The following is a 69,041-nucleotide window of genomic DNA, read 5'->3' on the forward strand; positions in this document are numbered from 1 at the left end:
CAACCCCAGCCAGGCTGGTTTTCTCTCTTTCCTCAAACATACCTTTCATAATTCTATCTCCACTTAACTCAACTGTTCCTTGAGATGCATCCCGAGGTCCCAGGTGACTCCCTCTCTCCCCATAAAACTTTCTCTGACCCTCCTAATTCAGAGGGATCTCTCTCACCTCTAAATTCCTACAACATTTACTGTCTTCAAGACGTAATTTTCTGCCTTGAATCATTGGTTATTTCTTCATAGATATGTGTTGCTTTCCTCCTGTTTAGACTGTCAATTCCCAGAAGACAAGGACCATCTGTTATACTACTTCTGTACCTCCCACAGGATGTAGCATAGTGCCTTGCATATAAGGGACCCTAAATGATTCAAATTCTACGTTAGAAGGCATTCATTCTGCCCTTGAATGATCCCAGTCCCAGTTGAGGAACTAACAAGGCACCTCCTGAACTTTAACCCTGGAGTGGAGGTGAACCTATGACAAGAAGGTTGAAATGGCTGAAGCAATCCTTTGGGTTCAAGGAGAACCCAGGACACAGTCTGCTATTTGAACAATGTGAGTTGGACAGGGCAAAAGTGATGCCACTGAGATTGTAGTGAGCTCACTTGGGGCAAAACCTTGGGGCACCCCCTCAATCATAGGGAATCATCCCTGCACTTGTCACTCTAGCCAGTGGTTCTAGAAATCCTACCATTGGGGAGGGGAGGAGGGAAAGAATGTGTAGATGGCTATATGCAGAAAGTCACTTCTACGGGAAAAATAACAAAAAGTTGTTTCAATGATGAACTATCAATAATCCTTTTGCTGGTAGAAGAACCAGCCATCACAAGCAAAGTCTAACAAGAATATTTCTAAGTCTTGGATATTTACCAATCCTTTTCAATATATAAAGTATAAATAAGTCTGCTTTTGCTAGGAAATCTGATTCTCTCATTAGACCAGAATTTCTCAACCTCAGCACAATCTACATTTTTGTCTGGATACTTCTTTGCTGTGGGAGCCGTCTTGTGCAATGTAGGATGTTGAGCAGCATCTCTGGCCTCTACCCACTAGATGCCAGTAGCACCTCCCAGTTGTGACAACCAGAAAATGTCTCCAGATGTGATCCAATTGTTCCCCGTGGAGAACCACTGAATTAGACATATGACCTCAAGCAAGCTACCATCCCTCTCTAAAACTTAGTTTCTTCATCTCTAGGATGATTCTTGCATATGTAAAGTCCAGTATAATGGGGTAACAATTCCACGAATCTCAGGCTTTGTCAGAATGGATGAAGCAATCCTATGGATCAGCTCCTCTGGGATAGGATTTTAAAGACCAGACCAGTAGGACTGTAGGTTGGAACCTGAAGGCCATCGCGCACTCAGCACTTTTCCTGGTCCCGTGCTCATGCCTTTGTAACATATGTTCATACGTGTGTTGTTCCTACTGAATTGTAAATTTAATCTGGACTGGAACTGTCTTATTTACCTTTCTATTTTCCCCAACATTTGTCATAGCGTTTTCAGATAGTATTCAACAATTTAAAGTATTTAAAAGTAATCAACGTGGGGCATGACTAATAGAAAGCTTGGTGAAGATGAATTTAAGTCAGGTGCTAAAGAGGGCTCTAGATTGGCAGAGTGGGGATGGGGGGAGGTCACTTGGCTCATTTGGGGAATATAAGACCTTACAGGGCTTCCCTGGTGGCACAGTGGTTGAGAATCCGCCTGCCGATGCAGGGGACACGGGTTTGAGCCCTGGTCTGGGAAGATCCCACATGCCACGGAGCAACTAAGCCCGTGAACCACAACTACTGAGCCTGTGCTCTAGAGCCCACGAGCCACAACTACTGAGCCCATGTGCCACAACTACTGAAGCCCGCACGCCTAGAGCCTGTGCTCTGCAATAAGAGAAGCCACTGCAATGAGAAGCCTGCACACTGCAAGGAAGGGTAGTCCCCGCTTGCCACAACTAGAGAAAGTCCATGCACAGCAACAAAGACCCAATGAAGCCAAAAATAAATTAATAAAATAAATTAATTTTAATAAGAAGGCTTTGCAGATGTTGAGTTGGAGAAAAAAGTGAGTTGTTATAAGACCTAGGAGACCATATCCAGTTTCCATTTATATATTGTTTAATGGCTAAAAGTCACCTCCATATTGACCATCTCATTTTATTCTTGCAGTCTCATGAGGTGAGGAAGGCTTCCATTTTATAGAAGAGGAAACAGAAGCTCAGTAGGTTATCTGAGATCAAGTCCTAAACTCTTTACTATGTGCTGTTCCATCTCTGTAACACTGTGTGCAGAGGTTAGCGGTGGTGGGTGGGTAGGAATGAAGAAAGAAGACCAAGAGGCATGAAAAGCCCCTTTCTCTTCCAAGGGAAGCTGCAGCCTTGAGCAAATAAGGAAGAGGTGGCACACTCTGATTCTGGGGCCACAAAGTGCTAGTAGCTTCCTCAAACCAAAGACTTGAGTCAGCCAGGCTCTGGCACCACCCTGCATGGATTCCCACTGGCTGTTGGCTGATACACCAGCCTGAAGGATACAGATGAGCCACCTGCCTGTGTGGGCTTTATCCTCACTTACTTGGCTGTGCACACTTCCCTGGGGAGGTGCTCCGAGCAGACGCTTCTTAAATAGGACGTCCGGGCTGATCTTCACATGAGCTGGCCCAGCGGAACTGACGGGGGTGAGAGCGGGAGGAGAGAGCAGCATGCTGGGTAGAGGAGATAACGTGAGCGAGAGGTGGTGGGCACCAGTGGGGGAAGCAGGCAGAGATGGAGATGCATTTGAGACATGGTGGCGGCCAGGTCATGGAGGTCTTCTGTCCTATGAGGTGTAGAGTCCTCCTGGAGTTGGAGAGTGTGTGGCGTCCAGGAGAGGGGAAAGCCTGAGCAGGGGAAGAAATAGGAACGGAAGAGACTGGCTCGGGAAAAGTTTTAGTTAAGATTGTCAGGGCTGGGACTTCGCTGGTGGTCCAGTGGTTAAGGCTCCGCGTTCCCAATGCAGCGGGCCTGGGTTCAATCCCTGGTCAGGGAACTAGATCCCGCAAGCCACAACTAAGAGCCGCATGCCACGACGAAAATTGCATACGCCACAACTAAGACCTGGCGCAGCTAAACAAATAAATAAATATTTTTAAAGAATTAATTAAAAAAAAAAAAGATGGTCAGAGCTGCGTGACTGATGGACTCATGCTCGGATTGAGTACTCACCGTGTGCCAGGCCCTGGGCTAAGAGCTCTCGATATACATCTTAACGAATCCTAAGACTGCCACGAGGTACAGAATATTATCTTCATTAACTGATGAAGAAACTGAAGCTTATACCGGTTTAGTGAACTTAGACTGATGGTGTACAGCCTGGAAGCAGTAGAGCCAGGATGCAATTCCTGGTCTGTTTTACTCAAAAGCTTTGCTCTGAGCCACCATGCGGTACCGCCTCCAAACAGGTGGGATTAAGGAGAGGGCGGGGTCGAGGACCACTCTCAGATTTCTTGCCTAAGTAACTGAGGAAAGGGACAAGGCAGGAGGGAAAGTGAGGTGGGGAAGGATGGGCTCAGTTTTGGACTCTGCTTTGTGATGTCAGAAAGAGCAAGTTTAAGGGGGCTGTGAACGAGGAACACCCATGCGACTCTCTCATGCGCCCCCCCACCCTTCCTGAACTACACACTGGCCTTGGGACACTCAGCATTCTCTGTTTTGACTCCCTTCTGCCGCTCTCCAGGGAGAGAATAGTAAGCTGTCCAACCTGGACAACAGGTGCGTGGAGGCAAGGCTGAGACGCCTGTGGGCATCAAGGACTGTGGCTGGCAGGCTCTGGGGAGCTAGCTCTTTGGTTCTGATGAAGGGGCAGGTGTTGATGAAAAAGAGTTAAGAGGCTGGCCCTTTTTTCCAACATGACAAACTACAGCGAGATCAGCTGGACACAGGCGGTCCACACCCCCTCAAGTCCAGGCTGTGTTGTCTAATCCCACCTGACAAGTTTGAGGCTTCGGGGTTGGCATCCATAGATTTCCAGGAGTGCTGTGACTCTGAGAGGGCCTGAGTTTACAGGTGAGAGTGTCAGTGTGATCACGATTGGAGTGAAGTTGATGGTGGAGGGGGGGGTCCACACCGAGGTCTTTGATTCTCAGCCCGGCACTCAGGCGGGAGGCCCTTGCGTACCTGGCCTCTGGGGATCTAGTGAGTGGGATGAGAGAGCGGAAGACCCTCTGTTCTCTGAGGGTCAGGAATAAGCAGCACTTTGTTCCTCAGGAACATGACGGTGCTTTCCTTGTCGCTTTTCCACAGGAGCATGGCCTGTGAACCAGAGAAGACATCAAAGGAAACCCAAGAACTTCGGGACTTCTCGCAAGGAGGCTGGAACTAAGTGTTCTGATGACACCAGAGAGGAGGAGACCAGAAAGCAATGTCTCTTTCCTCCCCCCCATCCACCCCCGTCAGCACAGGGCCTCCTCAAACCCAGGGGACAGTCCTTCCTCTCAGACTGGTCTTCATCCAGAAACCTTTCTAGGCTCTTCTTACCTTTGGGCTGTCCTTGGCCTCAGGAAGGAAGAATCCCACCCCTGCCCTGCTGTCCTCCAGCTCCCGTCCTTCCACTTCAGTCAGAGAAGTGTAGCTGAGCCTGTCCCTTCTGGACTCTCTGCATTTTTACCAGAAGGATTAACTGGGCCAGGGATAAAGGGGAAGCGTCTCTCACCCAAGGACCAGTTGGACCTCGTATTTCGTAAGTGTTACAGCTCCCGGACTGGGTGAGGCTGAGACCCTAAGGTAGACCAAGCTAGAGGTGGCTGACCAGATGGGTGACCTTGGGCAAATGTCTCCTCTCTCTGAGGCATGAAGACTTGGGCCGGATGATCTCTGAAGCACAGTCCGGCTTTGAGGGCATAGGGGAAGGCACATAGGGGAGACTGGGGGGCACACTGGAAGCTCTGGGAAGGGGCAGAGAGCCACTCGAGACCCACCTCTGCTTCCAACCACCTTAACTCTGCCAGCAGGAAGAATGGCACCACCTGTGGCCCAGCTCCTGTTCCTCCAGCCAGCTTTGGTCGAAAACATCCAGCTACAGCTTGCCATCAAGAACTTCCGTACCTTACATATCGACTATCCCAAGGTTAACTACGCAAAGGGTTTCCGGGGCTACTGTAATGGTCTGATGTCCTATGTACGGGGCAGACAACAAAGCTGGTATTGCCCAAAGATCCATTATGTCTTACATGCCCTGGGGACCGCCATCAAGAAGTTCTGCAAGTACAGCGAGAGCTTCTGTGAGAACCACAATGAATATTGTACAGTCACCCAGGACTCCTTCCCCATCACAATCTGCTCCCTGAGCTCCAAGCAGCCACCCACCAGCTGCTACTACACCAGCGCCCTAACCGACCAAAGGCTCTATCTGCTCTGCTCCCAAAAGTATGATGCTGAACCGATAGATATCATGGGCCTCTACTAGGGATGGGACGTGTTAAGTCTGAACTAGCCCCCCCGACTGCCGCTACAGACCAGCCTGTCCCCACTCCTGAAGCTCTGATCCCTGGTACAAGGCTTCCTTCCTGGCTTCAAAGGTAGGCAGGATCCCCTCCCAAGAGACCAGGGAGATAGGAAATATGTCCAGAGCTTTGGTCACCATGCAAAGTTGTACTGTCTTCTAGGCTCTTTCTAACTTGTTTATCTCCCCCCATCACTCCTGCCACCACCCTCCCTCTCCCACAGACAGTTTCACCCACCCAAGAAGCTGACTGTGTCCAGTTGGCAGTGACAGTCCATCTACTGGGCCAGATCCTGTATCGTGGCTGGAGGCCCAGAGCCTCAGCTCACACCATGGTACCAGTTCCGAGTCTCAAATCCCCATCCCTGCCACCCTTCCCTTCTCAGTCTTCCCCATTTCCCTTATGATTCCCTCTACTCCTTCACCCACATGGTAGGTATCTCCAGCTATAGGAACCTCCCTGAGAGTCTTAGACTCATATTAGCTTCATTTCTCCAGGCCACGCTCCCTCCCCCGAGCTCTCAGTCTGTTCCTCTCTATGGAATCACTGATTTCCTCTTCATGTAACCTGTCCTTTCTGTCCTCCTTCCACCACGGAGCCCAGTGCAGTCTCTCCCCTACACACCCAACCTCTTTAGTCACCCTTTATTCTTCTCTGACCTCTTTTCCTTCCATCCGTCTCAGCTTGGTTCACTGGATTTCCAAATTATCTTCTCTGACCTATTCCCCCCAGATTCCTGCATCCTTTTACTTCCCAACCTCCTCCTAACATCCCCCAAACTCCAGAATCTGCCTCTGACAAGGCAGGGGTGAAGTGGGCCCAGCTGTAGTCACAGAAGGTTTTAAAACCATATCTGAATTATGTAAGATATAACCATTGGATGAAACTGGGTGAAGGGTACATGGGACCTGTCTGTACTTTTTGCATCTGCCTGTGAATCACTGCAAAATAAAAAGATAAAAAAACACATCTGAATTAGTTCTGATTTCATTCCTTTTTCCTCAGTGCACCAGAACTCCTACTCTCAGAGTCCTGGAGGCCACCCACCTCTGGCCATCTTCCTGGGCTACCCTTGGCAGTCAGTAGGATCTTCCATTCCATGTCTACCATGATGGAGGTGGGGTGGGGTAAAACTCAGTTCCAGGCTGGGTGTTGAAAATGGATTCTCCCTCCCCGTCAGCTCTAGAATAAACTCATAACAGGAGTTAGGCTAAGTAGATCTTTGGCCCACCCTCTCTGGTTTCTATTTCTCCCCAAACAAAACATGGATTGTAACACATTAGGAAGGTGGAGGGACCGGCAAGGGTCTAGTTGCTAATACCTGGGTCCTACTAGCTCCAATCAGGAATTTCTACTCTCCTTTGGCAGGTCGAAGGGGATGGATATCAGTATTATGTGAACACAAGTAGCAAATACTTTTGCCTCCACATCTAGCTTCTCTCTTATCTCCAAATATATTCCTCAGCCGTGTTCTTAGAAGCTGCTGTTGAAGGGGATGCTACCTAATGGCGGGGAGGCCAAGTAGAGTAAAGGCTGTGGTGCTGAGAACCCCCATCCTTGGGTTTCTCAGCTCCTCTCTCTGTCTGTGCACCAAGGGGCCCCTCTTCCCTCACCCTGGTGGAAAACAGAGCCCATGAGCTGCCGCACACACAGATGTTTATTGTCCCCCAAGCTCCCCGGTGTTAAAGATGCAGTGTCGAGGGCCGGCAGGCTAAGATGACGCTACTCCCTAGTTGCTGCCCTTCTTATCATAGGTGCCAGCACCCTTGTAGCCACTCACGTAGCCTGAGTTGTCAGTCATGTCCTCCCGTCCAGCGATGCCTTTGCCCTTGCCGCTCTGGTCAAAGCGCTCCTTGTGGGTGCCCGTGTACTTGCTGGTGTCCGTCAGGTGGCTCACCCCTCCCACTGTCATTGCTTTCTGCAAGCCAGAGGATGAGGCGTCTGAGCCCTCTCCCTTCCCCTCCACTGTCACGCCCCTTCTCTAGAGATGGCCTTCTAGCAGTTAGACTAGTTCTCAGAGCTCTTGTTCAACCCTTGGCATGGTGCTGCCTGCTTAGGGCCCAGGTGCAGCTGTAGGCAGGAACTATAATAAGAACCATCCACTTGTGAGGAAGAAATCTGGTTTATGGGAATAAGTGTGTGTGTGTGTGTGTGTGTGTGTGTGTGTATTTTTCTGCTTCCAGAGGAGCTAGTTTGACTAGGCTGCAGCCAGAGGACTTCAACCCCAGACCTAAAACACAAAGTCTGTCCTGTTGGGAAGGCTCTATTTGAAACCTAGAATAGGAAGAGCTTTTAGTAGAGAGGGGACAAGTAGGGAGCAGAGGGCGGGTGAGAGGGAGGAAGTCAGATATTTCACCTTACATAAGAGCGAGAAGAGGAGTGAGGATCAGGTACCAAGTCGTCTGCACTCAGGGTCCCCCGAAAGCTGCCAGGCCCTAGTTGCCTGGTCCAGATCCTGGACGCTTGGGAATGAGTCTAAGTTTTACTATTAAAATAGCTGTGGTCCTTGCGTAAGTCATTTCCTCTCACAGTTTCCTCACCTCTGAAATGACTCGATGATCTCTAAAGTCTGTTTCAATACCAACAGTGCCCAGAGGCCTTCTGCCCTATCTCCCTGCAGTGCTGCTATTGGCAGGGGTTAGGGACATCGGCATGGAGGAAGGGACAAAGGAGCAGCAGGGACTCAGGGAAGTAGGGTCAGGGGTCAGGAATGAAGACTCACTCACAGTAACACCGGTGGTAGCTGGGTCCTTGCCCTCCATGAGTCTATAAATGTTCTCCAGGGCTTCATCCGGGCTTTTCCCCTTGAACTTCTTCTGGCCCAGTTCTTTCATTGCTTCCTGGAACTGCTGGAAAGTGATGGTTCGGGCATTCTTGGCCCTGATCAGTCAGACAGAAATCCAGGAACTCAGGAACATGAACTCATCACCTTCCAAGGTCCAACCCTCCCCTTACTCAGACAGGGCCTCTACACACTGAGTGCCTTGACGACAGGGGCTAGCACAGTGCCAGAAGCCCTCCCGCATCCCACCGCCTCGTTAGTTCTACTCACCACCCCCCGCTCCCGTCTCTGGTCCCTTACTTGACTTTGCTGAACACGATGTCCACGTCAGTGGAGGTGACCTTCTTGTCATCCATGATGCCACAGTCTTTGCACAGCTTGGAGAAGTTCTTGTTGTTCATTTCAGTGCCACTGCTTGACGATCCTCCAAAGACAGCAAACCGCTGGAATGTTCTTTCTGCTTCTGATGCCATGGTCAACTGGAGGTGCGGGAGGACAGTATGGGGGGAGACTCGGGGGTGAGGGAGAAGGGGAAGGGAGGACTCAGGAGTAATAATGATGAAGGTTAAAGTAAAATCAGGGGCTTCCCTGGTGGCGCAGTGGTTGAGAATCTGCCTGCTAATGCAGGGGACACGGGTTCGAGCCCTGGTCTGGGAGGATCCCACATGCCGCGGAGCAACTAGGCCCGTGAGCCACAACTACTGAGCCTGCGCGTCTGGAGCCTGTGCTCCGCAACAATAGAGGCCGCGATAGTGAGAGGCCCGCGCACTGCGATGAAGAGTGGCCCCCGCTTGCCACAACTAGAGAAAGCCCTCGCACGGAAACGAAGACCCAACACAGCCCTAAATTAATTAATTAATTAAGAAAAAAAAAAGAGTAAATCCTATAAAAACAAAAAAGTAAAATCAGAATCAGCAACAGGAACAAACCCCCTTTTCCCTCTCCCTCCCTCCCCCCTTCCCTCTGATTCCCATCTGACCTACTGCTCCCAGTACAAGGGATACTAGTGTGGATCCTACATACTGAATAATCACCACCACCACCCACTGCCCCATCACTTCTGTGTACCTGAGAGTACCCAGATGGTGTGTGACCCTTCCCAGCCTTTGTAAGTAAGTGTGTGCAGATCTGTGGGAGCCGGCTGGCTGGGGTGACTGTGTGGCAGTGGGAAGACTGGGGAGAAGAGGGAAGTCTCTATGACCTCAGCAGTGTTTCTGTGACATAATTTTCAGCCCTTGCTACAGTCCTAATCTTTGGGGGTGGGGTTCCTAGGTCCCTACCTTGCATGCTGCATTGAGCATGTTGCCAACCTCCTGATCTCTGCAGGTGATCAAGCTTCCCTCATGGTTTCAGCCCCGCTTGACCCAGTCCTCTGGGTCTTGATCAAATTGCCTTATGCTCTGTCCCTCAACAAAAGCTGAGGAGAGCTCAGGGAAGGAGTTAATGGAAACAGGTTGACATCAGTCCAACATTGTCCTTTTTTCTAGTCTCCAGGCCCAGGTTCGTGACCAACATGGAGAATCCCGCTGGCTTTGGCAGACCAGGTGTAATAGGAGCTTAAATGGCTTCCAAAGTTGGGCCCCACGTGGAAAGAGCACGGGCCTTGGAGGGTCACACATCTGGGTGGGTCAGGGTGAGGTTGAGCCTCAGACTCTAGATAATTTTCTGTGCAGGTCAAGGATGTTCCTTTTTTGTTTGTTTGTTTTGGGCTGCGTCGCATGGCTTGTGGGAACTTAGTTCCCTGACCAGGGATTGAACCTGGCCCCGGCAGTGAAGGCACTGAGTAACCACTGGACTGCCAGGGAATTCCACCCCCCACTTTTCTTTTAAAGTAATGCTATAATTTTATTCAGTTTTTTCTAAATGTGTTGTTTCTTCTTTCAGAAGGGGTTTCTCTTTGGCCTTTTCTCTGGCTGGAAACCATACAGATGAATGAACTTCAGGGCCCCTAAAAGAGAGGAACTAGGTTGGTGACTTTCCTCTCCTTCCCATCTAATCAGTCACTGATTCCTATAATTTCCCTTGTCTTACAAATCCACTCCTTTCTTTCCATTGCTATTCCTCCCACACTTTATTCAAGTCCCTGTCATCTCATATCTAGTTGATTATCCTGACTTCTAAATGACCTCTTTCCTAAGTCAAATGCTTCACCCCTATCCACCCCATAATCCGTCTCTTTTAAACCCCCCCCATCAGATTAATTTTCACAGAACAATTATTTATCCATTGCTCCTACTCAAGAACACTCTATGGATCTTCAAACCTTTCTGAAATGCCAAACCTTTTTGCCTGTCATTCAAGGACCTTCACACTTGGCTCCACTCTACCTTACCAAACATCACCCACCTTTCATCAACATTACTCTTCATCTGGGGCCATAATGGCCTAATCATTATGTGCTTCGGAAGCTATCTGAAGCCTAGTGGAGAGAGAATAACCTTGGAGTGGAATGAATCTGGGGATTTCAGTCTTAGATAAGTCATCTACTAGCTGAGTGGCCTTGGGCAAGTCACTAAACATCTCTGAGCTTTAATTTCTTCATCTGTATAGTGAGGACAATAGTACTTACTTTATATAGTATTAGGGGATAATATATGGGAATTACCTTGCACATAGTAGCTACTATTCAATTTATCCTAGTAACTTGTGTATTTCTGTCCCAAAACTTTCCTTCATGATCTCTCTCTGCCTGGATAGAATGCCCCTCCTTACCACTCAAGTACTCCATTGTTGTACTCTTCATAGGGTTTACCCTAGGAACAAAACCCTTTTCCTGGGACTTCCCTGGTGGCACAGTGGTTAAGAATCCACTTGCCATTGCAGGGGACACAGGTTCGAGCCCTGGTCTGGGAAAATCCCACATGCCACAAAGCAGCTAAGCCCTTGCGCCACAACTACCGAGACTGCTCTCTGGTGCCCGTGAGCCACAACTACTGAGCTCACGAGCCACAACTACTGAAGCCCACGCGCCTAGAGCCTGTGCTCCGCAACAAGAGAAGCCACCACAATGAGAAACCCGTGCACCGCAACAAAGAGCAGCCCCCACTCGCCACAACTAGAGAAAGCCCGTGCGCAGCAACAAAGACCCAATGCAGCCAAAAGTAAATAAGTAAAAAATAAATTCATTTAAAAAGCCCAAAATGAAACAGCTTGAGCACTGGTTGCTTTAAAAGAAAACCAACCCTTTTCCTCCTCTGAATTATACTAAGATAATGGTTCCTAGCCTGTGGGCTGCAGCCTCCTGGGGCAAGGGTTTCTGAGTTATTGCAAGGACCTCTGCAATCTGTATGTACACAGAAGACTGGTTGTTGGGTAAATAATAAGCTTTGCACATGTAGGTGCATAGATGCATAGATGTTGCGGTTATCAGAAGACTGAACAAATTTATTTGAAAGTATTGCTGAATTCATGGTTTGTCCCCATCAGGGGATTCTAAAACCTTCATTTGGAAATGGAAATCTCTGATCTCCCACTTGAAAAGGGTGGGAAACTATTGCTATAGGACTTATTGTCTAAACAATTAATTTATATTTACATCACTTCTTAATTTTTTCTATCTTTATAACTTCACTCAGCTACTGGATCCTATGCTCTAGAGAGGGTATGACTAGACATCACACTTCTTTGAATTCCATCTATACAGTGGCTTGTATGGAGCAGGTACTTAAAACTGTGGCTTACTGGAAGGTACAGTTTGAAGCTGCTTCTGGCCCAAGAGAAGGAAATTAGAGACAGAAGTATTCTTGTTGGGCCACTGACACTGGGCAAGGCTGAGACCTGCCCTGACAAGGAGGAACCCCATCTTAGATCAGAAGCAGCCTCATTACTGCCTGTGGCAGGCTGAGACCCCCAAGCCTAGGAAGCAAACAGATCCCAGTGGAAATTTCCCAACTCCTGCCTGCCCTACGCCCCTGCGTTGGCCCCTTATCAGGTTCCCCCTGAGTCATCCTGACCCAGAGACGAATTTAGATGCTGGAACCTCCAGGTCCTTCCCTCCCCCACTCCAAGTAACACTACTTTAGACACATCAGAGGAGGCTGCCGGCAGAAGCTCTCACCCTAGGCTCTCTTTCTCCCCCAGTTGCAGTCGGGCTGGAGAAATCTCTCTTCTGTCTTATGCATCTTTATCTACAGTCCCAATTCCAGCAGGCTTTTCCTTGTCCGGGAGAGTGTTAATATGACATCCAGAGGGGAGAGGGGACTAGGAGAGGAGCCAGGGTATCCAGCTTCTGTGCCAGTTTCTGGGTAAATAGTTATGAAGGGAGTAAGGGAAAGGAATGGAGGAAAACTTGGGTGCTCCAAATTGGGGGATCTAGGGGAGATCCTTTAGATGTGGGGCTGCTGAAATCTGGGCTTGATCCTGACCGGTTCTACTCTGGGTCACCTCCTCCCTTTTGGGCCCTCCTTTCCAATAGACCCTGCCAAGTGGGGATGAAAGGGGCATTGATGTTCCTTGGATGGGATTGGGTCGTGAGTGGTGAGGGTGGTGGTGGTGGGCAGTTCCCAGGCAGGAGGGGGCAGGCAATTTGGGGGTCTTGGTGGGGGCAGTCTGAGCTGGTGTTGCAGTTGGCAGCTCCAGTTCCATTGGCCATTGTTCCCAACTGGCCTGGCGCCCAGCCCCCGAAATGGCAACTTGGGAGCCAGGCTGAAGGAGGATAGGGTGGGGACCTCAGGGGGGGGAGGGGGCCTGGAAAGGGTGCAGGTGGGGAGAAATTCAGACTGGTGTCCTTTTGTCTAAGACAACTTTGAATCCCTTTAGCCACATAACGATCCCCTTCTGGGTGGATTTCCTCTTAGGGGCACAGGGAGGGTGCATTAAAGTGGGGGGAGGGCAGGGCGAGTGAGGGGTCCAGGATGTCAAACCCACCCAGGCCCTGAGAGACGCAGCAGTGCCTGAGAAACCAGCGCCTGGGCAATGCGATTCCGCCGGGCCGAGCTGGCCTCACCGTCCTTCTCTGGGCCAGACTAGAAGGGGTTAGCTCGGAAGCCACAGGGTCTCTTGGGTCCCAGCCCAGGACACTGCGTCCTCCCCAAGCCCCCACTCCACCTCCACAGAGTTAACTCCACCCCTGCGCCTGTTTACCCAAGAGTCAGAACCCCTGGGGGTCCCTGGCCCCTCCTCCGCCCCCCCTTGGGGCCTTGACCCGGGAGTCCCCGTTGGCCATCCTCTCCCTCCCCCCCCCCCCCCCCCCGCTCCCGCGATCTCTCTCTATTTATAGCAGCCCCCCGCACTCCCCGTCCCCCCCTCCCCGCCTTGTTTTCCAACTCCTCAGGGAGCGGCCGGAGAGAAGGCGTCAGGACACTGCGGAGAGAGAGGAGGTACCAAGGGCCCTGGGAGCCCCCGAGCTGGAACTCCTGCGCCCTCGACGCTCCCACCTCCAGCCCCCACCGCCCAATCCGCGCAGGCACACCTTCCCCTCCCAGCGGGCGAGACCCCCGCCTCCTCAGCAGCGATCCTCCCTTAACCTAGTACTCTGTTTCCGGGCGGGTGGAGTCAAATTCGTGGGATGCCAGCGCCCTGGATTCGCCTCCCTTTTACCCGTCCCCACCTCGGAGTCTGGGGGCGAAGTAAGGAGCCTGAGTGCGACAGGCAGAGCCAGGTCATGGGCGGGCGCAGTGCTGCGGGCGGGCGTGGGGATCCCCCGCGGGATTAAGGGATCCCTGCGTACCCCACAGCCGCCCCGTTGCGGGTAGCCGGGACCGGAGCCTGGACGTACCCAGCAGTTTGCTTTCCTTAGAGCTCCCTTCGGGCCCCCAGCACAGGCCCTCCCAGAGCGGCAGGCAGCCTGGGGCGGGGGGAAGGGGGGCGTGTTTACAAGGGGTCTGGGGCGGATCTGCTGGGATCCGGCGGCCCGTGGGCGGGCGAGGGCGGGCCGGGGGCGGGTCTGTGGGGAGCCCGAGCCGGGGCGGGCCGGGGAGTCAAAGGCAAGTGAAGGTGGAAGTGGCCGCGGCGGCAGCAGGTAGGGGGAAGGGCGGGCGAGGGGCCGCGGGGCCTGGCTGGCGCCGAAGGGGCCGGTGGCGGGCGGGGTGCGGTTTGATCCCGATCCCTCGGAGATGACGGCTCGCGGGAAGGGGCCCGCCGGGAGGGCCGCTGGGCCGCCGCGCACAAAGGCGGAGGCTCCGCGGGCTGCAGGGCGTGTTTGGGGCGTGCGCAAGGTTGTGTCCGGGGCCCAGGGCGCTCCGCGCCAGCCGCGCGAGCGTGTCAGTCCCCACGCGGACGCGCAGCGGAGGGACTCGTAGGGACAGGTCCCGGGGGCTGGGCCCAGTCAGTCCCTTCTGTCCTACTCATCCCTTCCCAGCCGGCGCTCGGTCTTTGCAGGTCGTCGGGGCAGGCTGGGAAGAGACTGTAGGACCGCCCCTCACTCCCCGCTGCCTCACCCCTTCTCCACTCGCGGACCCACACCGAGACTGGGTGGAGGAGAGAAGCGAAGGCACGAGGCTTAAAAAAATTTTTTTTTTAAATAGTGGAGAGAAACAGCCGTGCTCTGCTACCCCATCTCACTCGAGAGCTGTCAAAAATCTTGGGGATCCCCTAGTCCCCACTTGTAGTTTGCAAATGAGAAATTGAGGGCAAGAGTAGTGACAGGCTGAGCCAAGGTCACACTGGTAGCAGCAGAACCTCGGACTAGAATCCAGAGGTTCTGACACAAGCCATGCTCTTTCCTCCACATCAGCACTTCCTTCTCTCCTCTCCCAGCCCCCCCCCCGCTCCCCGCCTGGACTGATACCTGCTCTCTGTGTTGCCCCGAAGACCCCTCCAGCCTGTACTGATTCTAGTTGAAGCCTAGGGAAGACTTGTTCACTGGACTTGGGGGTACAAATTGGGGAGGGTTAGTGACCTGGCAAGGGTTGGTGACCCAGGTAGTCCAGGTCTTCGCTTAGGCTTTCTGTCCCTAAAAGACCCAGGGTCTGTCTCCCATGTCATTCACCTCATTGCCTTGTTTTCTCAGACCCCAGAGCCAGGAGGAGTGAGAACCCTGACCCTTAACCCCACTGCATACAGCCAATAGGAGCCCAGTAAGTGACCCCACCCCCAGGCTGCTGGCCCTTTACTGTGCTGGTCTGCACAGGTGCTCTGCTCCTCGCCCTGGTCCCAAAGATTGAATATATGCTAATTTATTCACAGTCAGGAAGAAGAGTCTTGAGAGGAAGGGAGGCACTGAGTCAGTTGGACACAGATGTCCCTTGTCCTTCTTTTCTTGTTTCCCCCTCCCCCTCTTGGTCATGTTACTCAGGTCATTTTTAGCCCCTTTCCCTTTGCGCTGCTGACTTTGGGGCTTTAGTTGAAGGTCACAGTCCATGGTGAACTCTTATTACCCATCCTTAGTATCTTTAGAGTACCCAGTCACTGAGCCACGAGTTTCACCCCCTACCTAACTAGGAGTGTGGGGTGGCCCCTAAATATAGCCTGGGACACCAGAGCTGCACTGCTGCCCCACTCTGGTATTTCCATCCAGGACAGGGGAGAGGGGTCCGGAGGTGTGGGTGTTGAGGGGTGTTGGGGATGGCCAGGCTAAAAGGAAGTGGTGTCCTGAGCCCTCCTGCACAAGCCCTCCTCCCCAGCTGCCTGGATCTGGAGTTGGGGGCAGGAAAGGCTCTCTCTGTGTCCCGGAGTAGTCCTCAACTCCTGGGGCCCTCTGCGCCCTATTGTCCAGGGCTGAGAGAGGAAGCCAGCTGTTCGAGGAGGTGCGGGGGTATGGAGCCAGCCTCCCCAGTCTCCGTGTTTCCTCACCCTGCCAGGCCACCATGGCGGAGCTGCAGGAGGTGCAGATCACAGAGGAGAAGCCACTGTTGCCGGGGCAGACACCTGAGGTGGCCAAGGTTATCAGAGACCCTCTGACTCCCAGGCCCGAATTCCAGACCTTCAGGCGTCCCCCTCACTCCTTACCTTCCCAAATTCATGATCTCCGTCTAACCACACCCCTGCTTTCTCCACGTCTACCCGCGTTTCTCTCCCCATACACCACAATTGAGAGTCCAGGCTTCTGTCCTGTAACTACGCTAACCTTCATCCTCTCCGTGTCTCTTTTTGTCAATCTCTTTCTGTCTTTGGTCTCTGTTGTTCTCTTTACCTACCTTTCTTTATCTGTATCTGTCTCTCCATCTGACTCTGCGTGGCTGTGTGTTTCTGTGTGTATCTGTCCGTGTGTGTCTTTCTCCAGGAGGCTGAGTTAGCTGCCCGAATCCTCCTGGACCAGGGACAGGTAACAGCTTGGGGCAGCCGCAGGTGGGAGGAGGGGCTGTCCTCTCCCCAGGAAGGAAAGGGCCGCTACCTGGCTCTCTCACCTCTCTGCTTCCTCTCCTTCTATTCCAGTCCTTTCCTGTCCCCATCTCTCCCTTTCGTTCCTTCTCCTCCCTTCTCAGAGTTCCCTGTTGCTCTGCGATCTTTCATTATTCTTTTTCACCCTCAAAATCATCTTCCAGTGTCATTTTTACCTAAACTGAATTCTTGCCGGTCCTGTTTCTATTTTTTGGTTCCCGTCTCCTCTCTTTTCCCCCCTCCGCTCAACTCCCTGACTTTTGTGGAGGTTCCTCCCCTGCCTCTTTTCCTCTTAGCCTAACTCCTACCTGATGGTGTGACCTATTTTCCTGCAGACTCACTCTGTGGAGACACCTTATGGCTCCATCACTTTTACTGTCTATGGCACCCCCAAACCCAAACGCCCAGCGATACTCACCTACCACGATGTGGGACTCAACTGTAAGGACCTTCACTTCCCCTCCCATTGCTTTCTGGGAAGAGGCTGCGGGGAAGGGTAAAACCCTGGTCAGTGTGAGGGGAAGGGTCAGTATGGGAAGGGAGCCATGTGGCACGTCAAGGAAAAGTTCTCTCCTAGCCTGACTGTGGCATGAAAGAAAGAGGGTGGGTTCTGACTTGGGGACATTTTCCCTGTCTAATTCTACTGTTGGGGCGATGGGGATTCTCTTTAGATAAATCCTGCTTCCAGCCGCTGTTTCAATTTGCGGATATGCAGGAAATCATTCAGAACTTCGTGCGGGTTCACGTGGATGCCCCTGGAATGGAAGAGGGGGCTCCCGTGTTCCCTTTGGGGTGAGAATTAGCTCCTTCCCTCCTCATCAGACTGTGAGGCACATGGCAGGCATGGAGAAGATTGGACCTGGGAAGAAGGAAGGGAGGGCGAGTGGCAATTCTGGGAGAGGAAGAGTAGGATACTTGAGGTGGGGGCCGTAAGGGCAGGTTGCTATGTTCCTCAACATTCCTGTCTTCCCCAGATATCAGTACCCATCTCTGGACCAGCTTGCGGACATGATCCCTTGCATCCTGCAGTACTTAAAGTGAGAGGCCTGGGGACCCCTCCAAGCCAGAGTTCTCTTTCCAGCACAAGGTGGCCCTTAGCGCTCCTGTGCCCACCATGGCTCCTGGGCGAGTTCTGTGTGGACTAGAAGTATCCTCCCTTCTCCACGCTCCAAGCTGATTGTTGAGAGGAAGTGGGTGGGTGTGGAAAACTGATTTGAGTCAGCAGAGTAGCCCTAAGGGATAGAGGAGAAGAAAAGGAAGCTGTGTGCCTGGCCCTGCCTCAGGCTGAGGAGGGGCTTCTCTGATCTGGAAGCTAGAGAAGAAAGAGGAGGGGGTGACACAATCCCCGAGGAACCAGACAGACCTGTCTTTCCCTCCCACCCCCTCTGCCTCCTCCAGACACACACCTGGTGCCCTCGGCACCCTGTGTGTGAGGGGAGTGGGAGAAGGAAAAGAAAGAAACCAGGCAAGGCCTCCTTGATGCACATTTAGTGCCGATGGTGCTGGGCTCTGTCCTTGGCTTGGCTTTTCCTGGGCACCAGGGCCCTGGGCAGCTCTGGTTCACCCTTTGGTTCTCTTTCTCCCCATTCTTCCTGTTGTTCACTAAAGTTGTACCTTTTATTTAACATCTTGCTTCAAGTTCCCTTCTTCCCAGTTCCTCTAGAGGAACCAGGAACTAAAACAGAACAAGTTGAACTAGCTCCTGAAAGTTGAGGATGGACAAACAGCTACATAGGAAACAGTGTCTGGTTGGTTGGCGAACAGGTGTTTCTTTTCAAGACACTCACTCTCCCAGAGGGAGCTGAGGGAAGACTTCAGGGACTGACGCTGACCACCAGTGTCCATTTTTAGCTCCTTGGCACCTTCTTTTTCAGCATCCCCCAAAGGAAGGTCCCTTTCTGTCCTTTGTGCCCATGGCCTTGGGAAGGAGGGTGAGGAGTTTGGAGAGTCAAAGTTTTGGACACCAGGACCCATTAGACCTACATTTCCCTTTCACAGTTTCTCCACAATAATTGGAGTCGGTGTTGGAGCTGGGGCCTACGTCCTGTCGCGATATGCTGTAAGAAATAAAAAACCCCAGATGAGGGAAAGGCAGGTCCAAGGCCCAGGCAGACTATTGTTTACTAGTGTGTGCTTAGAGGGAGGACGTGCGTAAGAGGGTGGGGAGACAGGCCCCGTGCAGCTTGGGGTGGATGGAGCTGACCGGGGAGGGGTAAGGCCATGTATGCCTCTGATTTCCGTTCCTTCTACTGCCCCTCAGCTTACCCACCCGGATACTGTCGAGGGTCTTGTCCTCATCAACATCGATCCCAATGCCAAGGGCTGGATGGACTGGGCAGCCCACAAGGTTTGGAGGGGCCTGTGCGCTGAGATCTAGGGCGGGCTTCCCCCGTATGGGTCCATTCAGGCTCTAACAACATAACTGATTGGCCTGTGAGCTTCAAGGAGGGAGGATGGAGCAGGAAAGAAGCCATGTCACTTTGCCTAGGTCTCTTCTCCACCTAATGTCCTGAGCTTTCTTACCTGCCCTTTCCACGTAGCTAACAGGCCTCACCTCTTCCATTCCGGAGATGATCCTTGGACATCTTTTCAGCCAGGTAAGTGGTTGTGGAAGTTGGAAGAAGTAGAGGGGACCAGCAGGGACTGGAATGCTTGGGGTGACTTCCTTACTTGGGATAGGATCTGGGGAGGGAAGAGGGCTTGCCTCTTCGCATCCAGTAACTGTTGACTTCCCTTGCCAGCCCTAATTATTCTCCCTCTTCTTTCCTTCAGGAAGAGCTGTCTGGAAATTCTGAGTTGATACAGAAGTATAGAAATATCATTACACATGCCCCCAACCTGGAGAACATTGAACTGTACTGGAACAGCTACAACAAGTGAGTGGGCATGTAAGAGAAATGTAGAAGCAGTAACGGGGGTCATGGGAGGCACAGAGAAGGGGAGGGGAGGCTGGGAAGTAGGCCGTGCAAGGCGGGCAGGATTCGGTGGGGAGCTGGGGCAGCTGCAGGACAGACCCAAGGGGGAGAATTATGAGGAGCCGGCCCCCTTGCTCCTGTTACTTCCTTAGATGTTTGGATTCGCAGAAGTTAGATGATCTCGTGTCTTTGTGCCCTTCATCCCCTTCACTACCCTCTGACCAGGGACCTTGGGCACAAATGACCATAGGGCTCATGCTTGAGGCCTGTCTGCCACCTTCTCCTTCAGTTCCCTCCTGTAATCACCAATATTTGACTCTAATTTTGGGGAGGAAGATAACTTCCTCACGGGGGACCTGGCTTCTGTCTGGATGGATAGCACTACTTGCCTAAAATTCCTACTCTTCCTTTGCACCCTCTTTAGTCGCCGAGACCTGAACTTTGAGCGTGGAAGCGATATCACCCTCAAGTAAGACTTAAAGGGATAAAGCTTTGCCTCTCTCCCTGGATCTTCCCTAGGTGCTTCCATCCTTTAGAAGGAGAGTCTTTTGCCAGGGAATTTTCTTGTCACCTGCCCCCCAGCTCCATCCTATTTAGCAAATCACGACCCTCTAGGTCTTACCACTTTGAACCCTGTTAGTGGGGTCAGTGAGGTTCAAAAGGCTGTTTCCTCTTTGGAGCCAACATCTTCCAGCTGCTCTTCTGGGAGAAGACGGGGGAGGGAGTGCCAGGGGCTCACCGCCGACTCCTTGACACTATGCCTCTAGGTGCCCTGTGATGCTGGTGGTAGGAGACCAAGCACCCCATGAAGATGCAGTGGTCAGTAGGGAATCTTGGGGTGGGTGAGGGAGGGTGGCAGTCAGAGGGCTGTCTTGCCAAGAGGCAAGCTCTGTTTGGGACAGGGAGAGCAACTTTGGGGCATAAGAGTTTGATTCCTGGTAAGAAGGAGATGGGTAGGGGGCTGATAAGAAAGAAACTGGGTCTGGGTCCCTGGGTTCCTTGTTTGAGAGGGGCCACAGGGAGTGTGGCCTCATTCATTCGGCCTCTTCCTTACTCCAGGTGGAATGTAACTCAAAACTGGACCCCACCCAGACTTCTTTCCTCAAGGTCAGTAACCGTACTCCACGCCCAGCCTGACTCCTGGCCCCCTGTCCAGAGCCATAGATCCTCTCTACATTCAGCTGCTAGGCTTCCAGGGTCCTACATGGGAGCAAGTGGGTGGGTGGAGTAAAAAAAAAAATAAAAAACACCCTAAAGGCCTGGAGTGGGGAATCTGGGGAAGAGAGACCCTCTTCTACCTCTCGGCATGGCTTTTTATTTGTGTGTGTATCACTTTTTCTGGATGGCTGTCTCCTGAACAGATGGCTGACTCCGGAGGTCAGCCCCAGCTGACTCAGGTGAGTACCCCTGCCATCTGTGGGGTGGGATATTAGTGGCCCTGAACTATAGCCTTTGCCACACACCCCAACTCTAACGTGCCACGGCCGTGAGCTCTAGCTCAGCTTCTAACCTCCCCTCGCTGTCTCCCTCTCCTCGTTTTACTTTTACAGCCAGGCAAGCTGACCGAGGCCTTCAAGTACTTCCTGCAAGGCATGGGCTATAGTGAGTATGTGGGTCAGAGGCTGTCATGAAGACAAGGGGTGTTGGCACAGGAGGAGGGAGGGGCGCTGGGGAGAGCAACCCATTTAGGCTTATTCCTGGATTTACAACCATCTGCAAAATCAAGCTCATTGACCCCCTGGCCCCATCTATAACTCTCATCTCCAGCCACGCACCCCACTCGAGTTCCCAGCCTCTCTTCCCCTCTGCTCTCTGACTGCCTGCTTCTCCTCCTGTCTCCACAGTGGCCTCGTCATGCATGACTCGCCTGTCCCGGTCTCGCACAGCCTCCCTGACCAGTGCCGCATCCCTGGATGGCAACCGATCCCGCTCTCGCACCCTGTCCCAGAGCAGCGAGTCTGGGCCTCTCCCTTCAGGGCCCCCAGGGCACACCATGGAGGTCTCCTGTTGAATGACCCTTGTTGCCCTGGGTGTAGGACCCAGCCCTCATCTCCCCCAGCACTAACCTGGGAGGTGCGTAGGGCACTGGGCCAGAGTGAGCAAGGGAAGCGGGGCAGATCGTGTGCGGAGAGGAACTTGATCTTTGATTGCTACCCTAACCTTGACCTCTAACCTGTGATTCCCCTCAGCTCCTGGGAGAGATGTCCTAATATCTCTTAGGGACCCAGACCCCTAAATGACCCCCCTCCATCATGGTGTTAAGGCAGAGAAGGCACATATCCCCTCTCCCCACTCTGGGTGTCTGTAGCTAAGGGATAAGAGGTTGTTGTAGTTGTCCATGGCGCCTCCTCCAGACTCTGCCTCCTTATGCCATATTGCAAGAGTCGGGGGCTCGGGGCTGGGGCACCACTCACCAAAGCTGATATGGCTTCTCATGAACCCTTCAGACTGCTGAAGGGCATGGGCCTAAATGAATGTGTGTCGGGAGGACTGCTTATGGGTTCGTGGTCCTCAGGATGTGACAGAAACATTCAGTGTGGAAATGGAAGCTGGAATGGGAAGTGGTGGGCAGTGAACAAGTGTGACAGAAGGATTGGAGCTGGGCAATAGGAAGGGGGCTGGGGCCATTGGCTGCTCTAACTTTGGTAGCTGTCTAGACAGTGTGTGTCTAGAGTGGGAGGCGGGGAGGGAGCCAAGCTGGGCAGGGCTGCTTGGGGCTTGGCATCGCGGTGGGAAGGGCTGCCTTGGGTTTCTGACCACAGTGCATTATGTGTGTGGGGCGCCCTCCTGTCTCCCACAACTTCTGCTGTAACAATAAACTGTAGAGGAATCCGAGTTCCATTATTCTTCTTTGTCTGAGTATGCCTGCCTCATGCCCCTTTCCTGCTCTCTCCCTGCCCAGCTCTCACATTCTCTTCTCAAAGTGACAAAAACCATGGGAGAGGGCTTATATAGCATAGACACACCACAAAATGTGACCTCATAGTTACTGGTCCCTATTCCAATAGAATGGTATTGTCCTCGATATTGATAGTATTTTCAAGTTTGGGGTGGGAGGAGCTACTCGGATCTTAGGATACTTCATATCTGTGGAATGGACCATTGAGAAATGCCACAGGATTTCAGGGACGTCACCAACATCGTGATCTTAAAGAAGGAAGCATAGAAAGCTGACTGAAGTGTTCAAGGACATCTTGTGACTCATTTTCCGGCAGGATCCTCCCTAGGGTCACCAGATTCCATTTTAGATGGTTCGATACAATCAGTAGACCAGGCCTCATGCAGTTGCTAGAGGCGTTGGGTTGCTCACAGTTGATCCCAATAGGAAGACTCCTTCAGGAGAGTCACAGCAAAAAAAAAAGACTTCCTCTCAGAAATCTCTCCTTTGAATCAGGGAGTTAATTAGACTATGTTTGTGATTTTCTGAGAAGCTTTTCAAGTATGAACGATCATCAAGACAACTTCAGATATTTTGTGGCTGATGCAGGCTGATTCTTGGGCTCTTGGGGCACAAGAAGTAAAAATGAGGGCTTCCCTTGTGGTGCAGTGGCTAAGAATCCGCCTGCCAATGCAGGGGACACGGGTTCGAGCCTTGGTCTGGGAAGATCCCACGTGCCGTGGAGCAACTAAGCCTGTGTGCCACAACTACTGAGACTGCGCTCTAGAGCCCGTGAACCACGACTACTGAGTCCACGTGCCACAACTACTAAAGCTCACGTGCCTAGAGCCCGTGCTCCGCAACAAGAGAAGCCACTGCAATGAGAAGCCTGCGCACCACAACGAAGAGTAGCCCCCGCTCACTGCAACTAGAGAAAGCCCGTGCACAGCAACGAACACCCAACACAGCCAAAAATAAATAAAAATGAAGATAAACTTAAAAAAATAATAAGTAAAAATGAGACGGAACCATATAGCATTATTGGCAAGAGGATTGTGGGTAGACTATTACAAGGTCATTTGCCAGACTGCCTTATAGAAACCCCACAGGCAGTTTCCTCAGTGGAACTGAGCTGAGGACTAATGCAGCTTGGTGTCTGGTGCCAACACACTGGCATAAAAGTGGAGCACAGAATACGTTCTTGAACCTTGAGCTTTTCCTCGCTCTCTCTCCCAGGACCGAGTCTATTTTAAATACAGTAGGCCAGGAGCAGAAGGGGGCAGTATTAGGTGACCAGCAGAGTTATACAAGTTATAGAGCTAGTTATTGATGGTGAGGGTGTTGGCTAACCACACACAGGGCAGACAGCAAGCAGTGCTTAAACGCCACACTAAAGAAAAGAAACAGCATCACTGGACTCAGTGGACCAAACAGCTCCTAGAGCAACATGAGGAAAAGGCAAAGAACTCACAGCCTTGACCGGCAATAGCTGCTGTTGCTCGTTATGGAAGGGAAGGCGGGTCCTCTCAGTACATTCGCCTAAAAAGATAGCACTGTTAGCAGGGTAATCTTCGGAAGAGGGAGTAAATTACAGTTGTGTGTACATAGGAGAGAGCGTGTGTGTGTGTGTGTATCTGTCATGGAGGATGTGTGTGAAATGGGTGGTGACTGTGTGTGTCTCTCTCCTACAGATGCCTCTGCATCTGTAAGAAACCCAAGAGTTAGGTAGAGGGAGAGATGCTGTCTGCTGGGAGCAAGGGAGAAGGGCTTTGCTGTCCTTGACTGACCTCTCTACTTTGTTGGTCCTGCACACTCCAGGCTAGCCCGTGGGGATTCAGTGCCCCCCTGTGGCTGGCATGGTTCTTCCTAACTTTCCCCAGCTCCCAGGTCCCTTCCTGAGTCCCCCACTGTTCTTTGTGACTCTAGCAGTAGCTATGGCGGGAGGGCCTGATACCATGGTCAGCAGTGGCCTGTGGCTCCTGCCCATTCTCAAGATCGGAGCTCAGAGGCTCAGAGGAGAGGTGGGGCGACTTCACAGATGTTGAACCGCAAACTACCGCCCTTTCGTCTCGGCTTCAGGCTTAGGACTCTGTTTCTCCCTTCCTCTCATTTTCAAGGAATGTTTCCCTGACTTTAGGAACAGAAGCCCAAGATAGCTAAGCAATGGTGCTATGGGAAGATTAAAACTAGAAGAACACGGTCATGAGAGCTTTGGGTTGTCAGCTTGAAAATTCTGGAACTCATAAAGAGATATTAAAGGGTGATTCTCTAAAGGAACACACAAAGCAGTGAAACTACAGCAGGAGGGATAGATGTTAAGCTTTAAAGAGTACTCCTCTAATAGGGAAAAGCCAAAGTGGGAGACATGACCTAGAGAGATTTTAGCACTAACTGGAAAGTGAGAGTCTATTCTGACCAGAGGCCAGGGGTGTGGTCAGGGTAAACCATGCCCAGAACAATGTAGTTGTTTGCGCACTTTCTCCTCACCAACATCAGAATTTTCGGCCAGTTGGATAAATATACAGTAAAAGTAGGATGCTTTCTGTTTCTGACATTCAGTGAGTCTAAAGACAGTAACTCAGAATAAAACTGAAATAAGGGGCTTCCCTGGTGGCGCAGTGGTTGAGAGTCTGCCTGCCGATGCAGGGGGCACGGGTTCGTGCCCCGGTCCGGGAAGATCCCATATGCCGCGGAGCCTACGCGTCTGGAGCCTGTGCTCCGCAACGGGAGAGGCCACAACAGTGAGAGGCCCGCGTACCGCAAAAAAAAAAAAAAACTGAAATAAAAAGGAAAGCATTGACAACTGGCGTCTTTAGATTTAGTCCTTAAGCACCCCCACAGACTGGGGGTGGGTATTACCCCTGTCTGCACCCCTTTGGCTTTACCTTTGCTAGGAACCATGGCGCTTCCTCAGGTCAGCGGGGGGAACGTGAGGGCATGTGGCCGATCGGCACCCTCACACACGCCAGCCCGCTCCAAATCTGGCAGCTGTTTCTTGTACCCTGTCACCCAGAGCCAGGGACCGCTTCCTCTGGTGAGGGAGACAAGACACTGGAAAGCTGTCGTTCGGGGGAGGGTGAAGTGGCATGAATTGTCCCCTAAGAATCAGTCTGGAGCTCTTTGGTTTTTGTTCCTGGCTGTATCTTGTTGACGTTGTGTCCTCTAACTGGCCTCCCGCCTGGCTCTGGGGTATTCACGAAACTCTGGTTTCCCTTTGATGCTGTTCCCCGTCTCCCTTTCTTCACAAATTCTTATCTTACAACTGCAATATCCAAACCCAATCCTCAACTTGTAAGCAAAGGAAAGGTGGAAAGCTCCAGGCGGTTGCTTCAGAAAATCATTTATTGGTGCAGAAATGGAAAGCTGGCTCAAAGCGGGAGGGCAATTGGAGGTCTCATTCTTTTGTTTTTGCTTCTGTTTAAATATAAAAAAAATAGATGGGGAGGAGAACGAGGGGTGGGGAAGGGACACAGGAGTTGAGAAGACTTGAAAACTGATTCACATAAACTCTCTTGTGACTATTCCAACTAGCTTCCCCTCTTATCTGCTTTCCTAACCTGTATATCTTCGCTCCTATTTTTATCTTTCAACTCTCATGATTCTAATTTTCTTCAGTTACAACCTATCTCTCAAGGCTGAGACAATCAAGGTTCACTCCTGAATCTGGCTTCTAGTCACCATGCCCTAGCTGACTCAGCTGTCCCTCCTGTCCTATGGTTCTCATGCCTGTTCTTATTCCATTCTTCCTCATTTCCAGCTCATTCAGAAATCACGTTCATCTTCCGCTCCCTTAGAGCCCTCTCTGGCTCTGGAGATTCAGAGCTTTTGAAAATGATCAAGATTGTTCCTTTTTCTGATCCTGATGTTCTCTCTCTGCAGCATTCCCTAGCTCTATTCTAGCTCTCGATACAATATGGTTCAAACTAAAGATGGTTCCAGTCCTGGTTGGTAAGGATCTTGGGAAAGGAAAAGGAAATGGTCATTGGAAGGATGGTTGAAAGCAGAGGCTACAGGGGAATCTACAGGCCCCTGGGATGGGAGGGGGCAAAAAAATGCATGACCCATCCATGCTTGAAATCTCCAGCCTCTGCTCACTGACCTCAAATGCTGATAGCATCAGTGACCCAGAAACATGTGAAGAGCCTCGGAATTTTTTTTTTTTTTTGTGGTATGCGGGCCTCTCACTGTTGTGGCCTCTCCCGTTGCGGAGCACAGGCTCCGGACGCGCAGGCTCAGCGGCCATGGCTCACGGGCCCAGCCGCTCCGCAGCATGTGGGATCCTCCCGGACCAGGGCACGAACCCGTGTCCCCTGCATCGGCAGGCGGACTCTCAACCACTGCGCCACCAGGGAAGCCCGAGCCTCGGAATCTAATGTGCTTCTCCTCAAGCCTCCTTTCTATAGTCATACAAACCCTCTGTACCAGAAATAGTTCTCTAACTTCCATATAATCATGTCCCTTCCAATTTCTCCTTCCAAAGTCTGGGCAAGATCACTGGAGTTGAAAGCAGCAGAGAATCGATGGTGTGTGGGACATCTTCTGTTTGCCTCCCCAGACTTCTTTAGGATCTGTACCTCATAAGGCTAACCTGTCTGCAGTGCACCAACAGACATTTTCGTCCTTGGCTTCTTTGGTTTGGCTTCTTTCATTCTTGGTTTGGGTATGGCCAACAGGAGATGTTGGCAGTAGGTCAGAGAGTAGAAGGAGAGTGAGGGTATTCCTCTGGCTTCCTCCTGGTCAAGTCCCTGCAGGTTGCTTGCATCCCTGCACCAAGGCCACACCTCTTACTGGATGGCCCTCTAGTTTCTGGTAACTGCTCCCTCTGTTCAGCCTAGGTAACAGCATTATTATTCAGCCCCAGGGAATTACACCATCCCTTGTTGCTCTGTCTAAACCCTGCCCACACCTTTCTATATACTCCCTTTATTAAACTTGCCTCACTTATCCAATGTGTTCTTTGCTTTCTTATGAGACCCTAACGAAGAAGATGGGGAGGGAAAGGTAAGGAAGAAGAGAATCTACATCTTGAGCTTTTCTTAGAATCACAGAAACACGGCTTTGAACCCCAGCTAGCTATCAAGTCATTTCACTTTTCTAAATGCACTTCCCTATACTTAACAGGGATAAGATCTACCTGGCAGGGTGGGGAAGGGGAGATAATGTATGGGAAAGCAATAGCACAGTGCCAGGTGCTCAATGTAGAAATTCTATTATTACTACCTGTGAGTGCATTCCATGTGAGAGCATTTAATACTGAAGGGAAAACGGAATAGGATGGTGCTTCCGGGAAATTATTTCCCATGTCAGACATTTTTATTTAGCTTTGCCTGAAGCTTGCCTTCTCACTGATCCCTGTGTGTGTACGCTGGGCTGCTGAGGAGGTTTGTGTATCTTAATTTATGGCGAGGGGAATGGGATGGACAGAGGACAGACTGAGACAAGAATGAAACTCAGGAGACCTTGTCCATGTTAAGGCCACTTGGGCTTCCACACCGAAAATATAAGAAGGGGCAAAGTGGTAAGCTGTTGAACCCACAGGGCACACCTTCTCTTTCCCAATTTCTCCACTAAGTCTGATATATTCCTCCATCTCGTGGGTCAGGGGCTGGGCAACAGCCACCCTGCTCCTCCTCAGTTGCACATAATGTATATGTCCTTAGCAGCTTTTAAGAGAAGCAACACATTGTAGGAGCTACTCAACTGAAAGGCAAACTGTCCAGCAGGGAGGGGCTGGAGCCCTAGCGGCAGGTCAGGCATGCAGAAGGAAAAGCGCTAAGTCGTGGCAGAGCCAAGTGATCAACCCAGGCATTTCTCTGCTGCCTTTCTCCCTCTCCAAACACACTGCTTCTTAATCCCTCAGCACAAGGCAGCTGGAGGGAGACAGAGACGCAAAGAAGAGCAAGAGTGGCCCTGAAGCCACACAGGGCTCAGCGTGAAATGTAGGAACCAGATGGAAATAGGCTCCATTTAGCCTTATCTCAAGAGTCTGTTGGACACTTTGTGGGAGACTGGGAGTGGGGTGGGTGTGGTTAGCATAGGAAAAAAATCTAGATCCCTGTGGTTTCTGTTTTTTAACCTCTTCTCTCTAAATGCTGGGAACTCTGGCTCAGTTTCTCAACACCTGTACATAAGGTGGTAGTAAGTCGTTGGAATTTCAGCAACGCTCCCATGTCTCGAGAGGCATGGCCTGCAACTGACAGAATGGCTGGGGGCCCAATTCCAGAAAAGAAGACTGCATCCCACACTCACCCTTCCCGCTCTCCACTCCACCACCTCCTGTACCAGGTACCTCCTAGGCAACCCGGAGAAATGAAGTATAGCATGGCTGAAGGGGAAGGATAAAATGCACATTTTATTACACACAGTAGGATAAACGGGTCAAGAGTCAAATCTGGAGTGACGGTCTTTATATCAGTCCTCCAATTTATAGGCACTCAACTGAAACATCCTTTTCTCAGTCCTGCATGAGAAATGGCATCTCGCATAGCGAAAAGCTGGGGTCCAGGTTACGGAATGATGCCTAGTGAATATCACTTTGTCTCAGTGAAGAAATGTCAGAGGGCTAAGGTCATTTGGGAGGCATCTCTTGGGGGTAGGGAGGTCATCTTAGATCCATCAGAAAAGTCAGGAATCTCTCAGGCCCACAAGGCAATAAAGGCCATGAAAGCAAAACCGGCAGCTACACAGCCCCACTTGGCCAGAGGGGCTTCAGGACCTGCAAGCTCCCGGGGCAGAATTTCCAGGAAGGTGACATACAGGAAGGTGCCAGCTGCCATGCCTTCTAACACAGCCTGGGCCAAGCCTTGCCCCCCTTCAGAGACTCCCTGAGGCACAGCCAGCCCTAGGGCTAGGCCCAGGGGGGACATGAGAGCTAACGACAGTATGGAGAGCATGGCCCAACGTGATCCAGTGCCTACCTGCACCAGCCGCAGTCCTACACCAAACACTACGAGCCCCTTGTGAGCCAGGATGGCAAGACAGAGCTGCACGGTAGCTGCGATCGTTGGCTGCAGTCCCACAGCTAGACCTTCAAACACGGAGTGAAAGGAGAGTGAAAGCAAGAGGACGAGGGCTCGCAGGGGACCTCGTGATGGTGAGGGTAGAGGTCCGTGGCTATGGGGTTCAAGGACATTAGCCATACCCCATTCTTGCTCCTGCACTTTTGATCTTCCAGCAGCCCCAGGACAGCACTGCAATGCCAGTGACTCCAAAAGGAAGACAAAGAAGAAGCCCAGGGAGATGATGAGCTCTCCATAGGGATACTCCATCTAGGAACAGAAAGAGGGGTTGTGAGATGGGAAAGGAAGGGAAGAAATTGCATTGGATGGACATGGGATTGGGAGACTGAAGAGAATGGGAAGTGTGGTAATAGAACGAAAAAAAGGGAAATGAAGCCAAGAGTAGACACGGACATTCGACAACAAGAATACCAGAGGGACTAAGGGAAATAATATCAATAGGTTTAAAAATATGGGGAAATGATATGAAGCATGTCAAAGGGTCCAGAGAAAGAATGGAAGGCTAAACAAGAGTTCTTTCTGGGGTTTCATAAGCCCAAAAGGATTGGGTGGCTCCTCTTTTCTCCCATAATGCCGCAGCTGAGGAGCAGAAGGAATTCCTGGAATTCCACACATAAATCCTCTCAAAAAGGTCTGGGTATTAAAGGCATCTCTGGTTCTCCTTACTCTCCAGGTAGGGGCTGGTGGGAGATACTTACAAAAGCTGAATCAGCGTCATCAGAATTCCCCTCACTGTTTGTGCTGTTCTAGGGAGAAAAAAAAGCACAAATTAGACAAGGGAAAGAGCAGCTCAGCTTCCTGTCCTGTGCCTTCGGCTCCATCACTTTCCTTAAAGGCCAATCTGACCTGTTTCCATCATTCCGCGCAAGAGCTGTCATCTTCCCTGTTGTTCCTCCTGTGTCCTTGGCTTCATTACTTTCCCTGGTTCTGTTCAGCATTCTGGCCTCACAGCCCTGCAGCTCAGCAACTCTGCTGCTCACCTGTATCACCAACTTCTGGATCTCTGATTCAATTCCCTCCAAGGCTTCAGCAGTCATGTGCATGAACCCCGCTCCCAGGAAAATGCCAGCAGAAGCGCAACTCAGGAGGCTGAGGACCCGGCGGCGACGACCTAATAAACAGCAGGAGTTACAATCCAGCTGGCAAAGAGGAGACAGACAACAATGACTAAAGAGCCACAGGCAGCACCCCCTGTCCCAAGCTTGGGGATGATGAGAGAATCAGAGCAAGATCAGGATAGGGTGACAAGGCTGAGTCAGACTTAGGTTATGGGGACAAAGACATGGTCGGGCTGTACCTGTGGCAGTCTGGAACCATTTGAAGCAGATGGGGAAAAGGCCACAGACCAGAGTGAGAACCAGCAGGGAAAACAGGCAGCCAACTTTTACTCCTAGTAGTGGCTCCATCCTTATGGTACAGGGTAAGTAGAGGCCTCAGGATAACAAAGGGAGTGACAATCTTCGCAGCAGGAGTGGTGTCTCAGGTGGTCAAAGCTGGAGCCTCCACTCTTCTCAGTTTCAGAAGGCTATTGGGTCTTCTTTCTGGTCTGTGTGGCCTCTTCTTGCGCAGCCTTGCATAGAAAACTTGCCCAGCCCCAGCTTCCCGCCCTTCCCCTACATGGAGGCCCCTCCCCTGGCTGACGCCTTCCTGAATTTAGAAATCAGAAACTCTGGACTCCCTGCCAGGCACAGCCTGGTGCTGTGTCTTCTCCTCCTTTTGAATGCTCTGACTAACCCAAGGGCTGTGGAGTCTTAGTTCTCATCTGGGGCTGTTCTAATCCAAAAAGGGAGTCTCTGGTAGCTCTCCCCGGCTGTTTTGTGTTGGGGACAATCTGGTCCTGCCTCACTCAGGACATTTGATCTAAGCCGTCCATACCCTCTACCCCACCTCAAGTCTTATAGCTTGCTACGCTGATACCTGAACCGCACCCTTTCAGAGGGGATTTGGGGCCACTTGGGGTGAGAAGGAGGGCCTGGCAAGTGGAGCTGCCAGCACTCTGTGGGAACTAGCAGAGGAGGGGGACTCCCCTCTCCTGTAACCCCAGAAAAATAGCTCCAGGCATGGAAATGTCTAGAAGGAAGATTTCTAGTATTACAACATCAATACGGTTATAACTTTTGACTATGCCTGTTTCCTGATATAAATTATAGGAGAGGGACTGAGAGTTTTAGGACAAAGAAAGTTGCTCTAGCTCTGAAACAGCAAGGCCTAAGGGAAAACTGAAGGCTCCTGCCTGGATATATGAGGGTGGAGATAGATTCAGCCCTGAGGGGAATCAACTCTTGAGAGAAATTTATGAAGTGAACTCTGAGGGAGCTGAGAAAGTTGAAAGGAGGGAGAAAAAAACAGAAGCCAAGCAGCTGCTGATTCCCCTATTCAGGTGGCATGCCTAAGAACCCTGAGACCTGTTGAGCCAGTTCTCAGGGGGCTGGGGATGGCTTCCCCCACTACTCCAGATTATCTCCAGGACTCCGTGGGAAGTCCTGGAATCTGGTGGAAGCAGCAGGATTCTTCCAGGACAGGGTGAGCTGGAGATTTGTGTGGGAACCATTGAAAATCTGAGGATTCTCTTCATTATAGGATAGGCCATGACAACAGACTTCTACACCTTTTAAGAATCACAAGATCCACTTCCATTCTTTGAAAACTTTTAATTATTATTAAAACCTAAGCAAACACAGCTATATGGGGTACTGTTGCTGAAACTCAGCCTCTGTTCACCAGTGCTGAACAGAGACACAGAGACAGAGTTTTCGGTGAAGTATAAAAGAGTAGCTTTTATTGCTTTGCCAGGCAAAGGAGGCCACAGCAGGCTAATGCCCTAAAGACTGTATCCTCCCTTAAGAGAGAACAGCAAGGGGTCTTGTAGTTTGGAAGTGGAAAATAGGGCCATAGATACGGATCAGGTAGATGCAAGCTTGCATTCTTCACTTCTGGAAAATTTCAAAGCTCGTGTTAGGTGCTCTCCTCTCCGGACTGGTTCTGGTGGTCCTTGAGATTATCGCAGACCTTCTTTCTGGAATGAACAATGCTCACAAGGGAAGGGAGTCTTAGGGTGTTTCCTTGGAGGAGTAAACACCAGGTGCATAGTACAATTCTAGCTAGAAGGCAATCATTTGCAAAGTGCAATTAAACAAGAAAGAAAAGCATCTGTGAAAGGATGGCCGAGTGAGCTAAAAGAATAAGGCTGTTTTGTGTTGGGGACAATCTGGTCCTGCCTCACTCAGGACATTTGATCTAAGCCATCCATACCCTCTACCCCACCTCAAGTCTTATAGCTTGCTACGCTGATACTTGAACTGCACCCTTTCAGAGGGGATTTGGGGCCACTTGGGGTGAGAAGGAGGGCCTGGGAAGTGGAGCTGCCAGCACTCTGTGGGAACTAGCAGAGGAGGGGGACTCCCCTCTCCTGTAACCCCAGAAAAATAGCTCCAGGCATGGAAATGTCTAGAAGGAAGATTTCTAGTATTACAACATCAATACGGTTATAACTTTTGACTATGCCTGTTTCCTGATATAAATTATAGGAGAGGGACTGAGAGTTTTAGGACAAAGAAAGTCATTCTAGCTCTGAAACAGCAAGGCCTAAGGGAAAACTGAAGGCTCCTGCCTGGATATATGAGGGTGGAGATAGATTCAGCCCTGAGGGGAATCAACTCTTGAGAGAAATTTATGAAATGAACTCTGAGGGAGCTGAGAAGTTGAAAGGAAAGGAGGGAGAAAAAAACAGAAGCCAAGCAGCTGCTGATTCCCCTATTCAGGTGGCCTGCCTAAGAACCCTGAGACCTGTTGAGCCAGTTCTCAGGGAGCTGGGGATGGCTTCCCCCACTACTCCAGATTATCTCCAGGACTCCGTGGGAAGTCCTGGAATCTGGTGGAAGCAGCAGGATTCTTCCAGGACAGGGTGAGCTGGAGATTTGTGTGGGAGCCATTGAAAATCTGAGGATTCTCTTCATTATAGGATAGGCCATGACAACAGACTTCTACACCTTTTAAGAATCACAAGATCCACTTCCATTCTTTGAAAACTTTTAATTTTTATTAAAACCTAAGCAAACACAGCTATATAGGGGTACTGTTGCTGAAACTCAGCCTCTGTTCACCAGTGCTGAACAGAGACACAGAGACAGAGTTTTCGGTGAAGTATAAAAGAGTAGTTTTTATTGCTTTGCCAGGCAAAGGAGGCCACAGCAGGCTAATGCCCTAAAGACTGTATCCTCCCTTAAGAGAGAACAGCAAGGGGTCTTATACTTTGGAAGTGGAAAACAGGGCCATAGATACGGATCAGGTAGATGCAAGCTTGCATTCTTCACTTCTGGAAAATTTCAAAGCTCGTGTTAGGTGCTCTCCTCTCCGGACTGGTTCTGGTGGTCCTTGAGATTATCGCACGGTGACCTTCTTTCTGGAATGAACAATGCTCACAAGGGAAGGGAGTCTTAGGGAGTGTTTCCTTGGAGGAGTAAACACCAGGTGCATAGTACAATTCTAGCTAGAAGGCAATCATTTGCAAAGTGCAATTAAAAAAGAAAGAAAAGCATCTGTGAAAGGATGGCCGAGTGAGCTAAAAGAATAAGGCCTACTATAATGGAGGCTATTTTAACTAGCTCTTTGCTGTAAAAGTACCAGCACTCCCATCCTGGATACCAGGTAGCTTCAGCCTTGGCAGTCATGATAGAAGAAAACACATGTTACACATCCTTGTCAACTCTCAGGGGGATCTTGAGCAGGTGATGGAGGCAGCTCAGATGGCGTGATCACAGGTAAACGATCTCCCCAGGAGCTGACACGGGCACAGCGATACAAATCCCTATATAAAACAGAGGGTCAATGTGGGCTGCAGGTTCTTGCTACCTTCCACTAATTTTGGTCACACCCTCTATACCTGCCATGTCTGCGGGCTGTGATCACAGCATGCTGCATACGCCCATCTGGACAGCACAGGTGACAATGCACATGGCGTGGCCGTTTAAGAACAGGCTGAGTGATTCGGGGCCAGCGATTAGCCTCCTCCGGAGACCCTCGGGCAAGGATTACCATCGAGAACTTTTCCTCCTTTGGCTTCTTGTTCTAAGATAAGGATATAGAGATGGCTTAGAGGTAAAAGACAAGGGAAAAAAAATTTTTGAACTCCATTCATACAGCGCTTTTCATATTCTATAAGTCATGCACATTCAGGGCCTAAAATCTCCAAGCTATTCTCTGAATTTTCCAAATCCTCCCACCTCTGAGTCTTTTTCATTGTGCCCTCCCAGGCTACTTTCTCCCTACCACAGTATTCCCAGAGTACATACCCAGCTGAAGGGGATGGGATGGTAGGCCTGGGAAAAGCTACAGGCCAGGGGCTTAGAGGCTGTCAACTGGGGACAGGGAAGTTCATGGGGACACTGTGAACACAAACAAAAGACATGACGTAAGACAAAAGAACAGATCATAAAACCGAAAAACTAAGAGTGAGAGTCAAGAAGGGCTAGGGATAAGGAAGCACAGGAGCAGAGGGTAGGAAAGCCAGAGGAATCACTAAGAAAGAAACTGGATAGGGACACAAAGTAGTGGAGGTGGCTTAGCTTTACTCTCTTACTTTTCCTGGCCACAGCTGAGTTCAGATCTTTGCGTGCTGGGAAAGGGAGAAGTAATACTCACCGGGGCAAAGACAAAACCAGGTCGAGGGTCCAAAGGTGACTTCTCTTTTCCCTGAAATCAAAAAAATTAGGTTGGGCCTGAGGGGTCTATTCTCATAACTCAATCTCTGCACTCAGTAAATTGAGGACTCCTCTAACATTCAATTCTGGTAATTATTAACTATGTTCTTTGAATTAAGCTGGCTGCTTCTTTAATACTCCAGACAAAGAACTTTCTCTTTGCAGCAGGAGAAAGGCAGAAACTTGGAACATAGTATGGTGCTCTCCCTTGTCAGCAACCTCCACTCTCAAAAAGATCCCACTCTAAATAAAACAATTAAATTTATGATTATACACTGGCTCATACTGTCCCAAAGAGATAAGGTTCTCGGCTCAGAAATGCCCTGGATCAGGAGTCGGCAAACATGTTTTTTCTTAAAGGCCCAGAGAGTAGGCAAAATCTGTTTCTTTCCTAACTATTCAACTGCTGTTTGTACTGTGAAAATAGCCATAGACAACAGACATACAGCCACAGACATACAAACAAACACGGCTCATATAAAAACAGGTGGCAGGCTGGATCTGACCCACAGGCCCAAGTTTCCCAACCACTACCCTATATTCATAATGACTTCATATGCCTACTATCTTGAGAATTATCCTCACCATTGTATGAGAGTCCCTTCAGTTTTCACAGGTGTGCCAGTAACTGGTGAGAATAGGTAGGGTATGGAGGGTAAGGTGAAAAAAGGAGAAAGAACCTTACGTTAAGGACCAGGTCCCTGGCGTCCATGAGAAGGGAGTGCCCAGCTTTTGTTCCATTCTCCACCAATATCTGATTACAAAAGCGGATAAGAAGAAGCCCCAAGTTACATGAAAACATAAATGTCAGTAGCTCTGTAAGAACATTCCCAGATGGAATAGGGATCCTAAAGAAATGGGCATTATATATAAGATGTGGATGGGGACCCTACAAGAGGGACAAAGGGATCTATATAAGAGAAAAATGGTCAAGAATGAAGACAAGCTCCAATGGGGAGAAGGAAAGCCATGAAACCCATGAAGCTGCTTTAAAACTTGAAGGGAAAAAGGGGTTTCTACTCACCAGAAAATGACCTGTCTTGCGCCACAAGGTTTGGACTACGTCAGTGTGGTTGGCCTTGCTGGGCAGTTCACTGAGAGAAAAGGCTGATACCACCACATCAAATTGTACCTGGTGCACAGGACAAGGAACATGACAGACCTGACACCTCCCTCTTCTAAGAGTACAACAAAGGTTGATCCCACTAAATTTCTTCTGCTTTCTTTTATTTTCTAACACTTAATGCTAGGTTGCAAAGCCAAGGCCACAGTTTTCCATGTGCATACTCCACATTTAGCATACTTTAAACATCGCCACTTGCCTTGGGTGATACAGGTAGAAACTGTCTGAAAAAGACACCTGGCACATAAGGCATCCCAGATCCTGAACCACCTGTAGAAGTAGAGATGTGGCAACTATGAGTGTACAGGTGTAAACTGAAGTGACATTCCGATAAGAAACATGGCCCCGAGAACAAAGAGAAACGCTAGCTGAGGGTGAGATGCAATAGAGTAAGCAACTATAAAAAAGGGTCGGGAGAATATTGGGTCACCTGGTCCTGTTATTCTCGTCCTACCCATTCACAGTCCAACAAAGGCCTCCAGCATCTTCTGCTGGACTATCGCATTGGAAGATCAGACTCATTTTTAACTTTTAGCCCTCTCCTCTACTCCCCAATAAAAGACCCTCTCTTGTACTCCTTTGCTTTTTTTAATTTTTATTTATTTATTTATTTTGCAGTACGCGAGCCGCTCACTGTTGTGGCCTCTCCCGTTGCGGAGCACAGGCTCCGGACGCGCAGGCTCAGCGGCCACGGCTCACGGGCCCAGCCGTTCCGCGGCACGTGGGATCTTTCCGGATCGGAGCAGGAACCTGTGTCCCTGCATTGGCAGGCGGACGCTCAACCACTGTGCCACCAGGGAAGCCCTCCTTTGCTTTTTAAATTCCTTCAACTCTGGAAAAGCCCTTCCTTATACTTTGTCCTCACCTTTCAGTAGCTTTTCTGCCAATTCCAACATGGCTGCTGAGCTGTCCACGCACATATATTCCCGTAGGCTCTGGCCCCAAGTACTGTGAGCAGCCCTAAAATGGCAAAAAATATATCGCCAGCTCTCATGACAGAGTCACCCCTGCGAGAGACCCCTCTGTTCCCAACCCACCCCTGGAGAAACAGAGTGCTATGTTAAAATAGTTGGAAAAACTAATAGTGTTATTTTCTTATTTCATTTACAACTCCTTAAAAAAAGGCAGACTCAAAAATTATTTGTGCACAAAAAAATCTTGATGATATGTAAAACCTCCACCCTAAATTCCTTTCCTTTTTTATCCTTCTAATCATGGATCTTTTTTTCACTTGACATTTCTTTATGTTCTGGCCCTAATCCATATACCTTCTCATGCCTTGTCTAATCTGAGGGAAGAAACATTCCAGTCCCCAACTTTCCTATTCTCCCTCTGGTTCTCCAGTCTCTTGATATTGACGTGGTAAGCATGGCTCTCTAGAACTAGAAGTGACAGAGAAAGAGAAAGAGACTCACCAGGTGACAGACCCAGTACCTGAGCCAAAGTCCATCAAGGTTTGTGGCTGGAACTCTGGAAGTCGAGCTTGGATCTAAAGAAATATACAACACCCCACAGTAGACGCTTGGTAAACATGAATTAGGGGACCACAACAGAGAAAATGAGATATGAATGCCTTTTAAGATTCAATGTAAATGCTTTATAGAATAGAAAGCTCTTAAAACAGTGCTTCTAAACCTTTCTTGGGTCAAAAACTCCTTTCAGAGGATAGAGAACCTCCTAAAAAAAAAAAAAAAATGCACATGCAACATCCCAAGTATCCTACCCCAGAAGACTACTTTATGAATAAGGGAACTGACGGTAGGAAATTGAGCGAATTTCACCTCATGGAATGCCCTGGAGACTGCTGCAAAGCCACCATCCAGTCTTGCTGCCATATACACCAGGCTCAGTCCCTCATTGTAGCTGCCAGAAAAACCAGAGTCATACCACTGGGAAACAACCTCTATCCCGTAGCTACCCTCTGACTTTTAGGAAATGAAATCTTTGGAAAGGGCTCTTCCAGCTCAACACTTTCACTTCTCAACACAGAAGAGTCCTAGGGAGGCTTACAAGCCAGGTCACTTTTTTCAAACACAAAATTGTGTAACTGTACTTCCCCCAGTCTCCTTCTTCTGCAGCCCTTCTAGTCTCCCTTACCTCAACTCTTGCCAATGATAGGTAGTTCTACGCAGGGCATGCAGCACTTCTCCACAAAGTTTTTCCATCTGACATGAGTCTGGGGTGAGAACAAGGACTGGAAGTGAGGACCTAGGAAGAACAGGGCTCAGATCCAATATTTGAATAGACTGCCTGCCCATTCATCCCCAATTCCCACCTGGGAAAAGCCTCAAAGCTTAAGAAAGAAGTCAAACCTAGAGAAAAGTTTCAGGTAAGAATAACAATGACCACCACCACCACCAAAGTGTATCAGATAGTATATCTTCTCTAACAGCAGTTTATTCAACTCAACCAACTCTATCCCACAGGTTTGTTCTATATTAAAAGGAGGTGTAACAAAATTTAAAGGATAGGATAAACACAGTATTTTGTGGATTTCTTCACCTCCCCAAAACTTAATATTGTGACATCTCCAATCCTCCTATAGGGAGGAAAGGGATTTGAAAAACTAAAGTCTCATGATTGTGTTTTGTTCAGTACTATCTTATCTACCGAGCACCTACTATGAACCAGATCCTATGAGACGTTCGGAGAATACAAGATGAATAAAAGGCAGGTCTCTTAATAAGAGACAACTCATAACCATAAAAATAACCTGATAAATGATTCTCCTTTCCCTGTAGTGGGTTTTAGTACTGGACATGAACTTTATTTTACTTGAAAACTTAGATGGTCTTAATCCAGTGGACTTGGAGGACAAAGCCAAAGATCTAAGTTTCGACAGGATACTGAAGCACTCACTGACTTTTACTCAAGCCCCACGAGCAATCTCTGAAATAATGTCTTCTCTTAGTAAGGCATCATTGTAATAACTGCTCTCGCCAGAAAGTCACATAAGAAATTGCAGTATCTGTTTAAGAGGCTGCGAAATTATTTCTTGCTTTTCATTTCCCTCTGCTTTTTCAATTTGGCCTACTCTTTATTCTTAAGCCCTACCTGCGTTTTCCAGAAATTTTTTCTCAAGATGGACAGCCCGTCTTTGCAACTCCTCTGGCTCTACAGGTAAATGCCGACTCCAGAGATAATTGGTCAGTGCTTGCACCTGCTTCTCCATATTGGGCATCGAGCTCTCTAAGGACCAAAGATGAAAAGTGGAATCACTTGCACGCAGGCCCACTTTCCGCTTCTTCTCGAGCCTCCATTTCCCCCCGTTACTCACCCAGCAGCAGTAACTGCGCGGCGTCAACCAATACTTGCGGCAGCCGCACGCGCGACAGCTGCAGGATGCCGGGGTGCCGGCGATGGGCCCTCTTCCCCAGGAAATCAGACTTGTTATCCACCTGGGATACGCCGGGCACGAGGGCAGCGAGCGCCTGCAGGCCGGGAAAGAAAAGCTGATTGGGGGGCAGAAAGCATGGCTGCGGACACTGGCTAAAGGAGGGGCGGCGGAGAGCGGTCCTCCTAGGAGCGGAGCTGTTTCTGAGACCCAGAGCCTCTTCGACAGCAGGGAAAGTAAGCACTCACTCGGGACTGGGGAGCTATTCCGAGGCCGCGGCGCCATCTGCCTAATATCAGCAGATACGCCGGTCCTCTAGCGGTCGCCATGGAGCCAGAGGTGAACCGGAAGCAGAAATTTAGGTGCAGTGACCCTCTCACTCGCCGCGGCGAACATCCTCCGCGGAACGTCGGCGAGGGACAGAATCAGCCAACGAGGAGAACGAGTGCTTGCTAGTAGCCAATAAGCAATCGATATGTAAAGCTCCTTGAAGAGCGTACGTGCGCCTCAGTTCCGACGTAGCGAGCCGGAAGCGAGGTGGCCTCGACTCTGTGTTGGGATTTGTCTCCTCCTCCAGGAATCTAGAGGGCGGGAGGGGGAAGGGGCGGGCCCTTTGCTGCGGTCTTTAGAAACGCGTCAGAGACCCGCAGGGTTTGTGTTTGTATCAACTACCTGTGGTTTTTTTTTTTTTTTCTCTTCTGGAGAACGCTGAAGTCTTGGGATTTTTACCTCCTGTGTGAAACGGAGAGAATGCAATATCGGAAAGGTGAAATAAGGAAAGCCAGATTTAGGCGTCCGAATTTAACAGAATAATGGGTAATACTAGATTTAATGTTTTTTGCATGTTAGATTCTCTTAATATTAAACCAGTACTCTTAGATAAATAGCCACCATGAGAACATTATGTTCCAGGTAGTGTGGCAAGCACTTTTATATGGTACTACCTCATTTAGTCCCCACAATTCTATGGGGTAGGTTACTTTAACCCCATTTTGCACCCAGTGAAAGTGAGTGTTCAGGTGGCTCTTACGCCCAAGATCACAGAGCTTGTTAGGTGAAAACAAGATTTAAACCTCGGCAGTCTAAGTCTGATCGTCACCTTTAAACATATGCTCTACTGCATAATGTTGGTACTTAGAATGCAAGTTACCAAGTGCCAACTACAGATTGGCACTTGCCATCTACCTCCAGAAGGATTAAATCATGAGCTGCTGCAGCTGCTGAACTTTAACACTCTCTGAAAGGAGTTCAGGGTGGAGATCAAGAATGAGGCACTCTGTGCTCTGGGAAGAACTGGCGGAGAAGACCTTCAGAGAGTTAGATACTTTCAGGAGATGATTTTTATGAGCCCAATTCTTGCATCTCCGCATATCTAGAAAAGCACTAAAATATTTCTTGGTGAAGTCTGCTTCTCATGACTAGCAGTGACCTTCACAAAGTAGCAGCAACCTTCTGCAAAAATGTGTGCTTGGGACCTCCTGGCGGTCCAGTGGTTAAGACTTTGTGCTTCCACTGCAGGTGACACGGGTTCGATCCCTGGTTGGGAACCTAAGATCCCACATGCCGTGTGGCTTGGCCAAATAAATAAATAATTTAAAATGTGTGCTTGATTGCAGGTATCCCCCGCACCCCTCACCAAAATCACATATATACTGACCTAACCCCCTGCCTCTTTGGAGCAGAGCTATCTGAAATGCTGTCTCCCGGGCTATACTCCTCATTTTGCCCCCAAATAAAACTTAATTCACAACGTTCACATTGTGCTTTTTTTTCTTAGTTAACACAAGTTAACTAAGAACAATAAGCTTTTTTTTCTTAGTTAACACAAGTTAACTAAGAACAATAAGCTAACTAAGTTAACTAAGAACAATAAGCTAAATGTTCTGAAGTATTAAATTAACATGTAGCATTAAAAAGAACTTACCCAGTCTAACCTCTTGATTCCTATAGCAAACACATTAGTTAACTATGGTGTATTTTAACCTTTTGGGATAGAAATCTGGTGGCTGGAAGGGTAGCAGTATTGTCTTCGGTGTAACTGCAAGCGTCCAAATATGAAAATTATGTGATAAAGTATGGGGAACTATATCAGTTGGAGAGTTAAATGTCTGGTTTGCATTTGGGTTATTAAACTTTGCTTCTAATAAAGGAGGCCTTTCCATAATCTGAGTGCTCTGGAAGGAGACTTAAGGGGCGCTTAAGACCGCTGTTGTAAATGCCCCACTCGCTGCTCTCCTCCCTTTCAGGTTCACCTTCTCTCCCCACCACCCCACCGCTTTGATTCATGCTGCCACACTTAGTCTCATTTCTTGTGACACTTTGTTTTACTTTATATTGCTGGCTCAAGTGTTAGCAAGATAAACTATATCACTGTAGGTTAGCTATAGCATAAGATTGGCTATATTATTTTTTGACATAGGGAGGTAGCAGAACATAGGGATAAAGTGCTTGGCATGTGGAGTCTGGCAGTCTGAATTTGAATTCTAGAGCAGCAAGACAATAATAGTTGCTATCTCACAGGGTTATTGGAGTGAGCATTTAATAAGATAATGTCTGGCCCAAAGTAAATGCTCAATGTGTTTATGCTATTATTATTATCATATGTATTTGGGGAACTTAAAGGCACATGATCACATTTTAATTTTTATTATGAATTCATGTCTTATTTCCAAGACAAACTTGAAAATGGGGGTATTTGGGACCAAGTAAGACAAGGCACTGGAGACTGAGAAGTAATGAGCAGGAGAGCTTGGTGGTGCCTCTGAATGTCCCTCCTGCTTTTCCTTTAGAACTACCAACATAGATGTGGCTTCATTTATTTTGACACTGGCCTAATTAGGATTGTTCCCTTCCTTCAATAATACAACATCTCAAAAGCTGACATAGTTCTGAATTTATGTGTCTTTGTTCTTAAGCCAAAGTGTTGTTCATAAAAACAAAATAAAACAAAACCCTCCACATCAGCCTCCTCAGGGATCAAGGATGTCCTTAACACATCTAAAACAGTGCACATAATTTTTTGTACATTGATAATGCTTAATCAATATGTGTTGATGATGTTAATAGAGTGATATATTTGTTTCCATGCTTGGAAAATCTCAGCAGGATAGACTAGGTTGAGGAGCTGAGTCTAGTCATTTAACCAGGTCACAATCCCATAAAGCATAGATGAGCCCATTTCATACCTAATCCATGAATTCTACCAACTTAACACTGATCATACTTTGACCTGGGTAGTATTTCCAATTAGTGGCTCTACATTTAAAAAACAGATAAAAGTGTGGAGAAACTAGACAATATTAAAGAGAAATACCCCCCCCCCCAATTAAGTAAAGGAAAATAAGAAAGATTCTTTGAGGAAGGTTTGGATAAGTTGGTTAGAGATGGATAATGAGCAATGGAAAGAGCTAATAATTAGATCTAGAGAAAGTCTCGGTAATGAAGATGTGAAGCAACTGGAATAATACCTTGGGAAGTTAAATTCTACTGTCAAAGATCCCAAGTAGTACCCTTTTTATCGCTTTCTTCTTGTTGTTTTCCTTTTTAAAATCTTCTCTTAAGGCATTATTTGTTGTGTTTATTTGCATTTGTGTGTCTTCTAGATTAGTCTTTATCTTTTAAACAATTTTCACTTTTATTTTTAACTTTCCTGAATATGTCACCCTTTTTTTCTGAAATTTTTAAATTAATTTTGATACATGTTCTTTCATGTCTTGTATTATTTTCTTAGCTTGTTTTGAAATCATGGATTACAGTTTTAATCTGTTTTGTGGACAGGTCTATGTTGGTTTACATTCTTAAAGAAGCAGACATTAAGATGGAATTAGATTTATATGAGATTTATTGGGAGAATGCCTGTGAGGGGGAAAGAGAGAGGAAGCCAGAAGAGGCAGGAAGAGCTGTCAGACTGTGATGCAGGTCTGACCTCTGTGAAATAGGGAGGGAAGGAAAACAGGTTGGATAGGCACAGGTCTAAAAGTTTCAGCCGGGTTAATGGAGGTTAAGGTGGCCATCAGAGGAGTCTTGCATCCTGAGAAATGGATCTGACTTAGTATCCCTGCTACACTCAGTCATTGTCTGAGACAGCCCATGGGAAGCATAGCAGATTCAGAGGGTGGCAGTTGGGGCCATCAGTTAATAATGATCCCCACAGCAGGAGATCTGAGTCGTTCATTTCCACAGCTGCCCTAGAGCCACACAGATCGACTTCTCCAGATAGGTTCAAGAGACAATTCCTTCAAGCTTTGTATGGGACTCTGTTTTTGAAGAGAAACTTAGAAGATGGAGGTTAGTGGGGAAAATTATAGTCACTGTTACTGCAGTTGATCTCGGGGCTGCAACTGGCACCCATCCTCTCCCTCCTTTACTATCCATTCTCATTTCCCCTCGCCCCCAACTATTATGTCTTAGTGGCTTGTCTGGTGTTATGACCCAAACCCTTGTTCCTGAGTGGTCCAAACTCTTGATAGTCATATCTTTCTCTGGCTGACGTTGCTGCACATATACACTCACAGCTACAATGGAACATGGGAATGCTGGGAAGCACCCAAGTAGAACACTTGGGCTCCATCTGAATTCTTCTCTACTCCCATTGTGTAAAAACAGCCCTACCTCTTCCTGCTAACTAGGGTTACTTAGCCCTGATAGTATGGTAACTCCTCTTCTCATCTGCTGCTCCCTAGACCCAAGAAATCCGAAGTGTCGTGGCAGTAGCTGTAGCTTGTAGTTCAGTGAGACCCTTGATATATCCCCTGGCAAGAGTGCATCCTCTTTGGGGACCTGGACCTTTGACCCTGCAGAGCCCAGAGTTACAGAGATGAAAGCATGAAATTTCTGTGGGTCAGTGGGAGTGATGGTAAGTGAAGCCATTCCTGCTTCTACTTCTTGATTACCAGACCTGTGTATTCTTCCTTTTGGGGACACAGTGTCATTTAGAGGTTCTGGTTCAATAAATACACTGCATCCTGAAGGAGCATACCCCATCCTTTCAGAATGTTGCCTCCAAACTGTTGCTTCAGCTGTGCCTTTAGAAAGCCAGCCTGTTACCCTCCCGTCTCCTCCCCTTCCTTTCCCTTCCTTCCCCTTTTCTTCCTCTCCCTTCTTCCCTTCCTCCCTCCTTTCCTCCTTTTTTCTTATCTATCTATCTTTTTTGGACCTGGAGTGACCTTCACTTTCTCTTTTGTTTTGAAGTAAATACCCATGAACTCTTCCCATTAGTCCCTTATTTTCCTCTAGAGGTGAGTGATATTGTTGAAGTAGCTTCAGCAGAAGTTAGGGGAGCTCTTATGAACTGTGATGAAATAGGATGTGGTAGTTTAGCTAATTCTCCTTGGTTATAGCCCTCTGTATCTTTGATTTTACTTATCAAGCCAGCAGAGCTGCCTGGTGATGACTGCACTACCTTTTCGTCTTATGATATCTGACTTCTGTCTTTTTCAGTTTGGATAAATCATTTATCCTCACCTGATTCACTGATGCAGGCCACATAGGAGGCCCCAAGCAGTAGTCTTGATGCCAAAGGCAGGGTCATTCTTCCCCTTGCAGTGTCCATGGTTATGGTAATGAAAGTGGGCTCTCACTGTGGGTATTTAATTGCTGCAACAGAAGGATTTTCTCTTCTTAGTTCAAATATACCCCACTGAACTACTTTGAGAAATATCCAGGGTATGTGGGTGAAACCAAGCGATGCCCTGTGGGGCTCCTGAGCACGGAGGCCCTTTTCCTGCCCTGTTTCTTGTAGGCAAGACTCCAGCCTCCAGGACCTTCCCTGAGTTCCAAAGGGCAGATTCAGACAGTTGCTAATCAAGGGAGGAGCAGCCAAGAAACCACCTGAGGCCAGATTAAAGGACCAGAGGAGCTCATCCAGATTAGGGGACTGACCACCTGAGACAAGATGAAGGGAACGCAGGCCCTGCTCACCCCTGACCTCGTCAGAGACCCCACCCTTGAACCGTTGCTATAGAACTTCTCCTCCAATCCTCCCGGGTTGGGACACATAGTTTTCAAGGACAGGAGCCCACTGTGTCCCCCTTTGCCTGGCAAAGTGATAAAGCTATCCTTTTCTACTTCACCCAATACTCTGTCTCCAAGATTTGATTCGGCACTGGCGTACAGAGACGTCGAGCTTTTGGCATCATGGGGACAAAATTTCTAAAATACAGGCACCTGTCTGTTTGCTCACTATACGCACAGCACTTAGAATAGCGCTTGTCACATCAAAGACACTCAGAAACGTCAGGGGCTTCCCTGGTGGCTCAGTGGTTAAGAATCCACCTGCCAATGCAGGGGACACAGGCTCGAGCCCTGGTCCGGGAAGATCCCACATGCCGCAGAACAACTAAGCCCGTGCACCACAACTAGTGAGCCTGCGCTTCAGAGCTGGTGAGCCACAACTACTGAGCCCGCGAGCCGCAACTACCAAAGCCAGCGTGCCTAGAGCCCGTGCTCTGCGACAAGAGAAGCCACGGCAGTAGCCTCCGCTCGCCACAACTAGAGAAAGCCCGAGTGCAGCAACAAAGACCCCACGCAGCCTAAAATATATTAAATAAATAAATAAATTTATTAAAAAAAAAAAGAGAGCGATAGCTTGTGCACAAGGGAGAAGATGGGGGAAAAAAAGTGCTAGCTCCCTGAGTAGAAGGGGCAAGTTGCTTTTATAACAAAAAGGGGGGTTTGTCTCATGATTACCAGTAATTTCCAGAAATCATCAAACTTCTTTGATCAGCAGCAGTGGCTCCATGATGGCCGGGAACGGGGAGGCTAACCACACCCAGGGCAGACAGCAAGCAGTGCTGAAACGCCACACTAAAGAAAAGACACAGCATCATTGCACTCAGTGGACCAAACAGCTCCTAGAGCAACATGAGGAAAAGGCAAAGAACTCACAGCCTTGACCGGCAATAGCTGCTGTTGCTCGTTATGGAAGGGAAGGCGGGTCCTCTCAGTACATTCGCCTAAAAAGATAACACTGTTAGCAGGGTAATCTTCGGAAGAGGGAGTAAATTACAGTTGTGTGTACATAGGAGAGAGCGTGTGTGTGTGTGTATCTGTCATGGAGGATGTGTGTGAAATGGGTGGTGACTGTGTGTGTCTCTCTCCTACAGATGCCTCTGCATCTGTAAGAAACCCAAGAGTTAGGTAGAGGGAGAGATGCTGTCTGCTGGGAGCAAGGGAGAAGGGCTTTGCTGTCCTTGACTGACCCCTCTACTTTGTTGGTCCTGCACACTCCAGGCTAGCCCGTGGGGATTCAGTGCCCCCCTGTGGCTGGCATGGTTCTTCCTAACTTTCCCCAGCTCCCAGGTCCCTTCCTGAGTCAATCCTGAATTTGTTTTCTAATTACCACGCCCCAACTAACTCAGCTCTCCCTCCTGTCCTATGGTTCTTATTCCATTCTTCCTCATTTCCAGCTCATTCAGAAATCACTTCTGTTCATCTTCTGTTTCCTTAGAGCCCTCTCTGGCTCCTTGCTGGGGATTCAGAGCTTTGGAAAATGATCAAGATTTTTCCTTTTTCTGATCCTGATGTTCTGTCTATGAAGCATTCTCTAGCTCTGTTCTAGCTCTCGATACAATATGGTTCAAGCTAAAGATGGTTCCAGTCCTGTTTGGTAAGGATCTTGGGAAAAGAAAAGGAAATGGTCATTGAAAGTATGGCTGAAAGCAGAGGAGGGTACAGGGGAATCTATAGGCCCCTGGGATGGGAGGGGGCAAAAAATGCATGACCCACCCATGCTTGAAATCTCCAGCCTCTGCTCACTGACCTCAAATGCTGATAGCATCAGTGACCCAGAAACATATGAAGAGCCTCGGAATCTAATGTGCTTCTCCTCAAGCCTCCTCTCTATAGTCATACAAACCCTCTGTACCAGAAATAGCTCTCTAACTTCCATATAATCATGTCCCTTCCAATTTCTCCTTCCAAAGTCTGGGCAAGATCACTGGAGTTGAAAGCAGCAGAGAATTGATGGTGTGTGGGACGTCTTCTGTTTAAAGGAAACAGGGCAGACAGACCGACCTTCTAAAGGCACAGCTGAAAAACTTTTTTTGCCCTCATTTCAGCAAAATCACTGTGTTGTTACAGTCCAGATTTCTACATAATTTATGTTCTTTGGACAGCAATTGATGTCAAATTAGCCAGTTGTTCTTGAATCATTGTAGTTATTAGTTTTTAAAAATTAATGTAATTTGAAAATATTTTGCTCTGTTAAGTCCATAGCAACTGGTATTGTTAATACCGTCCTTAATGCAATACTTAGATTTGGAAATGAATTGGTAGTTTTATATACCGTGTTCTCACACTGTCATGGGCTTGCATATGTTAAATTAACATGATCACATTAAATATTAAGGACTATTTTATTATATAAAGTACTATAACTTACATTGTGATTTTTACCATTTCTTAAAGCATTATCTAGATACATAGATAAAGAATTCATATCAAGTTCACACATATTGTCCAAACCTACATATACAAATTTAAGAGTAAAGACATCGTTGGCTATTGCAAACTGTGCCTCAGCTACCATGTACAACTATTCGGGATATCGTGCTAAATTTTGAGTACCTTCAGAACTGTGCATTGGAACATGAAGGGAAAAAAGAAATCGGTGCTTTGTACCATGTTACATCATAATATAAAAATGCACTGCAGTCATGCTCTCTGAGAGGAAGAATTCGACAAATTTGTCTTTTTTTTTTTTCCTATATGCTTCTGCTGCCTAGTCCTTCCTGTATTTGGAAGCAGTGCCTGTCTCCTATCCTGGAAGAGGCACAATCTATAAGAGGTCTTGTCACTCGACATAGTCACCTTTAAGGATTTGGGTAAGAGATGTGGAAAAGTGTTTTGCCTGGATTAGAGCCATGTCAGTCCCGAAAGCAGAAGTTTAGGATGGTAGGTTGCACTGGATCCCAAGTAACAGAGGCACATCTGTTGTTTAGTAAATTCATTATTTATATGTCTCCATTAGTTACTTGTGGGGCTTCCTCAAATGTGAGGCCCAGGGAAGGGGCTCTCCTTTCTTGGGCCTAAGGGTAGTTCTGGCTATATCTTCAGCACTTAGGCAAAGCCAGGCATATAGTCATAGCAGATTCCTAATAAGCATCTGATCAAAAAATGTTTTGAGTGAATTGGATGAGTTCCTGAAAGAGATGTGTTGCTGGCTCTCTGGATGCTCTATAGTTGGTGAACTTTAAAAAAAGAAGAGAATGTTTTCAGGGCAGGAAAACGTTAGAATTGTCAGCCAGGAAGAGACTAGTTTAGAAATGTTTTCTGAACAGAATACAGATGAGCTCTCAAGTTGACTTTGTATGGAGCTAAGGAGGGTAGTTTCTACTTGATCCATGAAGACTGGACCCAGAGTTCAGATTGAAAGAACCCTGTTTCTTCAGAGATCAAGGGATAAAGAGCTCTGGCCTAAAATGGGGACTAGCCGAACATGTGAACTTTGAAATGAACTGCAGCAGGCTTCACAGCCTGAATGGTGGCTGAGAGTGTGCGAAGCACATTGTGTGGCTTGAGACAGTACCCAGAAATTTGCCCTAATGCTCTCTAGTTAGCATGTACTGTGAAAAGTCATTGTCACCATGGTGACAACGCGCTTTACATAACTATGTATCAGAGGAAACGGGAGAGGCCTCCCTCATGCCAGAGAGGTATAGGGATAGAATAGGATCTCAGGCTACATTTTTTGGAGAAAAAGACTTTGCCTTTCAAATTTATATCGCAACAACTTAACCTGCTGACTGCAAAGCAGGTTAAGAAGTTTTCAGTGTGGGCATGTCCCTGACCCGTGCTCTGGCAAAACTACCTGCTGCCTACTCCTGCTTTCCCTCTCTATCTAGAGGTTTAAGGGAAGAAGTTCTAGAGAACAGACTTGGCAAATCTCAAGGGATAGATGGGATGGATCTTTTTTTTACAGACTTGCACATTTCCATAAATTTTAGGCATCTGCTGAAAACTGTCAGACTGTAATTCTTATCTGTAGCTCCTACCAAGAAAATAAAGTCTGTAACGTGGAGAATCTTACCTGTCTTGGGCCTTGTAGCAAACTTAGGTTGTAAGCTACCCTTCTGGGGCATGTTGATATGGATCTACAGAGCTTAGGAAACAAGCCCTTCATTCAACTGCAAGGTTGGGCCTGTGGCTCCTTGCTTAAGGGGAGAAAGAAATTTGGCTGTAGCCTTGGCAAGCTGTCAGAAAATGATTACTAAGATATAAAGAGACAGTTCACAATAGAGGATTATGATTAGTGAAATAAACATTGGGGAAACTATTTAATCTCACTAGTAAAGAAATACATGTTAAAACATTAGGATAGGGACTTCCCTGATGGGCCAGTGGTTAAGACTCTGCACTTCCACTGCAGAGGGCACGGGACTGATCCCTGATTAGGGAACTAAGATCCCCGCATGCCGCGTGGCATGGCGAAAAATACCACCCCCCCAAAAAAAACATTAGGGCACAGTTTCTCCTATTAAAAAAGCAAGGTTGCAGTGAAACTTATATTCCACAGCAGATGGCATTATAAATAGGTGTTAACGTTTTGGAGGGCAGTTTGCAATATATCAAGAGCCAAAAGGATTGTTTGTGTTCTTTGATCCACTGATCCCAATTTTGTTATTCTGTAAACATTTATAGAGTCACTTCCAAATGACAACATTCTAGGCAGAGACATCAGAGATTGGTGTTGCATACTGTGCCCTTCAGGAACTGACGGTCGGCTGGGGGAAAACATACCAATAATCAGATAATAATAATACAAAGGTGAATGGGGAAGATGGGGGCCTAACTGCAGGTCTGGTGAGTGTGTGGCAGGGGACAGGGAAGGTTTCCTGCAGGAGATGACACCACACTGAATCTGGGAGGATAAATAATTACCCTAGAAAACCACGTGGGGAAGGATGTTCCAGGCAGAGCCAGAATAAGACCTGGAGGTGGCTGTCCATGGTTCAGCTTGGCTAGAGGATAGGCCTGGAAGTGATTTCAGAAAGTTATTCAGCCATTCTCAGGGCTGACATTAGAAAAACTTTTTACACATTTAGTGTCGTTCCCTTGACTCTGGTTTTTATTTTTTGCCTAGAGGTACATATTCATCCCTTCACTTCCCTGGGATAGACATAGGCAAATCATGCCACCTTGGCTACAAACTCCCCTGTAGTAGCAGCTGGCAAGCATGAGCTGCATTCCCTGGGTCTCTTTAACACAATGCAGGACTTCAGTGTTCCCTGAGCCCCTAATAAGAAGCAGAGATGACTTCTTGGGTAGGAGAGACTGGCAGCTGGAGCCACAGGGCACAAGACAGGCAAGACCTACATGATCCTTTCCCTTTCCCATGGCAGCTCCATCTGGCATGGGGCCCCTGGTGCCTTGGCAGAGCAGAGAGTCAGGCCACAGTAAAGGAGAAAGTGATGGGAACACACACTAACTGTCTCCAGAGAAGAATGGACTTAATCCTGCTCACCAGCATTGCCAAGAGTGAGATGGGAAGATTGAAAGCCTGAGAATTATAACCTAAAGGAAAAGTTAAAGGAGAGTGCCTGGGGAAGAAAAAGTTTTGCAACACTAAGAAGAGTCAACATGTAGTTTGTTTTTATATTCCATCTCCTCCAAAACAAGAACAAGCTGAATGGGGTCACAACTGCAGTACATTGGTCCCAAAGGCATTTAGACATATGAGAAAGCAATCTCTAGCAGTGGTCATGTAGATGCCAGCATAGGGAATCTGGGAGACCCTGGAGAGCTCTGTGAATAGGAGAAGCCCTGTTATCACCCCACCGTGCTGTGAATGGCCAGGCTAGATGGCTGAGATGCCCGGGCTTAGGGACTCAGGCACTCTCCTTTCGCCTAGTGGGTGGCTCCATTTCATTCGGTAAAGATCTGCTTAGCAAGTGCTATGGACCATGCATCATAAGTGAAAGTGTATCTATCTTTTACTTCAATTTTCCAGATGAGGGATAATGATTCTCGTCTGAGGGCCTGTGGCAGATCAGAATAGGGTCTGAATCACAGGGGGAGCCCTGAATCCAGGAGGAAGAAGGCCAATCAGGGCTGAGTGGTCAGGCTGAAAGAACCAACTAATAGAAAAGCAAGGACTTGGCTGAGCACGAGGGTGACCCAGCCTGCAGTGCACGAGGTTGATGAGGCATTTAGAGAGCTGTCCCCAAGTGTGGACTGTGACCAAAAACATCTTGAGACCAAAGTTCTGGCTCTCATGATGGAAGGAGAAGAGGACTAGGGGGTTAGGATTTTTCTTCATGGAAGCTGGGAAGGCATTAGAGGGAGCAGTGTTACTTATGCAGTCAGCACCAATTCTTTTCCTCAGATCTCAGTTCCTGCTCTTGTTGCCTTCCATCCTCAGGCCCTCTTCCCTTCCTTCCAGCTGACTCTGAGGGACTCTTCTTCACTGGGAATCTATGAATATTCTTTTCCCCAGGCCCTTGGATTTCCTGGCTTCAAATGACAGAGCCCCAGGGCTACTTAGGGGAGAGGACAGTCAGGGTGGAGGCTGGTGTGTTGCTCAGACTGGGTTGTATTTGCTGAAAGGATTTATGCTTTCTAGTTAGACTCTCTTCTTCCTTACCACTGCTCTTCCAGATGAAATGGAACAACTGGATTCCTTCCCCTTATAACCTGTGGCAAAAAAGAGGCTCAAGGAGAGGAGACAATTATCTGGGGAGTCCAGGAGTTGGGGCTGCCTTCTCTTTGCTTCTTTTCACCCTCCAGGCCATGCCTGGGTCTGATTTCCCCCAAGGACAACTGGGATCCTGCTATGCAGTCTCTGTCACGTATTGCTTGAGGTCCTATTTGAGTGTCAGGACTGAAAAGTCTCAACTTTCATCCCTGGAAGATAATGGGACAGTACTCCTTACTCAGCCCCACCACATCCAGTCCCTCCCTCCCTGGGGAATATAACAATACACCTTGGGAGGAAAGACCCTCAACACTTCTCCAGCCGCAGAATCCTCAACTCTAACTCTGCGAGATCCTCAGCCCCAGGGCCTAGTAAAGGGGGCTGCACACATGAGATCAAGATTGTGGAAGTGAGGCTTCTCACTGGAGGGGTAGCAATAGCTGTGGTGACCCTTCTGTGGTCCTGGGGAGAAGAGTGGGTAAGGGGCTGAGTGAGGTAGTTGTAAATAAGGCAAAGTGAGCATGAGAGGAAGAGGAGGCTGGGGAGGCTTTCTTAGTTTGCAGCATGAGGCAGGTTTCTAATGGTGGAGAACTTTATTTTTATTGAATTTGAAGGGCTCACCATTATTCTAGCCTGCCTCTCACTTTTTAGCTGTCTGACTTCGGGCAGGTCGCTGAAACTTTCTGAGAGTCAGTTATCTCTTTATAAAGTGGGATTGTAGGGCTTCCCTGGTGGCGCAGTGGTTGAGAGTCCGCCTGCTGATGCAGGGGACGCGAGTTCATGCCCTGGTCCGGGAAGATCCCACATGTCGCGGAGCGGCTGGGCCCGTGAGCCATGGCCGCTGAGCCTGCGCATCCGGAGCCTGTGCTCTGCAACGGAAGAGGCCACAACAGTGAGAGGCAAGCGTACAGCAAAAATAAAAATAAAAATAAAATGGGATTGTAAAAATGCTTGCCTTAACTCATAAAGTTGTGGTGAGGATCAGATGGGAAAAAAAAGAAAAAAAAAAAAAGCTCTGTAATCGCTAAACCACTTCACAAATGTAAGTTATGGCAATTACTGAGGAGCGAATAGGTGAGGGTCATAGATGCTTTGGGATACGATGGGATCTCTGCGCCACGTTTAGAAGGAGGTGGGATGTGGCCCTCTTCTTGTGTGACAGCTCCCTCTACCTCAGTTCCTTGAAGAAATCTAGACCCCAACACTGTGATTAGGAATGTGCTGGGCCAGTGCAGAGGGATGGGAATAAAGGAAGGGGAAGCCCTGGAGAAGAAAAAGAAGGAGATGGGTCAAGTAGAAGAGGGTGTGGCCAAGTGAGTGTCTGAACTGGTACAGAAGAGGGAGTGTCAGAAAATTCCAGCAGAGAGTGGCGAGAACTTGCAGTACTACATTTCCTGAATAGGAGGATGGAAGATACTGTGTCTTGGGGAAGAGACATTCTCACTGCGTGCCTTTCACAGAAAACACAGTTATGACGTGGACCCTCCTCCAGTTTCTGCTGCTAGATCAGACTGTTTTTCTCCCAGGCCCAGGACTCCCACAGCGTCATCATGACTACCCCAGGTCCAGGACCCTGCGTGGGTCCAGTCAGTACCACCACATGATGGTCCCTCAACACCTTTCCTCGCCAGAGCTTGCAAAGGATAAATGATGTGCAGCGCCATACCTACCAGGTGCCGGAATGAATGAGTTTTCAGCCTCTGAAAACTCACCACCAAGTGGTATCTCTGGGGTCCTAGCGCTCTGACTGTCCTTACAGGTCTTAGGATCTGGTCCTGGCACATCCGAGTGGCCTGTGTGCCAAAAGAGCAGGTTCATCTGGAGGGCTGGGCTCCCGGGTCACCGGGTCCTCCGTGGGCCGTCTGAGGATCTCAGTGCCCCAGCGCCTTTATTGGACCGCCTTTTGTCGTGCTCCCCCTCGTTAGACTTCTTCCCCGAATCTGCACAGCTCACTGACCCCAGCCCACCATCTCTCTCAGGGCGCCTCAAGTGACAGGGAGTGGGGTGAGGAGACATGGGTGTACGACGGGAGAATGGCTATGCTGTCTCCTACGTGCGTGATTGCCCTTTCTGCCAGATGAGTGCAGGGCCCCCGTGACATCCTAGGCTGAGACTTGCCACTTGTCCGGCTTTTCCCTGGTCCCCCTTTCGCCTGGGGAATCTTGGCAGGGTTCGCAGTGTGTGGGGTGGGAGCGGGGCAGCATCTACTTCGGGAAGCCTTGATCCCGCCCTAGGGTTATGCTCTCTGAGTCATGGAGGCAATTTGTTCATGAGCTGTTCTCATAAAACTGATCCTGGCTGGCAGCGTTTCCTCTGGCGGCTCTACCCTCTTCTCTGGCGGAGGCGCCGCGCACCGCACCGGCGGGCAGGGGGCGCTATGCTGCTTGCTCCCCACGAGCCGAGAGCAACAGGTCGAAATTTCCCTCTTGGCTCTGCTTAGCAAGGCTGAGACCGGCTTTATATTTTAAAACTCTTTTTTTAAAAAACATCTTTATTGGGGTATAATTGCTTTACAGTGGTGTGTTAGTTTCTACTTTATAACAAAGTGAATCAGCTATACATGTACATATGTTCCCATATCTCTTGCGTCTCCCTCCCTCCCACCCTCCCTATCCCACCCCTCTAGGCGGTCACAAAGCCCCCAGCTGATCTCCCTGTGCTATGCGACTGCTTCCCACTAGCTATCTACCTTACATTTGGTAGTGTGTATGTGTCCATGCCACTCTCTCGCTTTGTCACAGCTCACCCTTCCCCCTCCCCATCTCCTCAAGTCCATTCTCTAGTAGGTCCGTGTCTTTATTCCTGTCTTACCCCTAGGTTCTTATGACATTTTTTTCCTTATATTCCATATATATGTGTTAGCACATGGTATTTGTCTCTCCCTTTCTGACTTACTTCACTCTGTATGACAGACTCTAGGTCTTGAGAGGAACAACAGAGAAATAGACACATAGGATTTAAATATCTTAAAACAGATCAGCTTCCAAAGTACAAGATTTTTACCCTTCCGCGGCGAACTGGCCCCCTGCCTTATTCTACCTGCTGCCATGAGATGGTCACACTTTTTCAAAGAGAGAAGAGCAGAAGCAGACATGTGTACTGAGCATCCATTGTGTACCATGAGCCGCCAACAGTAGAGTGAAGATGGAGGAGGACCAGGGGAGGAGGGAGAGAGTATCAGCAGAGCGCTTCTCTTTTCTGCTCCAAGAGCAAGTGTTCTCTGTGAGCGTGTCTCTCTCTCTCTCCCTCTCTCTGTCTCTCTGTCTCTCTCTCTCACTACTATCATTTGTATCTCTATCTCTGGTAGTACGGGCATATGGTAAAAATATAACCTCAAAAACATTAGCGATGTGTATCCAGTGAAAAGAATATCTTCCTTTAATATTTGTCTTTTAGGCCCCAGTTTCTTTTCTAAAAGCAACAAATATTTAGTTTCTTTGTATCTTTTCACAGTCTATACATAATATATATGCCTATACACCTATATACATTTATTGGTATGTATAGAGGTTTGTGTGTGTTTGTATCTCTTCCATTTACCCCACACATAGTAGTATCATATACAGTGTTCCGCACCTTATTTTTTAACTACTATGTTTTGGCGAAGGATGTACGTCACTCTAGTTAATGGCTGCATGGTATTCTCGTCTATGGCTGTTTAATCATAGATACAATCATACAGTTTGTTCCAGTCTTTTACTGCTAGAAACAAGATAGAATGTGTATCCTGGAACAAAAGAGCAACATCAAACCCTTTGTATTCAGCTGTTGACAAGCTCACTCCCATACATGATTAATGTTCCCAAAAGCCCAACACTGAAGCTCCTGCAAGCTGTGGGGTTGGGGGGAGTTGTGAGTTGTCAGCACCAAGTCTTCCAGATGCATCCAGTATCGTTGACCCCAAGGAAGCCTGGGAGACCATTATTTTTCAGAACATAACAACATGACCAGGGGACGTTTCCTTGTTATGAGAGCCCAGTGACATATCTGCACATGGAAGTCAGCATTGTAGTTTCAAAGTTCTGGTCTTTTAATACTAGAGAAAGAAAATACCTATTTATATGTGTTAGATAAATTAGATACAAGTAAGAACCGCTAATTTAGTTTCATACAGAGAGAATTTTAGAGCAAATTGCAAGCTCTCATTTTCAAGCAACTTCTATGGGGTAAGCACTTTACATAAATTGACTCATTTAACCCTCATGACGACCCATGAGGTAGCTACCATTAGTCTCATTTTCTTTTAATTTATTTATTTTTATTTCTGGCTGCCTTGGGTCTTTGTTGCTGTGTGTGGGCTTTCTCTAGTTGTGGCGAGCGGAGGCTACTCTTCATTTCCGTTCGCAGGCTTCTCATTGGGTGGCTTCTCTTGTTGCAGAGCACAGACTCTTGGCTCACGGGCTTCAGGTTGTGGCACTTGGGCTCAGTAGTTGTGGCTCACAGGCTCTAGAGCGCAGGATCAGTAGTTGTGGCGCACGGGCTTAGTTGCTCCACAGCATGTGGGATCTTCCTGGACCAGGGCTTGAACCCGTGTCCCCTGCACTGGCAGGCGGATTCTTAACCACTGCGCCACCAGGGAAGTCCCCAATCAGTCGCATTTTAAAGGTGATCACACAGAGGCACACACAGTTAACAGACAATAGCGGCAGAACCAGGAGTGTCTCCCTCAAAAGCCAAGTGTTCCCATTTATTCCAGGCTGCCTCTGAAGAGGCAGCTGGGGTGCACCGTATGTTTAGGTTATCTCCTTTGGCAAAAACCTATGTTGAAGAGAGCAAGCTGGTTCCAGAGGGCTCATACATTTAAAAAAAACTGGTTGGGTAGACCCTGCCAGGGCTCCCTACAGATATAGGACAAGGGAGAAGGAGAACTTCAGTCCACATAGTGTCACAGCAGTGCTCATCTCTGCGTGGGATGGCATGAATGGATCCCTGACATCCTCAGAACATGACTCTTGCTCATATAGGAACTTCTCTAGAGGTACAAAGGATTGGACACCCACTGGGAATCTCCCATATCTCTCCTAAGGACCTGGGACTTCGACATGGGCACCAGAGTGGCCATGGCAGTGAGAGGCTGTAGAAGTCTTCCTGCTCTCGGTTCATGACTCTCTGAAGGAAATCTTAAAATTATCCCAATGTAGTCATCTGGGCCAGGGGCCTCCATTGTTCAACAACTTACTTATTTAGCAGTTTCTATTCCAGGCTCCAGAGAGGAATCCCCAGGAAACTTGGGTTCATCACTAACTTCTCCATGTCTTCTAGAAATACCATTTCTAATATACTGCCCTGCAACAGGAACTAATTCAAGAGAGAATTCTGGAAGGATCTGTCAGTGTTTTTGAGAATCACTAGGAACCAACATGGGCAACCTAGCTACTCAGCCCAGGAGGTTGTCTAGAAAATGAAGAAGAAATGTGAGAAGAAAGGGATGGAAAAAGAGAGAGAAAAGAGAGAGGAGAGAAAGGTATATAATGAGAAAATATATTTATTTATGATATGGAAATTATTTTTCATTTCTGAATTAGTGGAATCCTTTACTGACTGCATTAGATGTGCCAAGTCTTGTGTTAAGGGCTAAAACCAGGAGAGGAGTGGAATGTGTTATGGGAGGTGCTATCTTCTTTTTCTTGTACAAACCTTGTTCCAAATTTGCATTTTTATTTTTTTAAAAAGGGACATTTATTTATTTACTTATTGGCTGCATTGGGTCTTCGTTGTTGTGTGCGGGCTGTCTCTAGTTGCAGTGAGCGGGGGCTACTCTTCGTTGTGGTGCGCGGGCTTCTCATTGCGGTGGCTTCTCTTGTGGTGGAGCACGGGCTCTAGGCACGCAGGCTTCAGTAGTTGTGGCTCACGGGCTCAGTAGTTGTGGCTCACGGGCTCTAGAGTGCAGGTTCAGCAGTTAGTTGCTCCGCGGCATGTGGGATCTGCCTAGACCAGGGCTCGAACCCCTGTGCCTTGCATTGGCAGGCGGATTCTTAACCATTGCTCCACCAGGGAAGCCCCCAAATGTTCATTTTGAACTCAGTAAGGTGCCTTTATTCAAGCTCTGAAAGTACTATGGCATCAGATATCAATAAAACCTAAGATTCTACAGGCCAGTTCAATCTTCCCCCAAGCCCCTTCAACTCTTTAATCCTACTCCAGCCCACTAAAGAGCCATGTTATATAAAAAGAGGCCCAGAATTCCCTGTTGGTCCAGTGGTTAGGACTACGCATTTTCACTGCTGAGGCCCCGGATTCAATCCCTGGTTGGGGAACTAAGATCCTGCAAGCCCCACGGTGCAGACAACAAAAAAAGAGTCCTAATAGTTGGAACAAATAGAGCCAGGGGAGGCTGTTTGCAAAGGAGAAACCCAGGTTCCTTTTTGTTTTTAGTAATGCCCCTTGTTTTCTCTTCACATAAACATTCTGCATCTCATCACCTCCTGATGCCGGAAACTTGAGTCTTTGATTTTTTTGCTGTTCAGTTTTGCAAAGTGTTAGAACAGTTTGTTAAGTACTTCTTGAGTTTTCTTCCTCTGTTTCACTTGCATTGGATTTACTTTCTCTAATTTTCAGTCTGGACCTGATCATTGCTTCTACTCTATGTCAACTAATAACCTGAAAAAACACAAAAGTCTTTCTGTAAAATCTGTAAAAGAATGAATATCTGGTGTTGTATAAAGGACTCCAACCTAGGTTTCTAGAATCTTGCATTTATTCACATATGTGCTGTTTTCTACAAAATTGTCATGTACATTCTTAGTGCTTGTATTTCACTATGTAAATTGGGAATTTATCTTTTTTTGTAAACCACCCATTTATGGACAGTGTACTCGATTCCTGAAACTGTGTTACCGACAAGGTATATCAGGATATGTGAAATGGTAGTCTAGATCCCCAAGTGGCCTGTGGAAAGTAGAGAAACTGATTTTGTGATAGAAGTAATATCACTTGTATAAACATGACTTAGTGGGAGTCAAGGGGTGGAGGAAGTTACTTTCCCTGATAGGTCCAGGAAGGCTTCCAGGAGGAGACTCCATCAGAGCAGGGCCATGAGAATAAGCAGGGGTTTGCTCAGCATTAGGGAAAGGCTGGGCATTCTAGGTGAAGGAATTGGTGTGGAACAATGCACAAAGGTGGAGAAGGACTGAGTGCTAAGAGATAGAGGTTAAATCACTGGCCCAGCTTCTAGGTGAGAAAAATTGGAATTAGACTCTTGAACTGGCATACTATAATCTTTCAACAAAATTAATCCACATAACTTTTACTACCTTTCTATATTCTCATCTGAAAATGTGATCCTGTTACCATTGTTGTCCTTATATAAATATGGACACAAATGTTGACCTAGACAGGACTGAAGGCAAAGCTAGGAAAACTCTGTTTTGTCATCTTGTTTTGTGGAATTCCTTAATTCCTTTGACTATTAAGCACGTTTTTTCATATATATATTGTGTTAAGCCTTTTTATAGGTGATGAGGGTATAAAAGTGAATTAGGTATATTGTACCCCTTCTGTGATGCTTTAGTGTCTCAGTGGGCAGCAAGGCTGTACTCAAGTGTTTCTAATATGAGGCAAAACCCACATACTCCAGTCATAGCAGTCTACCTGGCTCAATAGCTGATCTGATTGGTCTAGTCAGTGGGTTTCATTGTTGTTATTAACAATTTTAAAAATAATTTTTGGAGTTGATGATAACCTTTTTCACACAGGGATTTTCACACAGAAAATGTGGATCCCTGGGTTGCCTTAAAATAGCCCGCCAAAATGTGGCCATGTAACCATCAGCGAGAGCAGAGTAGCAACTGCCAACTAAAAAGCTCAAGAACTCTTCCCTGATTCCACTCCCATCCTGTCTGTTCACTCAGTGATGATACTTATCTGGCTCCTGTAGACATTTGTGTTTATGAGCCATCAGACTTGTTAAGTGTCCTGAGAGAAGTCTAGATGATACTCTACCCTATCCTTGACCATTCTCCTTTAGATTGTACTCAGAGAACATCCCCAAACACATTTTCTGATAGTTTTTTCTATAGATTCCCTCTGCACATTTTTAATTGCCCTCCATTGCCTTCAAATTAAATCCAAATGACCTAGTTGACAGGAAAGATCTTGGGCTGAGGATCTGTTTATTTGAAAAGAAATTAATACAAACCCATATTGAAAGTATACTGGATTCTCAGCATGATTTTGTCTTTAGTATCAAAACACTGCTAAATGTGAGCTTGTTCTGTTATTTCATTAGTTTAATCACCACATCAACAGCCACTGAATTATCAGCCAATGCCATTATGCCATTATTTGTAATCCAGGGACATTGTAAGATATAATCTTGGGAAACAGTCTTCTGCATTGTGGTAAAACCAACTGTTGAGGATATCAGCCACAGGGTTTCGCAAAGTCATCTGATGTCTAGCACTTGCAATTTCTTCACCCCCAGGGTACTCTTGCGATGTGTGCCCTTAACCTGATGAAAGGGAGATGCCAACTGACAATACCTTTCTGCACACGGCTTTCTGAATGCAGTGGTAATAACATTTTATAATTATAAACACTGCTTGGTTTAGCCTCTCTTTTGAACAGAGTTGATTAAATATGACCAAATCTTTGATTTGGGGCTTCATTTTTTCTACTGTCCTTGGATTTTTTATTCTTCTGTGAAAGCATTTTTCCAGGTAGAATTTTTCAACTTAAACCTCGAGATACAGCTGTTTATAAAAGTATGAAAAGTATACAGCTGTTTATAAAAGTATCTTAAACCTCGAGATATGAAAGCTGTTTATAGAAGTATAAAGTATGAAAACTGTACAACTGCTGAGAAGTGAGCTGGCTGATGTTACGGAGTACACAGAGAAATATTTAGGTGTTAATTTTTATGGGTTTCTTTTAATGTGATGGATAATCAGTGTGTCAACTCTGTGGTTTCATATGTATTACTGCTTAGAACAAAGAAAACTGAGCTGATAAAAAGGAAATATTAATAATACAGATGGAATGGAGCTATGGTACAAGATATCTGATGTCTCGGAAACCCTGAGATAAACAGTCAGGCTTGCCTGGGTCTATGCCCTAATTGTCTTGTTTCTCAGTTTGAGCTATTCCACTTGTTTCTCAACAATAGTCATTACTGCTGATAATTTTTAGTAGTTAAGGCTTTCCTTTTGATGCCATTCAGGCTAATTTTGGGCCTCTTAACTGTTAAGGTATGTTGTTTCTCCAAAGCCAGAATATTTTCCTGTGTGGAATGTTATCTCCTACTTCACCTCAGTCTCACGTGAGAGGAACAAGCTTGTTTGTCTGTTAAAGCGCACGGGCTTTAAAAAAGAAAGATCAGAGTTTGACTCACAGCTCTGCTCTTCACCAACCATGTGACCCCTCTCAAGGAGTTTGCCTTCCCTTTTCTACCAGGGAAACAGTAAAATTCTTTCTGGATAAAGAGACATCCTAAGTCTGATGGTGGGTCATGCTGGATGTTGAGCACAGGTGAAAACACTAGAAAGTGTAGGGAGTGTTACCAGCTGGACAGCATTATTGTGAGGCTTAATCCCAATTGCCTATGAAATAGGTGCATCAAAGAGGTGGTGGCTTTCTTGTTATTTTCAACCCTTTTTGCATTCATTTTCAACACTCCATAGGTATAAATATCATGAATGATGCTGAGATATTTTAGGCTGTATAGCACCCATCAAAGCTTTCTCTTAGGTTTAGTAAGTTTTAGGCCTTCTGTTTTCCTATTAGACCAGAGGACGGTGAACCTCACTGGAGAGCGCCAAGAGCGGAACCACTCCATTAATGTTTGCTGACTGACAGGTATCCCCAAGTGCATTAGCCAGTTAGCCAGTCTTCACATCTAGACAGCTTCAGAGGCCTAAGATCAGCCTGTAGTCCTCTGTGATGATCTTTTATCTTGCTCAATTAAACAACAGTTCTGAGGGGTAGGGATTTGCATGCTGCCTGCAATATAATAGTTAAGTGTTTTTCTCGATAATAGTAAAGCAACAATAACAGTAATAAATATACATGCTCCATTAGTCAGGTCTCTCCAGAGAAACAGAACCAATGTTATTAAATATGTATAAAGAGATTTGTAGTAACTAATTGATTCATGCAATTATGGAGGCTGGCAAGTTCTAAGATCTCCAGGGTGAGTCAGCAGGCTAGAGACCCAGGAGAGCTGTTGGTGTAGTTCTAACGCAAAGGCAGGCAGGCAGGCTGTAGACCCATGAAGAGTTGATGTTTCAGTTTGAGTCAAAAGGCAGGAAAAAGCCAATGTCCCAGTTTGAAGGCCGTCAGGCAGGATAATTCTGTCTTATTTGGGGGAAGGGTCAGCCTTTTTGTTCTATTCAGGCCTTCAACTGACTGCATGAGGCCCACCCACATTAGGGAGACAATCTGTTTTACTCAGTCTACCAATTTAAATATTAATGTCATCTAAAACCACCCTCACAGAAATACCCAAGATAGTGTTTGATTGAACATCTGGGCACCCCATGGCCCAGTCAAGATGACACAAAATTAACCATCACATATACATACATATATTTTATTTCAGGTAATCGAGCTATTTCTTCTGGATTCAGGTATATCTTTAAAAAAAAAAGATTTACATAGTAGAAAATTTCGGAAATGAGGATTGCATTTTCTGTAGACATTCCATCACACACACACACACACACACACACACACACACACACACACAAACACACCCTACTCCTTTATCAGGAATTCAGAGAATTACAAGAGTCTCAGTTGGAAGGAACTTGGACATTTGTTCCAAGTCCTTCATTTAACATCTGAGGACCAGAATGGTAGAGTGATTTATCTAGCTGACACAGAAAAGTAGAGATAGAACTGGGAAGGAAACACATGGCTCCTTAAAACAAGGATTCCATAAGTACTACACGGCTATTTAAAAAACAAGGTGAGTCTATGTACAACCTGTAGAGATCTCCAGGAGAACGTGCAGAGTCAAGGTAGTGGGACAGAGGGAAGGAAGGAGGGAGGAGCTGGAACTCGATACACAAGAGGAAGGAAAGTATGACAAAGTGAGCTTCTCAGATGAGTACTTAGACGAGTGAGGAAGAGGAGAAAGGGAGAGTCCTGAGGGCCTGGAATCTGGAGGAGGAGGGACTGGTAACTAGGGGAAGCGAGACAGAGATGCCCTACTCTCTATCCGTCCATTCCCTCTTCTAGGACAGAGAACATGACTCGGATGCGTATCCTCTTCCTACTCACTCCTGGACAAGACAGTTTTCTTCTAGGCCAAGAACTTTGTAGATTTCCTCAATTGACTCCTCAGCATCATCAGTAAGGGTTAGGGGGCACTCCTTGCATTTGAATAAGACCTCCCCACCCCAGTAGGGTTGATTCTCCAGGCTCAGCAGCATCAGGCATGGTTGATCACTCCCTTCTCCTTGATGAGGCTGACCTGGCAATGGGGCTTCTTGTGACACAAACAAGGGGGAAAAGCATTGTGAGATCAGTCCCAATGACCTCAAGACAGATAGTTGTGTCAATCTGCATGTTGGGTCTGGGACACCACTGTCTCCTGGCTCTTTCATGACCCCTAATTAAAAATGCTACAGGTAGAGAATTCCCTGGTGGTCCAGTGGTTAGAACTCTGCGCTCTGGCTGCCGAGGGCAGCTGGGTTCAATCCCTGGTAGGGGAACTAAAACCCCACAAGCTGCCCTTGCAAATAAATAAATAAAATGCTACTCGTAGTTTCCCCACCCCTCCATTCTCCTTCCTGCTCTATTTCCCCCATAGAGCTCATCACCTTGTCTATATAACTTACATATTTATTATGTTTATTGTCTCTTTTTTGTCTGCTGTATTCTCTAATGACTCCCACATACCTCTAACGGTGTCTCACACATAGGTACTCAAGAGATGTTTGCTGAATAAGCCTCCTCAGATCAATTGCTAGGACACAATATTCCTGAGATGTCAAGGTCCCTGACTGATTTAGGCTCCATGCCAGCCCTTACCAGCTAGCTGCTTGTGCAACTGAAGCTCCACGCTGATCACCCACGAGGTCTAATAGGGGTCTGGTGTAGACACCTCCTTTCCTAGTAGGACAAGTGCTGGTGATCCAGTCCCCTTTTGTTTGGTGAACCTCAGTCTTTCCTTCTAACGCTTCCGCTCCGGAATCCGCACCCCTCGCTGACCCCAGCCGGCTGCCTCTCTCACAGCCTCTCCGATGGCTGAGGGCCTTTGACCGCAAAGCGGAGCCATGTGTAAATGCGCCTTCCCGCCAACAGAGGGCAGGTGCTGCGGCGAAATTCTGTGCTGCGCTCGCGCCTTGCTCCAGCCTTGCCGGTTTTCCTGGCTAGTTCTCCCCTCTTCCCCAAACTCCTCGCGCCTTCTTCCTGGGCGGGATTGAAGAAAACCGGGCCCGGAGAGTCAGCAAGCTCTTGCGTACGCGCGACTGTGGTGATGCATCTACTCGGAAAGCCATGCTCCCACCGTGGGATGATGCTCTCCGGGCTCACTGACCGATCTGCGCACGGCCGCTCTAATAAAACTCCGATGGTGCTGACCCTGAGCCCCGAGTGACCGGGCCCACAGCGTTTTCCTTCGAGTCTCTTCACCCCCAAAGCCCCAGCCACCGCGGGGGCAGATCACGGGCTCCTGAGAGGGGTCTGGAGGCTCTACCCAGATTGGATCAAAGCAGAGGGTCTCTGCTTCCTTCATAGAAAATAACCTCAGACTTGCAAGCACAGCCCGAGGACAAGGCGCTGGCAGGAGAGGAGGGGGCGCGGAGTAGGGGCGACCCCACCTCTCCCCTCGCCTTTGCTCTAGCAGGAGGGTTCCCACGGCCGCCACCTTGGCCGGCAGGGGGCGCTGCGCCGCCTGGACCCGCGGGCCGAGAGGGACCAGAACTTTTACCTCCTGGTTCTTAGTGATGGCTTCGAACTTCCAAAAGCCTCCTTCAATCACTGAGGAAGACCGCAGGATAATAAGTAAGTAGGCTTCAGATAATGAGCGCCTACTGTGTACCACGAACTCTCCATCACGAAGGTGGCTGATCTGCGGAAGGAGGGCCGGGCGAGGAAGGAGGGATATCTGTGGCGCTCTGCTTCTCCGCCTCGCGGGGAGAGGTGGGAGTTTCGAGGTCAGCTCTATGCTGCATCACCAAGGCAATTTACGTTTTATTTCATCACTTCATTGTTTGAACTTTCTATGACCAGGGACCCTTTCTTACTCGACTGAGAAAGGGCTACAGTGAGATAGCCTATTTGACTTTTTCCGTTCAAAATACAGATGCCTTGTACCTGCAAATGGCAGACGTAAATTCAAACGTTGAGAGCAAATCTAGTAAAAAGGATGTCTTCCTCTGGTCCTTGTCTAATAGGCCCAAAATTTATTTTCCAGACGCAATAATTTTTCAGTTTTTTTTTTGGTATACTTTTACAGTCTTTATATAATCTACACATGTTAAACACATTTATAAGTTTGTTGACATGAGTGTAGATGCGAGTGTTTCCTCTTTTTTTCCCGCCACAAATAGTAACATTTTATATTCAGTGTTCTACACCATTACCTCTTTCCCAGCGACAATATATTTTGGACATATTCCATGCCCGTGCAAGAGTGTACCTTATTCTATTTAGTGGCTGTATAGTATTCTTTTGTAAGGATACACCATTGTATTTTATCCAGTCCCATATTCAGGATATTCTGTTTGTTTCCAAACTTTTACTAGTATAAACAAGTTGGAATGATTATAGTGGAACAAAGCAGCAACATTAAGCACCATGTGTTTACTTATAGTGCATGTGCTATTGGCAAGTCACCCCATATACTTGTCATGGGCTTCCTAGGGCCTTATGTGCTGAAGCTCCTGCATGGGTGGAGGGTGGGGAATGCTGTGGCCTGACAACAGAAAAGCCTTCCAGATGCACATGGTGTCACTGGATCTAATGAAGCCTAGGGAAAGTGAACATTTTCAGCACAACTCAGTTATTTTTTCTTGTAACAGGAATCTGAGGAGTCAGTATCAATTGGATCAAACTTTGGTCTTTTAATACTGGAGAGGGTTAAAATAATAACCATGTTTATATATGGAGGACAAACGAAGATGCCAAGATAGATAACTAACTTATTTTTATATTCACACTGAACATATTCTAGAGCAAATTGAAAGTTCTCATTTGTAAAACAATTTCTTTATTTAAACTGACCCTCACAATAGCCCAGAAGGCAGGTATAATTATCCCCATTTTAGAGGTTATACTGAGGCCCAAAGAGTGAACATAATAGCAGGTAGAAGCAGAGCCACAAGTGACTCCTTCAAAGCGTGATGTTCTCCTACATTGTTGGCTGCTTCTTAGAAGAAGGCAGGATGCATAGTAGGTTTAAGGTAAGTTTCATCCATTCAGGTGGACTTTGAGTCTCTTGTCTATGATGGGCATATCATCCAGGCTGAAATACCTGCTTCATCAGGTATGTCAGGGTTTTGTTTCCTAGGTAATAATGTTTCCTTAATAAAATGTATTTATAGAATGTGAATCTCCATTCTAATGGTTCTCTCACCTTTTATACCCCCAAGGACCCTTGTTATTTTCCCTTCATGCAGAAGTTGTTTATAAACACAAGTAATAAAATTATTTCTTGCCATTTTAATTGATCACATATAATATATATATATTATATGTATAATTATTATGTGATACTTTTGAGTACCTGAGTTAAATGGTTTTACCATGGCATAGATACTTTCTGTTCAGTTGTTTCATTAGCCTCTGCTATTCCTCCTTAATATAGGTAAACGTGTGTTTCTTTTTGGATATTTGCAATAACATATAGTATAATACTTGCACTCTAGTAAAGCAGTTGTCAAAGTGTGGTCCAAGGACCCTGATGGCTTCCAACAATCGGAATGAATTTGGGAATAGATTCTCTGTTAATCAACCCTTTAGTTGAGAATACGGCCTGGCCAACGCTTTGATGGCAGCCTTGTGAGACCCTGAGTGGAGGACCCAGAAAAACTGTGCCTGGATTCCTGATCCACAAAAACCGTGAGATAATAATTATATGTTGTTTCTAAGCTGCTAACTCTTCATTAATTTATTATGCAAAAATGAAAAGTTGATACGATCTATGTGTCTTCATTCATTCAAACACTTTACTTAACATCTGATCGGTACCAGGTACTATTCTAGGCACAAGGGATGTAGCAATGTACTGAGGCCTTTTATTCCATGTAATGGGTCTCAGCCAAAACCTTTGATCATTTCCCCCTTTATTCAACGGGAAAATGTCACAATGACAGGTAGGTCAGTTGTGTGCACTCAGGTGATGATTGGGTCAAGTTAACACAGGTTTATCCTAGGATATAGGTGCATGATTAGAAGTATTTGTAGCTGGAGTTGTCTTGGGCTCCCAAGGCAAATGGTACCTCCACTTCCTCTCACCTTGGAATAGCCCCAATATCGAGACACTATCAATTTCCATCATAGGCTTCTGAAGTCAGGATCAGTTAAAGTGAGTCCCAAATGCCAGGCTGGGGACAGGTTACAACAGAAACACCTGAAGAAAGATTTGGAAGTGCTGACTCCTGAGCTCCCAAACTCTGCAGTTTTCTAAATGAACAAGGGCATAGGCAAGATTCACTTTGTGACTGAGTGGAACACAAAGATTGGGTATCGGTGATCACCACAGTGCCTTAGTTTCTTCTAAGGGGTCTTAATAAAGACCATGGAAAGTGCCCACTGAATTCAACCTCATCTGACCTCTCAGTAAAACAATCCCCATTCTGAGACACTGCGGAGGTCATGATGAGTGACCAAATACAGTATTGTATATATTGGTTGACTATGACCAATATCCACTGCCTAGAATAATAGCTTGATACCAGAAAATCCACGGTTGGATTTCTGGCCTCACAAAATGTCAAAGGAGAGCAGCAGGGTGGGCATGAACCCAGGTTTCAGTATGGGACAACCTCACCTCGACCACACACCCCGACCTCTGCCCAATATTCCGTAGCAGCAAGACTAAAAGTTTTTGCTCTCAGTATCACTTTACACTCTAAAAGTTGAGAACAGCAAAGAACTTTTGTTTATGTTGATTATACCTATTTATATTTACTTTGTTAGAAATTTGAACCAAGAAATTTTAGAATGCTTAGTAATTAATTCAAAAATCATTTAATAACAATATTGAATCATTAAATGTTGATATATATTATATATTTTTCAAAAAACTTATTTTCTAAAACAAAAAACAGTAATAAGAAGAATGCCGTTGTTTCACATTTTCTTTAATGGCTGACTCTATATTGACAGCTGGATTCTCACATCTGTTTTGGCATTCATCCATTGTACTATGTTGTTTTGCTAAACCATGTAAAGAGAACCTGGCCTCACATAGATATGTGGTTTGAAAGGTAAGGACCTAATAGATACTGTGAAAGGCTTTGTGGGACCACCAGGTTCCTCGAACCATACTTGACCTGATCAGTGCATGCATCTCTCATTTCTTAGGTCACAGTTGTTGAGTCTGAGATCAACCCTTAACACAATCAGATATGTTTGATGGGAATGTTGGCGTATGAAGACAGGGCCATCCTCTGCTGAACTTATTCCTGAGAGGGTATATGGTTTGGAGTTGTTGCAGTCACCTTACAAAAATGTGAGAGAAATTTGCTTGAAATGTGCACCAAGATCTAGGAGAGATGGAAATGGAGAAAGAGAGGGAAACTTTGGTTCTCTTTTCATCATCTGAGTTCTGATAAGGTGCACATTAAGCCATAACAGCCCGTTATTTCTCAGGACAGTTTAACCGTTCTTGCAGATTGTTAGGACATCATCAGCAAGGCCAAGTACTTGTGGAAGGAAGGGGTTTCGGCACACCGTTGTGGCTGGAGGAGCTCCTGAAACTATCAGAGCTGTGGAGGACCCTGTGGGTCACAAGCCGGTCAAAATCCACGGGAAAGTGTAGAG

The 69,041-nt window shown here is 47.6% G+C and overlaps 5 protein-coding genes across 13 annotated transcripts; 2 read left to right on the top strand and 3 right to left on the bottom strand.

The window, feature by feature from the left end:
• Positions 1-4,985: 4,985 nt before the first annotated feature.
• RNASE13 (ribonuclease A family member 13 (inactive)) lies at positions 4,986-5,435 on the top strand. Its single transcript, XM_065872862.1, has one exon. It carries the CDS (start codon positions 4,986-4,988, stop codon positions 5,433-5,435), a length of 450 nt encoding a protein of 149 aa, XP_065728934.1.
• Positions 5,436-7,111: 1,676 nt separating this feature from the next.
• On the bottom strand, positions 7,112-9,380 carry TPPP2 (tubulin polymerization promoting protein family member 2). The gene is made up of 4 exons (XM_065872452.1): positions 9,323-9,380; positions 8,555-8,796; positions 8,199-8,352; positions 7,112-7,390 (listed from the first exon to the last, which is right to left on the bottom strand). The coding sequence occupies exons 2-4, from the start codon at positions 8,725-8,727 to the stop codon at positions 7,202-7,204; spliced, it is 516 nt and encodes a 171-aa protein (XP_065728524.1). The 5' UTR covers positions 8,728-8,796; positions 9,323-9,380; the 3' UTR covers positions 7,112-7,201.
• A 4,113-nt stretch (positions 9,381-13,493) lies between these two features.
• NDRG2 (NDRG family member 2) lies at positions 13,494-22,269 on the top strand. 9 transcript variants are annotated; one of them, XM_065870869.1, is made up of 16 exons: positions 13,494-13,572; positions 15,204-15,270; positions 15,994-16,074; positions 16,849-16,954; positions 17,185-17,305; positions 17,488-17,550; positions 18,512-18,572; positions 18,774-18,860; positions 19,054-19,110; positions 19,286-19,389; positions 19,853-19,897; positions 20,196-20,247; positions 20,488-20,535; positions 20,790-20,825; positions 20,979-21,030; positions 21,273-22,269. In XM_065870869.1, the coding sequence occupies exons 3-16, from the start codon at positions 16,000-16,002 to the stop codon at positions 21,437-21,439; spliced, it is 1,074 nt and encodes a 357-aa protein (XP_065726941.1). In that variant the 5' UTR covers positions 13,494-13,572; positions 15,204-15,270; positions 15,994-15,999; the 3' UTR covers positions 21,440-22,269. The 9 variants fall into 9 exon arrangements, with proteins under 9 accessions (XP_065726941.1, XP_065726942.1, XP_065726943.1 ...); XM_065870870.1 differs by lacking the exon at positions 13,494-13,572 and adding an exon at positions 14,135-14,213; XM_065870871.1 differs by lacking the exon at positions 13,494-13,572 and adding an exon at positions 14,178-14,213 and having other exon boundaries at positions 15,994-16,065.
• A 6,363-nt stretch (positions 22,270-28,632) lies between these two features.
• SLC39A2 (solute carrier family 39 member 2) lies at positions 28,633-31,058 on the bottom strand. The gene is made up of 4 exons (XM_065871107.1): positions 30,623-31,058; positions 30,306-30,436; positions 30,024-30,071; positions 28,633-29,574 (listed from the first exon to the last, which is right to left on the bottom strand). The coding sequence occupies exons 1-4, from the start codon at positions 30,729-30,731 to the stop codon at positions 28,942-28,944; spliced, it is 921 nt and encodes a 306-aa protein (XP_065727179.1). The 5' UTR covers positions 30,732-31,058; the 3' UTR covers positions 28,633-28,941.
• A 2,859-nt stretch (positions 31,059-33,917) lies between these two features.
• Positions 33,918-39,816, bottom strand: METTL17 (methyltransferase like 17). The gene is made up of 14 exons (XM_065871106.1): positions 39,730-39,816; positions 39,425-39,578; positions 39,202-39,336; positions 38,245-38,323; positions 37,929-38,010; positions 37,563-37,636; positions 37,013-37,107; positions 36,347-36,417; positions 36,049-36,156; positions 35,710-35,778; positions 34,966-35,016; positions 34,617-34,709; positions 34,208-34,392; positions 33,918-34,132 (listed from the first exon to the last, which is right to left on the bottom strand). The coding sequence occupies exons 1-14, from the start codon at positions 39,808-39,810 to the stop codon at positions 34,027-34,029; spliced, it is 1,383 nt and encodes a 460-aa protein (XP_065727178.1). The 5' UTR covers positions 39,811-39,816; the 3' UTR covers positions 33,918-34,026.
• Positions 39,817-69,041: the final 29,225 nt, after the last annotated feature.

The sequence above is a fragment of the Phocoena phocoena genome, chromosome 2 (genome assembly GCF_963924675.1).
Source record: "Phocoena phocoena chromosome 2, mPhoPho1.1, whole genome shotgun sequence".
In the NCBI taxonomy this organism is placed as follows: Eukaryota; Metazoa; Chordata; class Mammalia; order Artiodactyla; family Phocoenidae; genus Phocoena; species Phocoena phocoena.

Coding starts and splice junctions, on each gene's coding strand:
- RNASE13 (XM_065872862.1), top strand. CDS start 4,986: ATGGCACCACCTGTGGCCCAGCTCCTGTTCCTCCAGCCAGCTTTGGTC.
- TPPP2 (XM_065872452.1), bottom strand. CDS start 8,727: ATGGCATCAGAAGCAGAAAGAACATTCCAGCGGTTTGCTGTCTTTGGA. Junction 8,353..8,554: donor ATCGTGTTCAGCAAAGTCAA/GTAAGGGACCAG, acceptor CTGACTGATCAG/GGCCAAGAATGCCCGAACCA. Junction 7,391..8,198: donor CAGCTACCACCGGTGTTACT/GTGAGTGAGTCT, acceptor TCTGGCTTGCAG/AAAGCAATGACAGTGGGAGG.
- NDRG2 (XM_065870865.1), top strand. CDS start 16,000: ATGGCGGAGCTGCAGGAGGTGCAGATCACAGAGGAGAAGCCACTGTTG. Junction 16,458..16,848: donor TCCTCCTGGACCAGGGACAG/GTAACAGCTTGG, acceptor ATTTTCCTGCAG/ACTCACTCTGTGGAGACACC. Junction 19,111..19,285: donor TTGGACATCTTTTCAGCCAG/GTAAGTGGTTGT, acceptor TCTTTCCTTCAG/GAAGAGCTGTCTGGAAATTC.
- SLC39A2 (XM_065871107.1), bottom strand. CDS start 30,731: ATGGAGCCACTACTAGGAGTAAAAGTTGGCTGCCTGTTTTCCCTGCTG. Junction 30,437..30,622: donor ATGGTTCCAGACTGCCACAG/GTACAGCCCGAC, acceptor GCTGTTTATTAG/GTCGTCGCCGCCGGGTCCTC. Junction 29,575..30,023: donor ATGACGCTGATTCAGCTTTT/GTAAGTATCTCC, acceptor TTCTGTTCCTAG/ATGGAGTATCCCTATGGAGA.
- METTL17 (XM_065871106.1), bottom strand. CDS start 39,810: ATGGCGACCGCTAGAGGACCGGCGTATCTGCTGATATTAGGCAGATGG. Junction 34,393..34,616: donor ATCCCATCCCCTTCAGCTGG/GTATGTACTCTG, acceptor TCCTTATCTTAG/AACAAGAAGCCAAAGGAGGA. Junction 34,133..34,207: donor ACAGCCCGCAGACATGGCAG/GTATAGAGGGTG, acceptor TGTTTTATATAG/GGATTTGTATCGCTGTGCCC.